At 49.1% G+C, this 71,051-nt stretch overlaps 1 protein-coding gene across 3 annotated transcripts; it reads right to left on the bottom strand.

Annotated features, from left to right (window-relative positions):
* Positions 1-17,221: 17,221 nt before the first annotated feature.
* Positions 17,222-48,885, bottom strand: NLRP12 (NLR family pyrin domain containing 12). Of its 3 annotated transcripts, none has more exons than XM_019436799.2 (10): positions 48,486-48,885; positions 43,320-43,400; positions 37,897-39,598; positions 32,225-32,395; positions 31,103-31,273; positions 28,724-28,894; positions 26,133-26,303; positions 21,202-21,372; positions 19,351-19,521; positions 17,222-18,903 (listed from the first exon to the last, which is right to left on the bottom strand). In XM_019436799.2, the coding sequence occupies exons 1-10, from the start codon at positions 48,772-48,774 to the stop codon at positions 18,816-18,818; spliced, it is 3,186 nt and encodes a 1,061-aa protein (XP_019292344.2). In that variant the 5' UTR covers positions 48,775-48,885; the 3' UTR covers positions 17,222-18,815. The 3 variants fall into 3 exon arrangements, with proteins under 3 accessions (XP_019292344.2, XP_019292346.2, XP_019292347.2); XM_019436801.2 differs by having other exon boundaries at positions 21,205-21,372; XM_019436802.2 differs by lacking the exons at positions 17,222-18,903; positions 19,351-19,521 and adding an exon at positions 19,537-19,661.
* Between the last annotated feature and the right edge of the window lie 22,166 nt (positions 48,886-71,051).

Genomic DNA, 71,051 nt, shown 5'->3' with positions numbered 1-71,051 from the left:
GATGGCTCGGAGCCTGGAGCCTGTTTCCGATTCTGTGTCTCCCTCTCTCTCTGCCCCTCCCCCGTTCATGCTCTGTCTCTCTCTGTCCCAAAAATAAATTAAAAAAAAACGTTGAAAAAAAAAAAAATAAAAGGGGCGCCTGGGTGGCGCAGTCGGTTGAGCGTCCGACTTCAGCCAGGTCACGATCTCGCGGTCCGTGAGTTCGAGCCCCGCGTCAGGCTCTGGGCTGATGGCTCGGAGCCTGGAGCCTGTTTCCGATTCTGTGTCTCCCTCTCTCTCTGCCCCTCCCCCGTTCATGCTCTGTCTCTCTCTGTCCCAAAAATAAATTAAAAAAAAAAAGTTGAAAAAAAAAATGTTTTTAAAAATATAATGAAAATGATTTTAAAAAGAAAGCAGAGCTATGATAGAGGCTTATGAGAATTAAAACAACAAAAAAAACAGTGATCTGTTTTGCAAAAGAGACGAATAGGGGATTTGGTTGTGTCAGGAGCAGTTTTTCTAAGGAAATTGCATTTCGGTTTAAGAACATGCACAGAGGCTGGTGTGGCCAGGGGGTAGCGAGGATAAAATTCTATGCTGACTGCCCTGGGTCAGAAAAGAAAGGAAGGCCAGCCAGCGTGGCTGACCTGTCATGAGGAGGGGACAGAGATAGAAATTACTTAGAAGAAACTAACAGGGACAAGGTTATTTAGGTCCCTGCGAGCGCTGGTAAGAATTTGGTTTTCCAAGGACACTGGGGACCAGTGAGGTCCTTTTGGCTGGTTTCAGGCCAGGATAATTATTGGCGGTTGGAGAAGAACATTCTGGTCCAGCTCGGGCACGCGTCCCAGGGAGGCCTGCGCGGATGTAGGGCGAGTGCAGCGTGCTGATTGGTCACCAAAGTGAGACCCAGAGGGGCATGGGGAGGGGTGTACAAGGTGGGCGTCAGGGGAGGTGGGTTCACAGGCACTGTGCCTGTAATTTCGTCCCGCGCCCGGGACGGTAGGGGAGAGGGGGGCGCTCTACAGCAGGGGGAGCGTGTACAGGAGACGTTACGGTTGCGGATCAGTAAAACCGAACTTGCCCTAAATGCAAATTGCTGAGAACACCAAGAGCCGGATGCGTTTTCCCGATGCGACCACCGGGGGGCGCGCCGCTCCAGGCCATCAGGCAACGCGGAGGCGCCGTGTCCTCGAGCACTTCCTTCTCCGGCCAGCAGGGGGAGAGCACGAGCCAGACCAGCATCTCCAGGCTGCGCAGGCGCGCCTTTACCGCAGGGTCCTGGGTTCAAAACTCCCTGCATCCCAGGCCAGCCACTGAGCGCCTCTAATGTCTACCTCTGGGCTTCATTTTCTCCTTTTATAAAACCGATCAATCAAACACTGTTAAGTGATGGATACATGTTAGCCCCCTGGCCCCTGGCATGGTCCCCAGGCAACCACATGACCTCCTGTCCCCAGACTGATGTTCTTAGGATGCACAGTGGCCCCGGCGAGGAAGACACAACCCAAAGGATTCCTGCAAATAATTTGGGAAACGAACAGGTGCTCCGGTTTCATTTGTTTTGTTCTTTGTCCTCAGCTCCTGTAGCTGGGACTTTCCAAAAGGGAGAATGTATGTTCTAGCATTTACCCAATCTGTTTTCTTGTTCTCTACGTTTTGGTTTGTTTGGTTTTTTTTGGGTTTTTTTTTTGGTTGTTTTTTTTTTTTTTTTTTTTTTGTTTGGTTGGTTTGGTTGTTTTTTAAAGTTTATTTTTTTATTTTGAGAGAGCCAGAGCCAGAGCCAGAGAGTGTGCATGGGGAAGGACCAGAGAAAGAGAGAGAATCCCAAGCAGGCTCAGAGCACAACAGCACAGAGTGCTATGGGGCTCGAACTCACAAACCGTGAGATCGTCACCTGAGCCGAAATCAAGGGCCAGACACTTAACAAACTTAGCCACCCAGATGCCCCGTTGTTCTCTATGTTTTAATAAGAGTATATCTTTGATTACATTTGCATAGTTCCACGTTTTTTTACATGGTTTGTAGGGGTGGCTGGGTGGCTCAGTTGGTTGAGTGTCCGACTCTTGATTTTGGCTCAGATCATGATCCCAAGGTCGTGGGATTGAGACCCCACATCAGGCTCCATGCTAAGTGCAGAACCTGCTTGGGATTCTCTCTCTCTCTCTCTCTCTCTCTCTCTCTCTCTCTCTCTCGTCTCTCTCTCTCGTCTCTCTCTCTCTCTCTCTCGTCTCTCTCTCTCTCTCTCTCTCCCCCTCTCTGCTGCTTGCATACTCTCTCTCTCTCTAAAATTAAAAAAAAATTAAAAATAAAATGGTTTGTAATAGATGAAAATTGACAGGGGTCTCTCCCACCCATTCATCTCTTTGCTCCCAGCCAGGCCCCGCCCTCCTCTACAAATGTCAGCCCTGCAGATGCCACTTAATGTGTCTCCTGGCGCTGGGATCTGGGGCATGGTTTTCTCCCATTACTATATGCGTTAGCCCACACCTTTTACATTACTGTTTGTTGTTTTCTTTTTTAATTCAGCAGTATGTCCTGCTTGTCTGCCCCAAGCAAAAAGAGATTCCTCGCTTCTTTGCAAAGCACCTCCCTACCATTGCAACGAGTGTGTATGGATCAGAATTTTTTAATTTCGTCCCTTAGTGACAGATTGTTTCTAAGACTTTTTTTGTTCAAGAAATCTCTACACCTGGGGTACCTGGGTGGCTCAGTCAGTTGGGGGTCCGACTTTGGCTCGGGTCATGATCTCACGGTGCCTGAGTTCGAACCCCACAGCAGGCTCAGTGCTGACTCAGAACCTGGGGCCTGCTTTAGATTCTGTGTCTCCCGCTCTCTCTCTGCCCCTCCCCTGCTTGGTCTCTCTCTCTCTCTCTCTCTCTCTCTCTCTCTCTGTCTCTGTCTCTCTCCCAAAATAAATAAACATTAAAAAAAAATCTCTATACCCAATGTGGGGCTCATACACAACTCTAAGATCAAGAATTTTCATGCTTCACCAACTGAGCCAGCCAGGCGCCCCAACAGGTTGCTCTTCTGTTTTGCTGCCTCCCACGATGCTGCAGTTAGCAACTTTGTACTCAGTTCTGTACATGTGCTGTTACACCTGCTGGGTAATTAGCAAGAAATGGTAAAAGGGCAAATGTCTTTCTAATTTTAATTGCCAACTGGCCACCACAGAGTCTTGTCATGTTGCGCTATACAACGTCTGTCTGAACAGTTCTGTTTCTCCACTGGTTTTCCAATTCCAGAATGGGTTTATGTTCATGAACTGTTTGTTCATATCCTTGGCCCACTGAGAACGCAGATTTCCAAATATTTAGCCATCTGTTTTGGGGTGACGTCATCTCTGTTCACAGGACACCGATTCAAAAGGCTGACATCTCAGGGCACCTGGGTGGCTCAGCTGGTTAAGCACCTGACTTTGGCTCAGGTCATGATCTCACAGTTTGTGGGTTCAAGCCCTGCTTTGGGCTCTGTGCTGACAGCTGGGAGCCTGTAGCCTGCTTCGGATTCTGTGTCTCCCTCTCTCTCTGCCCCTGCTCATGCTCTCTCTCTGTCTAAAAAATAAATAAAAACATTTAAAAAAGATTTTTTAAAGGCTGACGTCTCCTTGTTTTATTCCACACATGCTCACTGCCACCGTAACACCATGAAATTCAAAATTTTTAGGATCCCCATTTAGGAGATGTACAAAGTGAGGAACGCATCTCTGTGTGGCGTGGTGGGCATCTTGTGTTACTTGTAATAAGTTCTCTTTGGGAGATGATATAATATTACTATATTATCACTGTAAGTGTTACTATTATTATAGTAATAAGTATTACCATTGTCACTGTTCCTGTTAGCACTTAAAATAAGGATGATTGTTATTTCTTCTAAGTGTTGCTATTTTTGTAGTAAACATAGATTACTATTATCACCAGTGCCTTTATTATCATTTAGAATGATAAGTATTACTAGCATTTTCTGACTTCCAGGCTCATGGATCTTCGAGGACGACCTCTGCCCTGCCTGCCTTCTCCGGCTGAAGGAGAATCCACAGCCCTCTGCAGACTCTGAGCTTAGCAAGAACAGAGGTTTTCCTAGATTTCTTGGACTACACTCTAAGATACAAAGTGTGCGGTTCCTTGACCAAGAATTGTAGGAGGGCCTCCGTCCGCCACGACCTTGAGCACATGGCTTGACTTCTCTGGGTTCTCAAATATCCCACCGAGCTCGTGAGGAACACAGGAAAGAATGTGCCTCAGGCACCACTACCTGGCAGTGTCCTTGTGGCCCATGGCTTCTCCCCTGCACCTGCTGTATCCTGGCCCCTTGACTCACCGGCCCTTCTCTCCGTGCGTCCAGCTTTCTGCAGGCCAGCGCCTAAGCTAAATGACCCCAGGGATGGGTCTGAGTCACACTTTGCCCCGAGAAGCTCTCAGTCTGAGTGGAAGGCAGCCACAGCCCAGGCAGTGGATGGGGAGTCAGAGGTCTCACTACAAAACGGAAGGATCCTTGCAGGTGTGCGTCTCCCTCTCGGGTTATTTCTAGTCTTCGCGGCCCTCTCCCCTCCCCCCTGTGCACCCAGAGAGGCTCCCCTGTGCGTTAGCTCAGCTGACGGCTGGGACCTCACAGCCTCCCTGCCGGGATCTCCTTGTGCCCATCTGCAAAGTCATTACTACCAGAAAGACACTGTAGACAGGAAAATCATTTATTGAATTTCAATGGACTCATGATTCAATAAAAAAAATAAATAATTAACCCTTAGGATAATACTCCCAAATGACTCATCAAATATTGATCACAGATACAGTGGCTCTGCTCTCAGGGAGCTTCTCTATAGGAGATCAGGTTCTTATTTATTTCTTTAAAAATTAAAAAAAAAATTTAATATTTATTAGAGAGAGAAAGAGGAAGACAACAGAATCCGAAGCAGGCTCCAGGCTCCGAGCTGTCAGCACAGAGCCCGACGCGCCCCCGACGCGGGGCTCGGACAGCCCTCCTCCCGACCCCCACTTCAGCCTCAGCCTCAGGAAGGTCTCCGGGATAATCAGCATCCTTCACCACCCATCGCTGTAATAGTGATGAAAACTTGTAAGGTCTCCTCTCTTAGCAACTTCCAAATACACAACAGAACACCGTTAACTGTCGTCTCCGTGCTGTAAACCACATCCCCAGGACTGGCCCATCCCATCGCTGGGAGTTTGTACCTTGTAACCGCCTTCTCCCGTCCCGACCCCGCACCCCAACCACAAGTCTGTTCTCTGAATTGACAAGTTTGGGGTTTTTTGTTCTTTTTTTTTTTTTTTTTCAGATTCCACATATAAGCGACATCATACGATATTTGTCTTTGTCTGTCTTATTTTGCTTAGCATGATGCCCTGCGTCTTTCAGAACCAGCCCTTTATCCCGCTCTTGCAAATGCTAGAGGAAGCTGGCTTGTCTTTCCAGGGCTTTGAAGTGGGGACCCACGTGGAACCCCAGAGCTGGCAGGAAGATTATTCTATCTTTATCCCAAAGTGAAAACAGCTGAGCTACAAGACGCAGCAAGAAATCTTGGTCCAACTTCCCTCCCGAAAAATGAAAACAGCCGCACTTAACTCCCTCCCAGTGAGTGGGTCCATTTTCCTTAGCATCAAAAAGCCCTCACACCCCCTCCTTTTGTTACGTTGATATATATAAACTTTTCTCCAGGCCCTTCCTCCCCTTTACTGAGAGGTCCCTCATGCACGTGTAAATAAACCTGTCTTTTCTCCTGTTAATCTGACCATTGTCAGTTAATTTCCAGGCCCCCAGCCCCAGGACTCAGGCTGGAAGAGGAAAGTTTTTCCTCCGGGCGATTTCTCCGGAACACCTTCCGTAACTTCCCAAACGGAAGGAAGTTGCCCCCAGGCTGGACCACTGCCCACCCCCCCCGCCTCAGTTCCCAGATTTTGCAAATTCTGAAGTTCTGAGCCCCTTCAGGACGGGCTCCAAGTACGAAGAAATTTTATCTCCCTTGGTTGCTGTTGAATTAGGACCTGGAAAGTGTAGATGTCAAGGGATATGTGTTGAACAACAAAGTTTGTCATCACAAGAACCTTGAGGAATATCCAGCAAACCATACGAGACTCTTTTGTGTTAATTTTTTTTAATGTTTACTCATTTTTGAAAGAGCGAACCCGAGTGGGGGAGGGGCAGAGAGAGAGAGAGAGAGAGAGAGAGAGAGACACAGAATCTGAAGCAAGCAGAGCCCGATGCAGGCCTTGAACTCACAAACTCTGAGATCATGACCTGAGCTGAAATCTGACATGTAACTGACTGAGCCACCCAGGTGCCCCAAGAGACTCTTAAATAGAGAATAAACTGAGGGTTGCTGGAGGGGAGGTGGGGGGATGGGCTAAATGTTTGATGGGCATTAAGGAGGGCACCTGTTGGGATGAGCCCTGGGTGTTATGTGTAAGCGATGAATCACTAAATTCTATTCCTGTAATTATTATTACACTATATGTTAGCTATCTTGGATTTAAATAAAATTCAAAAAAAGAAAAGGAATATCCAGTAAGAGCACGCTCTGGAAACCTACACGCAGCCCCGCCTGACAAATCCTCAAGAGATGGGAGATTTCTGCCCCATCTCACGGAGCCCTCCCATTCTGCCAGTAATCCCCCACGGGGAAGGGAGCTATCGCCGATCTATGGCACTAAAAAACAAAACAAAAACAACCACCTTTTTGCATCAAACTCATCAGAAGCTATTCCTTGAACGGACCAGCTTCTGAAATCTCTTTTCCACAGGCTGCAAATGGTCGCATTTCCAGACCGGTCCCCACAACTGCCCCCCCCCCCCACTTCTGTCTCCAGTCCTGTCGGCCCTGTCCCTTGACATCTCCACACCAGACTGCTTTCATCATCCCTGCCGAGCCAAGTCTGTGTCACCGCTGTCCTGTTCGGGAGCATGAGCCCCCAGTGCCCATCGAACATAAATGTGGCTGCTGTGTCTGAGGGGGGACTGCCAGATTTAGTGCAAGAGACCCTCATAAATGGGCACCTCAGATAGACTCGCACCCACTGGAACATCGCTGTCCTAAAAACTGACACCGGGAGTGCCTGGCTGGCTCAGTCAGCAGAGCCTGTGGCTCTTATCTCAGGGTCATGAGTTTGAGCCCCACACCAGGTGCGGAGATTGCTTAAAACAATAATGTTAAGCAAGACTTTATTCAGGACAAATGACTAGGGGTTTTAAGGAAGGAAAAATAATTCTCTAGAACCCTACTAAGTTCCTGGCTGAGACACCCTGACGCTCCCTCTCATGATGAAAAGATTAACAGAAACTTGGGGCTCCTGGGTGGCTCAGTCAGTTAAGCGTCCAACTTCAGCTCAGGTCATGATGTCACAGTTCGTGAGTTTGAGCCCCACGTCGGGTTCTGTGCTGAGAGTTCAGAGCCTGGAGCCTGCTCTGGCAGAAACAAATTCTGTTTTTCCCTCTCTCGTGTTCAAAGTATTCTCTAAAGAGCTCATCAAATCTCATTTGAATGAGGGTCCGACAATCTTTGCTGAATCCTGTGGAAGGAGGAAATTCCTGCCTCTTAGTCCCAAGTCCCTTTTAGATCCCCCTTCCTCCGCACCTGCTCCCCTCCCCACCCCCCCCACCCCACCCCACCCCGCCCCCAAGCCAAGGCCCCTGTCTGGTCTGTCCCTGAGTCCCACAGATGGGGCTTCGTAGGTGAGGAAATGGCCGGTCAGGGACAGTGCTTAAGGCTTGTCACACAGGTGTTTTCACCCATTTTCTTTCCAACCTTTCCAACCCAGGTTCTGGGATCGTTTCCTCTCTTGTGATTGATACATTTTGAGCATAAGACTGTGTTCCTGACCGAACCGTAGCTGGGCTCCCCTGACCTCAACCTTGGTCTCCAACCCTTCAGGCCTGCCCAGCCAGTCTTGATGAAGAATCCTGCTGTCAGCACCACCCTAGACCTCTGTTGACTCCCAATACCTGATCGATCCAGTTCCTCATCTCACCTCTCTGATGTCCCCATCCAGGGCAAGGAGCCTGTGAAGCTGCTTTAGTAAGAATCCCCCTCTCCGTGTGGTGGCCCTCTTAGTAAATTTTCACCCACGGATCCCCTCACTCTGCTCATTGGCTGAAAATCCCCATTTCTCCCCGTTCTTTATTTTTTTTAAATATTTTTAAATATTTATTTATTTTGAGAGAGAAAGAGAGAGACAAAGTGCGAGTGGGGGAGGGGCAGAGAGGGAGACAGAATCTGGAGCAGGCTCTAGGCTCTGAGCTGTCAGCACAGAGCCCGACATGGGGCTCAAACCCGCGAGCCAAGAGATCATGACCTGAGCCCAAGGTGGATGCTTAACAAACTGAGCCACCCAGGCACCCCAGTAAAGATTTTTTTAAAAGTAATCTTGGGGCGCCTGGGTGGCTCAGTCGGTTAAGCGTCCGACTTCGGCTCAGGTCACGATCTCGCGGTCCGTGAGTTCGAGCCCCGCGTCGGGCTCTGGTCTGGTGGCTCAGAGCCTGGAGCCTGCTTCTGATTCTGTGTCTCCCTCTCTCTCTGCCCCTCCCCCATTCATGCTCTGTCTCTCTCTGTCTCAAAAATAAATAAAGGTTAAAAAAAAATTTAAAAAAAAAAAAGTAATCTCTATACCCAACATGGACCTCGAACTCACAACCCTGAGATCAAGAGTCACACATTCCACCAACTGAGCCAGCCAGGTGCCCCCTAAAAAGTGAAAAATATTCATAGCCACATTAAAACAAAAGAAACATCATAGGTTGATTTTACGAATATACTTTCTATAGCCCGGTAAGTCCAAAACAGGATCTTTTTCTGTTCTAATCGAGATCAATATGACAAACTGAACTGATTGAGACCCTGTACACTAGTTTGTTTGTTTTTACTAAGTCTTTGAAATCCTGTGTGAATTGGGCCCTTGGAGTACCCTCGGGTCTGAACCAGCCCATGTCTAGGGATTGGCAGACACTGGGAGATTGAAGGGAATCAGCGGAGAAAGTGTGTTTTTCCTGTTCTTTTCTTTAAAAAAAAAAATTAACGTTTATATATTATTGAGAGACAGAGAGAGACAGAGTATGAGCGGGGGAAGGGCAGAGAGAGAGGGAGACACAGAATCTGAAGCAGGCTCCAGGCTCAGGGCTGTCAGCACAGAGGCCGACGTGGGGCTCGAACCCACAGACCACGAGATCATGACCTGAGCCGAAGTCAGACGCTTAACTGACTGAGCCACCCAGGTGCCCCTAGAAAATATATATTTTTTTTTTTATTTTTTTTTGACATTTATTCATTTTTGAGACAGAGAGAGACAGAGCATGAATGGGGGAAGGTCAGAGAGAGAGAGGAAGACAGAATCCAAAGCAGACTCCAGGCTCAGGGCTGTCAGCACAGAGCCCGACACGGGGCTCGAACCCACGAACCGTGAGATCATGACCCGAGTCGAAGTCAGACCCTTAACCGACTGAGCCACCGGGCGCCCAAAGAATAATAATTTTGGAAGATATATTGTGTCATTTTTGATACATAACTTCAAAGCGATTTTAAAACAACACAAGTTGACAGCTTGAGTAAGGATTATGGGTTTTTTATTATTTTAAATGTGGTATATTAAATCACATCATTTAGAAAGAATTAAAAATATTGAGGAACATTTCACTGTGCCAATATTCTTCTGTTCTCGTGTATCTACGTGAACAAAATTTTTGAGAACTGGCATCACGAACATGAAAAATAAGAATGAAATACGGAACTCTCTCGTATCCTAGATGCATAATCTGTATGGGAGAGAAACTCTATTCATCTCCATTCCAAACGGAATTGGATTTTAATCTTTACTTAAGGTGGAACATATGTGGGTTGTCTGATCAACTCTGAACCAACAGTTTTGTAATAACAACCCGGGGCCAGAAGTCTCCAGTTTTACACTGCGCCACCCAGGCGCCCCAGTGTATGGGCACTTCTGAAAGGTAGGGTGTTGTGTGTGTGCGTGCACAAGTAACCTCCACGCCCAACGTGGGGCTCAAACTCACAACCCTGAGATCAAGAGTCACATTCTTCTTTTTTTTTTTTTAATTTTTTTTTTTTAAATGTTCATTTATTTTTGAGACAGAGAGAGACAGAGCATGAACGGGGGAGGGTCAGAGAGAGGGGGACACAGAATCTGAAACAGGCTCCAGGCTCCGAGCTGTCAGCACGGAGCCCGACATGGGGCTCGAACTCACAGACCGCGAGATCATGACCTGAGCCGAAGTTGGCTGCCCAACCGACTGAGCCACCCAGGCACCCCAAGAGTCACATTCTTGATCTCACAATCTGAATCTCACAAACTAAATACCTACTATTTTCTAGGTGCTGAGGACGCAGGGCAAACGGAAGAGCCAGTGTTGGTTGTTGGTTGGAAAGAAAGGCAACCAAGGAGTGGTCAAAAGACAAAAGCCAAACATAAGGAAACTGGTCTTAGTCGACTGGGAGCACACCCCAGGTCTAAGCACTGATGGAGCATCTGGGCAGAGTGGCTTTGCCGTGGAAGATTTCAGGGAGAAATGGACAAGACAGAGTGACTACCTGTGGGGATGGCTTTTGCCATCCTTGCTGGAGGCCTCGGCCAACTGAGCAGGAAACATTGTTGTCTTCAGTACCGGGGTCGTCTTTCAGCTAAAATTGTGGAGGCCACGATTATGGGGGTCGGGGGTCTGTGTCTGGCCTTGTCATAGGACAGGGGAGTCCCCTGGGCATATGGAGAAGGTGGTTGTTTACAGGAAGCCTTTTCCTGGGAACCAAAGGGAACCATCCATCTGTGCTTTTAGGACACTGGTAAAGCCCAACACGGGCAGATAAAACCAGAAACCCAGTGTGTCGGACCATCCCGAGGGAATTTAGGAGAAATAAAGCAGTGTGAGGCGATGGGGTGGGGGGTGGCAGGCTAGGATCTAACAAAGGGATATTTCAGGGGGGGGCATCTGAAGGATACGGGATGCTGCAGCCCAGTGAGGGAACCGAGGGGCCCTGCGGCAGGCACTGCCTAGGAGACCCCAAACCACATGCAGAGTGTTGTTACCAGCTTCCTCTGATCAATCTGAGAGGTCCAGGGACCTTGAGTGACCTTGGAAGATGGACCCCAAACTGAAGACTTTTGGCCAATGACCAAAGGGGATTCACTTTACCCAACTCATTCAATCCAGAGGGCAGGACGGCCAGGAACCCCCCCCCCCCCCCCGCCTCCCCTGCCATTCCCCAGTCTAATACCAGAAACCCTGATTTCCTACCGAGTAAACTCTTTGTGGGCATATCTGCACCCAACTGGGAACGCAACAGACTTACTAAGTTGGGGGGATTCTGTCCCTTCTTCACCTCGGGTGTCTTTTAGTCTTTGATAGCGACATTGGGGTCGCGAGGTGCACAACACGCAGGCTGAACTCTACACGTGCTGAGTGTACTTGAGCACATCTGGGAGAGACAGAAACCCACCCTCCTTCCTGGATTTCCTGAAGGAAATACAACATATCCAGGTGAAAACCAGCACAGAACTCACAAAGATGCCGCAGAGGGGCACCTGGCTGGCTCAGCCGGTGGAGTATGTGACTCTTGATCTTGGCGTCATGAGTTCAAGACCCACTCCCCCCCCACCCCCCCGCACCACGTTGTTGGGCACAGAGCCTACTTAAAAAACTAACAAAAAAGATGGCTCAGAAAATACTCCATGCTAAGCAAAATTAGAGAAAGACAAATATCCTATGAGGACTTTAAGAGACAAAACAGATGAACATAAGAGAGGGGAAGCAAAAAAATAAAATAAAAACAGGGAGGGGGACAAAACAGAAGAGACTCTTAAATATGGAGAACAAACTGAGGGTCACTGGAGGGGTTGTGGGAGGCGGGATGGGCTAAATGGGTAAGGGGCACTAAGGAATCTACTCCTGAGGTCATTGTTGCACTATATGCTAACTTGGGTGTAAATTAAAAAATAAATATTCCAAACTGGGGCTGTTTGGCTCAATGCCAGCTACACCCTAAACCCTGATCAATAGCTATCTCCTAAAGACCTCTGCTATAGGTGCTCGGTTGGTGTTCCTAAAAGGAGAGTTTGCTTTTGTATTCTCCTAATACAAAATTATCCTAACACAGATAACACGTTCACCAGGATACCTTGGGTTTCTAAAGTGTTTTCCCGGACCTGATTTTTTTTTTTTTTTCTTTTTCAGTTGACAGATTCATTTATTCAGGAAGTATTTTTGAGCATCTAGGCACTGGGGAATACAGCCCCGAGCAAAACAGAACATTACACCCTCAACAGGCCTGCGTCCCAGTTGTGCAGACAGACAACAAAGGAACAATTGGGTTTCATGATGCCAGTATGATAATGAAACGTATTATAGACGCAGGGTGGAGAGTCAGGAAATGTGGTTCTAGAAAAGCCGACCTGCAGAAGCTTCCAGAAGGAGGCACGATTCAATCCACAGCCTCGCGTGAAGCCAGGGAGGTCAAGCCATTTAGAAAAGTCCAGACACACAGACCCTTACGTGTTTGTGAATGCATCATTGCAGACCTCTGGATTTCTTTTCATAGCGTGAGACGCCCCAACATAACTGCGGGCTTAGCTGGTTTAAGATGCTTTCCTGCCAACACTCTTCTCAGCAAGAATGTAAACTCTGGGCGGCTCAGGCCTTTCTTTTTTGTGTTTCTTACTTACCATTTTATCGCCAGCCCACCTTAAAGTCTCGGTACATATTAAGTGATGTGTGCGGAGCCTTGGAAGTAGCAGGCGCTCGGGTGAACAGAATAGACGCCAGAGACACCCTTAGTGTGCCCTTGAGAAGCATCTCAGCTAGTCAGGTAAGAATCCTTCCCCACAAGGTTTTCTCCCAAACCCAGCCCCAAAGCAGCAAATTTAGATAAATGGCTGGATTCTTTTAATGTCATAAAGAGGATTATCAACCTCCTCCACCCCCAGGCTGCAGGTAACCGTGGACTGATAGAATATGGGATTAGAGGAAACAATAACTACGTAAAAGGATTTCCAAAACTGTTGGGATCTTCACAAAAGAATCTTTTCTCATTGGTATGGAAACCAGCCCAATTATGCCAAGGACTGGGTGGGGAGTGTAGAGCGGCCAGGGCACCATTGTAATGAGAACAAGGTTAGTGATTTGCAAATGAAGATCTTGAGATTCTGCCGGAAGAGTTCCTGATTAGGCAAAAATCCCTTCCACTGATTCCCCACCTCCCCCAACCACCTCGGGCCATCAGATCTCCTGTCTGAAATCTTTGGAATTTCTTTCCATCAGGAATCCAAAAAAAAAAAAAAAAAAAAAACACCCTTTAAAATATTAATTTGAGACTTTAAGTCAATAAAGCTGGAGGGAAAAAAAAGAAAGCAATACATTGGGGGAGAAAATAGCTAACAATGATGTAAACTTGATAAGACTTTAAGCAGGCATGTTAAGTGGTGAAAACAGCCAAGGTTAGACCCAGCATGGAATTTGCAAATCGGAGGGAGGTATTAGGAGCTCCTTGTCCAGCACTGTCTCACCACAAGTGTCACCAAATCACTGGGAAAAATATCAAAAATGGGCCTTTTACCATCAGTTGACTGAAAATCATCTTTGCAATGTAGTCTTTGTTTAATGTTCCTTAAATTCAGTTGCATTAACAACGTTTATCACCCTGGGTGGGGGGAGGGGGAGTGCTCACTGCATCTTTGTGACAAGTCCAGGACTGATTTTGGGATTGTGGAGGTGGGGCTGGGAGGGGGGGGGGGGGGCACAGGTGAATAAGACAGAATAGCCGCTGTTCCCCAGGACCTAAGCACCAGAGGCAAATAAAAAACTGTGACAAATACCTGAGAAGGGGTAAGCCTGTTATTCGAGACATCATCAGAAATGTAGGCACGTGGAGCGTGAAGTCAGTAAAGGGATGTAGGGTGCTATCACATAGCACTGGGGGAGCCCCCTAGAGAAGAGGGTTTTAGTATGGGGTCAAGGATAAATGTGCTGCATGGGGCGGGGGGGTCCAGGGCGGGAGGAGAAAGCCCAGAAAATTGCCAAGACAAGGTGAGGCGATGGGGAGGAGCCGGGTGAATTTGGGGAGACACCTGAAGGTCCAGGCGCCCAGGTGTGGCGGCAGAGGAGGGGATCCCGGTTTAGATCTGATCTGGAGCACGTGCCTGGTCCCATGCACTGCCCTCCAGCAAGCTGACAAGGACCAAAGCAAGACTTTGGAGCCCGGACTTCTAAACTCGGGCTCCGTGGCACTTTTCCTTCTTTCTGACCCTGTGTTCCTGTGCCCGTCGCTGCACCTTTATTGGCCTTGCCTGTTAAGTGCCCACAGCTCTTGAGGGGTTAACAGCGATTCGCAGATTTTAGAAATGGCTGGGCTCTTGTTAGAGCTGCTGTCATGAATGTCTAGGGTCATTTAAGAAATTATCCTAAATTTTGGGGGCGCCTGGCTGGCTCAGTCGGTAGAGTGTGCGACTTTTGATCTGGGGGTTGTGAGTTCAAGCCCCGCATTGGGTATGGAGGCTACTTAAAAAAAAAAAATCCCAAAATTTGAAAAATTGAAAATGTCTAACAGTAGGGGGTTCACGAATGAAATTATGATAAACGCATACTCTGTATTGCCCTTCAGCCATTAAAGCACATTTTATCGATTTTTCCACTATTTATGTATTTTAATGCCCCCAATCTCTCTTTGCAAACCTCAGGGGCCTCAGGCACACCTCCAAGATTTGCCAAGGGGAGAATTCCAAGAAGGCCTCAGAGCTCAGGCAGATGCATGAATTAAGTCAAAACGGTGCACACTTTTAAAAGGTATCAGAACATGTTGAGAAGTCGTGCTCTAACATTTGTGGTTAAAACAGAGCTTTTTTTTTTTAATTAAAAATTTTTTTTATTTGTAAGCAATCTTCATACCGAACGTGGGGCTCGAACTCACAACCCCGAGATCAAGGCTCCACCGACTGAGCCCGCCAGGCGTCCTTAAAATACTTTTTAAAAACTTTGTATTGAATTTAAAAAACATGGAAGCTCCCAACATCCACGTTTATAGGAATGTGCAGCAATATTGAGATGATGTAATAGGAACAGTAATTGTTTGCTCATTTTGGGGAGGAAGGCTTTTTTTTTTTTTTCCTGCCGATTGATCACTCTATTGCTATAGGTGTTAGGTTTTGGGCCAGGGACCATTCTTCCTGGAGAGGAGACTCACCTGGCCCCCAAGGACTAAATGCTGAGAACACCCTGCCCAACCCCTCCCGACCCCAGAAATGTCTCCAGACCTCACCAATTATCCCCTGGGGAGGAAAAAAAAAAAAAAACAAAAAACACCCCTGATTGGAAACCACTGTTCTAGGCGATTAAAAACCCAGGGTCTTCTTTACGTATCCCTTTTACACTTGGACCTAGCAAAATGCCAGGTACATCCCAGAAGTTCAATAAACATAATACATATTATGCTTAAATATTTGCTGAAGGAATGACTGATTCCCAGGAATTCCCAGGAGGTGAAATTACTTTCCTTTGAGGATTTGGCATTTCCCTAGTCCTGGTGACGGACCAAACAAAAAAGTAGTTTAAGAAAACAGGTGAGGGTGTGTCTGACCCAGACCAGCTCCAATCAGAGGGGCTAGGGTGGGTCTGGGCGGAGAAGGAGAGAAGGGAGTGAGCTTTCGGTTTATATAAGAGCCCAGCAGCCCAGACCTCCCTGCCTGAGACGGGTCGCGGCCTTCCTGCTTTCTTCTTTGTGAGTATCAGCTGTCTCCTTTTTCCTACTTTCCCCCATCTCCCATCTTGGAGATGTTTCCCTTACTTCCTGCATTCTGATCGTGCACTGACGGCTTTTCCCCTGCCCCTTGGTCCCTGTTTCCCCAGCTCCCAAGCTTTCTCAAGGACTCTCCCATGAGGTGTGTTGGCCATCTTTCTGGGGTTCTTGCCTACAGGTACCCCGTGGGTGTGACTGGGGCTCATTTTTCAAGGGTGTTTAGGGTAGGAGTGGCCTTCAGGGTAGTAAGGCTGTTCCAATCCACGTGAAGGCCTAACTACAGCCACCCCCAAGTTAGTTCCTAAGTTCCCCAGCACCGTGGTTAAGTTCTTTGGGCCTGGGGTGACGGATACATACATGGGCACAGTGTTCTCCTTAGCTGAGCTATTTCTGTGCTAATCTGGCGGTTTGCGCGAACTTTGACTTCTAATAAATCTTTAGTGTACCGCTTCCCAGACCTAGGGTCAAGGTGGGTTTAATCCAATCCTGCAAGCGATTTTTGCCTGGTGGGATGGTTGGCGTTCCTTAAGCACAGTCTGTGGTACTCAAACTGTGGGGGCACTTTCTGTTCTAAGTAGGAAAGTGCCGCCATTTTTTGAGTGTCACCGATTGGGAAGATCTACACAGAACCGTGGGATGGGTCCTTAAGACCCGTCGGGTTCTTCTGAGCCCAGTCCGGGCTCCCTCTGGGCAATGCTCTGCTCTCCCGTGGTACTCAAATGTGGAAGCACTCTTCAGACAAATCAGTGAAAAGTGCTACTGTATTTGGGTGTCACTGGTGGGCACCATCAGCGGAGTCCATCTTGCTCTCGTCAAGACTGTCACAGCTTATGTATCAGCTGCTGAGCTCTCCAAGGCAAGTGGGGTTTGGGGGCACAGGGAATGGGCTGGAGACCTACCTTTGGTTTTGCGAGGTCAACACCCATGACCTGGCCATCCAGTGCGCCCCTAATGCGTTCATAACCTGAGACTTTTTCTGTACCTAGGTGTCCCGGTGGTGCCTCCAGCTAGGAGACCAATCCTTCGCAGTGCTCAGACTGGGATACACAAAATGGGGGCACTTCCCGTTCTCTGTCTGGAAAGTGCTCCCATTTTTGTGTGTCCTTGTCTGAGGAAATCCTCAACGTCCTAGAGCTTGGAAGGCTTAACTTCCCAGCCTGCTGTCCTGGACCCCAGCTGCGGCTCCCAGCCCCCCCATCCCTCCTGCAGGCTGGCTCCCCCCACAGCCATTTGTTCTAATGGAGTGTTGTGTACAACCTTTAGCCCACGGGTAGTAAGAAGCCAAGGACCGGTTTTCCCTCTGAATGCCTGTGAATGCCTTTTCCCTCTGAATGCCTTAACCCCCTTTATTCTACATTGAGTCCTAGTTCGGGTTCTTTGAGAACGAGCAGAGGGGCAGAGAATCCCAAGCGTGGTCTGCTCTGGCAGCTCAGCCCAATGCCAGGCAACGTGAGGATTAGGACCTGAGCTGGAACCGACTCAGCCACCCAGGCGCTCCCGGTCCTATTTTAGCCTTAACATCTCCAAATGGTGAAACACTTCAATAAAATAACCATGATTTTGTGTGGGTTTGTGGCTTTGTTTAAAAATGGGCCCTTGGCTTTTCAGCAATGTGGGAGGGAAGGGCTAGATCATCTCTGCTCCCCCCACTGCTTCCCCCCCACCTTCAGTAAAGGAAATCTTTGACCTTAAAACAGGTTTTGTAGAACATTAGAAACCACCAATTGAGCCCTGAAAAGTCCTGGACTTCCCCACCATAGTATAGGGACATGGGTGATGTGTCCTCCATTCAGATTGGCTACAGGCAAAGCCAAAATTGATTGCACATTGGGAAAGAATCACAAGGAAAGGGGGTGTATCTTAGAGATACAAGCCTAATTGCGGGCTCTTCAGTGAGTGGGTTAATGGTACCAAACCAACACTAGCTTGGTTGCTCCTAAGATCTTGATGTCAGGGCGGCTTCCATTTCAACACTTGCCTCCTAGAGGGCTGTGCCTGAAATTGGCTCACATCAAGGAGCAGTCTTGCCCCAGCATTCTAGACCTTGTCAGACCAGGATCCCCTCGCACCATTCCTCTTCCAAGGCATGTTACATATTCCTACTCCCCAGACGTGTGCATAGATCTTCCTGGAGGCCACCTAAGGACCTGGGTGGTGAGTGGGCCAGGTTTCTCCTTGTTCAGCTTCGGCAAAGGGTCTGGGGCATGGTTTATGGGGTTGTAAGGGGCTGGACGACAGACAAATCAAGGGCTCTCAGGAAGGAAAGGCCTTGGTTTCAAGAGTCAAGTGTTAATGAGACCCTGATGTCCACAGGAATGTCTGCAGAGTCTGAGTTAGCTTCCTTTTTCCAGGCTTTCACGGGCTCCAGGGTCACTTTCCTCCATAAGCTCCAGGTGCTTCCTACTAAATTCCAGTCTTAGACGAATGGCTTCATTTCAGCACACTCATGGTGTCCTTGGGCGTTCCTGGGATCAATCACTGGCTTGGACTGAGTCTCCCTATCTCCAGTCCCCAACAGGGAAAGTCTGGTTTCGCCCGAGTCCTCCGAAGCATGGGACAGGTCACAGGCCAGCCTCCGGTGGGCTAATCCCGGTGAGGTATCCAGCCAGCGGGCAGGACCGTGTGCAAAGCAGGACTGCAAGGGAGTGGGTGGCGGGGCTGCTGGCCTGACCAGTATTCTCTGGCACCCGGCCCCGCCCTTCGAGACTGTCTAGCACCCTCATAGCACTGCTAGTCCTCAACTTTGCCACAGATGCCATTTCAGCTGCAGGCCTGGCTGTAGGGGGCTGTGTTGTGTGTTACACGATGGTTAGCATTTGGAGAATCCTGACACTGCCAAGTGTCCCAGGGAGGGGTGCAAAAATTGCCCTCGGCTTAGAGCCCCTGCTCAAGAATCCTCAGGTCCTGTCCATGACCGTAGCATCCCCCAGACTAAAGCTCCACGCTCCAGGCTGCACGATGCCTTGACCCAGTCCCCAAGCAGAAAGGATCCATCCTGCAATGGGAGTGCACAGGAGAGCCTGCTCCTCACCGTTGACCAGCTGGGTCCTGGGATGCTCTTCCTCTGCCCTGCCTTCAAGAGGAGAGCTAGAGCCATTCAGCAGCCAATGTCCAGGTGAGGTCTTGTTCCCCGAAGCACATCCAGCCTTCTGTGCGTCATTTTGTTCAGGTCCATCCCAAATAACCTGAGGACACACAGCGGGAAAGGTTATCCCAGGCCCAGGCTGCGGCGGTGTTCCAAGGTAACCTCAAATCTCTCACACGTCCTGCCTTGTTAACATAATCCCATCATCCGGTCCTTGGTTGCAAACCGAGTCCCATGGGGAGGTAGGCTGGCCTCTGAGCCACCACACTGTCCCAAGTCTCTAACCTCTTGACTGGTTTAATTGGTGGCCATCTTTAAGAAGAAGCAGCCAGGTTTCCCCCCTTTTATAGATGGGGATATTGAGGAGCGAAGAGGCCGGAAGGCCTCCCCATCCCACACTGCTTGCATACGTTAGTGCATGAAGGAGACGTTTCCGAATCTTCTGGCCTACTTGCCCATCTCCGATGGGCATCTCGATTGTTGACCCTCACTCCCAACTCCAAGCCCCAGGTCCCGCCTCCTTCAGAACCAGAAACCCGTCTCTCACCAGAGCACTCGAAGTTTGCAGCCAGGATGACTCAGCCCTTTGCACAGCAGCCTGACCCCCGTATCCCCCAGGGCGTTGTTGGTCAGATAAAGCTCCGTCAGGGTCTGGCTGACGCCCAGGGCGGAAGCAAGATGCTCACAAGCTTTGGCTGTGAGGCCACAGCTATCCAGCCTGTGGAAGACAGTGGTTGAAGCAATATAAGGAGCTACTTTGGGGCAGTGTCTTCAAGGGGATTCAGGGTGATGGTTTTAGGAGACCGGTTTCAGAGAAAGCAGAGTGGTGCCCAGCCAGTCCAGGTTAAGGCCAATGTGCTGGAAAACATTTAAGGGAAGCATTTAAGGATGCTTCTCAATTCACAACTTCATCTCCATAGGTTAACCCACTGATTGTGCAGTCCTATCCATTCCCCTTTATGGTAATTCGATCCCCGTCTGTCAGTGAAACCCCGGTCTCAGTCCATCTTGGGTTCATGCTGTCCTTGAGCTCAGGATCCAGGCCTAAGTCGATTGGTTCCCATGTCTCCAAGTCACCATGAATGGTTTCAGTTGGACACAGGACCCACCCCAAACCAGTGCATCAGACCCATACTTGATTTCCCGAGCTTTTTCTTTCAGAACTTAGACCTGGTAAGAAGTTGTGTTTTGTCAACAAGCAGGATCAAGGCAAAGCTTATTTGATAAAGGAGCCAATACAGCAACGAGTGAGGAAGATAATGGAGATCACGAATCCAAATGCCTAGATCAAGCCATACCTGAAGCCAATTTTCAGTTACATAAGTCAGTCAATCTCTCTCTTTTAGGAGCCAGTATGAATTGGGCTGCCACCTGCCCAAACAATATGCCATCTGATTCTCTCTAATTTCCAATCTGCCTCCCACTGTGTTTCTTTCCTGCATTCTCTGCCTTTCCGGTAACAACAAGAATAGGTAGCACCTACTGAGGAACAACTGTGTGCCGAGCACCTTGCTAAGGGCTTTGCGTTTACTTCATTTGTTCCTCACAGCAACTTCTGAAAGAAGTAGTATCACAGCAGGGATGTTAAGTGGAAATATTTTAATCTTAGTTTGGCTGAGGCTGTGAGGCGAGAGATGCCAGCTCCCAAAACGAGGCACAAGACAACAGCTCGGGACTCGCAGAGGAAGAGAAAAAACCAGCTTGCTGACGAAGAACCACCCACGTCACAGGTGCAGGGGGGTCAGGAGAGGAAGATGAGGGTGCAACCTGTAGACGGGGGGGTGTGCAAGGAGGTCCCCCTGGGCAGGCGCCTCCCCGGGGTGGGTGTGGAGGGTCCCTGTAAGAACGCGCATATGATCCCCGGGAGAGGTGCCTGCCAGATGGGGGGTGGGGAAAGTGCTGTCCCTGAGCCCCATCCCCCCGCCCCCATCCTGATGCCCACCTACCCAGACCAGCACATAAGCCAGAGCCTCAGAAATGACAATAGAAACAGTCCCTCGGGGTGGGAGCCAGGCGGGTTTTGGGGACAAAGAAGGAGGAGGAGTGATAACTCACATTTGACTGAAATTCACACTGGAACAGATTGACTTTTTATTATATAAAGGTCACTGAGAAGCCAAGAATCTGCCCAAGTAAATGTCAGCGGAGAAGAGGAAAGTTTACAGAAAATGTTTACAGGCAATGATGGAAGGTAAAGTGAGGCATTTTATGTTTGCCTCCTGCAGAGAATAAATTACCGCCTGAGCTCTCTGCGGGTTTTCTCTCCACCTCGGGGCTCCCGCTGGCCCTCTTCCAGAGCGGGGGAGGGATGTCCCTTCAATAGAAGCACAGGGCAGAGATGCGCCCCCAGCCGGAGACCGCCCCCGCCAGGCCACCAGTCCCGATGCCCAGGGCTCACCACAGTTTCTGGAGTCTGCAAGTGGGGTGTCCCAGCCCCTCGCACAGCGGCCACATGCCCCTGTCGCCCAGGTCATTGAAACTCAGATCCAGCTCCCGTAGGTGGGGGTTGACCTGGAGCACAGCACCGAGACCCTCACAGGCGGCCGAGCCCAGCCTGCAAATGCCCAACCTGGAAGACAGGACGCACAGAGGCGAGCTGAATAACCCCAAAGGCGTCCCTGGGGAGGGTTTCTTTCTGTCCAGGTGCCCATGCAGAGAGGTGATCAGACACCATCCCCCCCCCCCCCACCCCCGACCAACCACCACCCGAGGCAGAAAAAGGGAGAAGCAAGGGGCAGGTGGGTGGGAAGACGGGAGGCAGAGAGAAATAACAAAGAAAGAGGGAAAGAGGAAGGAAGGAACACAGGGAGATGGTCCAGAGGAAGGATGATACTCAGTATGGGTTGGGTATCCATCCGATGAGTGCTCGTGTATCAGGTTCCTCCAGCTGCTGTAACAAGTTTCCACACCGGAGGCTCACAAGATAGACACTGACTGTCTCACGGCTCTAGAGGGAAGCCTGGCCCCGCCCCACCCGCCCCTGGCAGCCGAGAACCTGGTCCAGCCTCTCCCCAGGCTTCTGGTGTTCACCAGCCATCTTTGGGGTACACCTGTCCTGCGCCAACATCACCCCATCTCTGCCTCCATGTTCACACTGCGTCTTCCTCCACAGGTGTCTGTGTCCAAATTTCCCTTCTTCATGAGGACACCTCATTAGGGGCCCTCCCTGCTCTGGCACTCATCTGAACTAATTTTATCTGCAAAGACCCTGGAATGGGGCGGGGGGGTGTGGAGCTATATCCTTACCCAGTTTCTTTCTTTTTCTTTTTTAATTGATTTTTAATTTTTTTTAATGTTTTGTTTTTTGAGAGAGAGACACAAACAGAGCACAAGCAAGGGAGGGGCAGAGAGAGAGGGAGACACAGAATCTGAAGCAGGCTCTGAGCCCCACGCAGGGCTCGAACCCACGAAACATGACATCATGACCTGAGTCAAAGTCGGACGCTCAACCCACTGAGCCCCCCAGGTGCCCCAACATGGGAATTTTTTTATATAGATGAGCCCATAGCAGTAAGTGGTTTATAAGGGTCTTTCTTTTTTTTAATTTTATTTAGTTTAAGTAAATTAAAATATACATTTTCTTACACCCAACGTGATGCTCAAACTCACGACCCTGAGATCAAAAGTCACATGCTCTTCTGACTGAGCCAGCCAGGTGCCCCAACAGCAAGTAATTTAAGCACAACTTCGTCTGTTTCTCATGATAGCCACTGGGAGGAGAATGCTATTACCATCTGTTGTTAGGACACGTGCTCAAGGTCACGGAGCTGGGGTTCACTTAGCCACTGTCCTTGCATACTGTTGCAATCGAAAGACTATTTGGGGGGACTTAAGAGAGTCAAAAATGCTATTTCAGAGGCACCTGCATGGCTCAGTCAGTTAAGGGTCCAACTTCAGCTCAGGTCATGATCTCAAGGTTTGTGAGTTCAAGCTCCGCGTCGGGCTCTGTGCTGACAGCTCAGAACCTGGAACCTGCTTCAGATTCTGTGTCTCCTCTCTCTGCCCCTCCCTCACTTGTGCTCTCTCTCTCTCTCCCTCCCTCTCTCTGTGCCCCTCCCCTCTCATGCATGCATGCATTCTCTCTCTCAAAAGTAAATCAACATTTTTAAAAAGTGCTATTTCACTGTATAGTATTTTTTTTTTCCAGATTTTCAGACATTCCTGCCTGTCCTTAGATATGGCTCCCATAGGGCGAAAACCTGAACTCTCCTTTCCTTTGAGGGTGTCCGTGTTTCCCTCAGGCGACATGTAGATCTATAAACATATAAACATCTGGTTGACCTGCTGTGTCTGGACAAGGGAAAGAACCCAGCCTCAGCCAATAAGAGCCACATTGGGGTAAGTGGAGAAATGCCTTCTAGAACATTTTTTTATAGGGACACCTGGCCAGCTCAGTCAGAAGAGCGTGCGACTCTTGATCTCGGGGTGGGGAGTTTGAGCCCCACATTGGGAAAAGACAGGAGTAAAAAATAAATAAACTAAAAAAAAAAAAAAAAAAAAAACCTTTTTTTTTTTTTTAAGTTTTTTTTTTTAACGTTTATTTATTTTTGAGACAGGGAGAGACAGAGCATGAACGGGGGAGGGTCAGAGAGAGAGGGAGACACAGAATCTGAAACAGGCTCCAGGCTCTGAGTTGTCAGCACAGAGCCCGACGCGGGGCTTGAACTCACGGACCGCGAGATCGTGACCTGAGCCGAAGTCGGCCGCTTAACTGACTGAGCAACCCAGGCGCCCCAACCTTTTTATGCATTCTAAAATATAATGGCAGAATAAATGTGTATGAGTAGCTGAAAATATGCAAGAAGAAAAGACAAAAGGGGCGCCAGGGTGGCTCAGTCGTTTAAGCGTCCGACTCTTGGTTTAGGCTCAGGTCATGATCTCATGGTTTGTGGGTTCAAGCCCCACATGAGGCTCTGTGCTGACAGTGCAGAGCCTGCTTGGGATTCCGTCTCCCACCCCACCCTTGCCCCTCCCCTGCTCAGTCTCTCTCTCTCTCAAAAATAAATAAGTAAACATAAAAAGAAAAAGAAAATGCTAAGGACAGGATTTCCTTACTTTATTAAATGGCATTGCAAAAATTAAAGAAAAAAACTGAACTCCACCTAACCACACAGGTAAACACAAAGAAGAAACTGAGAACACCCTTGACATTGTACTGGCAAAAGATTTTATTTTCTTTCTTTTTTGTTTTAAGTTTATTTTTTTAGTAGTGTCTACACCCACCGTGGGGCTTGAACTCACCCCAAGATCCAGAACTGTAAGTACGTTCTTCTGAGCCAGCCAGGCACATGGCAAAGGAATTCTTGCACACCTCACAAGGATATAAATCATAGAAATGCATACGGATCTGACCTCAAAACATAAAGATTTGTGCCTGAGGAAAGCATCCACAGACAATTTGACAGGTTGAGGGCCTACCGAGCAGACGTTTCCAAGATACACACTCAACGGAAGATTAATATCTAAAGCGGGGAACATTCGCAGAGCAAGGCAAATATAGAACACATACCAAAGACACAAATAAATTATGCAATTAGGAAATTCACAGAACGGGGAAACCAAAAAAGCCGATAAGCACACGAAGAGATACTCAACACTGAAATGCCGTTTAAGAACATTTTACACCCACCAGGGTGTTAAAGATAGAAAGTTGAATAACCATCAAGATACCAGCAAAGTAGCTTTTCCTAAATAGCGGTCGGAAGTGTAAACCTCATCTTTCTAGAGAGCTATTCAGATCAGGTGGAGATGTCAAATTCAGTCTGAGTGTGTGACTTGACTCCAGGTTGGGGGTGGGGGCTGGCGGGGGGGGGCATTCAGGAAAGGACACACAAGAATGAACATCACAGCAGAGCTGGGGACGGGAGCACGGCTCCATAGTATCTGGTGCGTGCAAATAACTGAACGCAGGTGAGCTCAAAGGGACGCCTTAGATATGTCTGCACCAAGCACATCCTCAGTTATAAAGATGAGTGGGGGAGGGGGAGAGGTTGGTGAGTTGTATCATTTACATAAAGACAGGAGTGCTTACAGACGATCTTTGGGGAGCGAAGGAAGGAGACAAAATTAAAACAGGGGCCTGTGGGGGGCGCCTGGGTGGCTCAGTTGGTTAAACATCTGACTTTGGCTCAGGTCATGATCTCAAAGTTTGTGAGTTCAAGCCCCACATGGGCCTGTCAGCACAGAGCCCACTCAGGATCCTCTGTCCCCCTTCTCTCTCCCCCCCCCCCACCCTGTGCATTCTCTCTCAAAAATAAACATTTAAAAATTATATATATATATTTAAAACACACACAGAGGTGTGTGTGCTTCCATGGGGATAGTGTGGACTGGATGCAGTAGAGAAAAGAATGAAGAAATGGGGCATTTGTCCAAATGTAACAAAAGGAATAGAAGCCCGGCTGTGCACAATGTCTTGAAAGAAAAAAACAAAACAAAACTTCTAGCGTGAATGACATCAGATAATAGATGAGACTTTTGTAGGACAGACAGAGTCTCCTTTGGGACTATAGAGAAAAATGACTTTTTTTTGGAAATTGACAGCCTTCTGCATTTTCTTTTTGTTCCTCGGTTTAGTCATCCATTCCTTCTTGTAAAAATATATTAACTAGGGGCGCCTGGATGGATCAGTCGGATGGGCATCTGACTTTGGCTCAGGTCATGATCTCATGGTTCACCTGTTTGAGCCCTGAGTCAGGTTCTGTGCTGACAGCTTGGAGCCTGGAACCTGCTTTGGATTCTGTGTATCCCTCTCTCTCTGCCCCTCCCCAACTAGTGCCTGGTCTCTGTCTCAAAAATAAATAAAAGCTTTAGAAAAATAAAAATATATTAACTTTACTAGAGTTAAAATTTAAACACTGACTCTTGATTTTGGCTCAGGTCATGATCTCATGGTTCATGAGATCAAGCCCTGCGTCGGGCTCTGTACTGACAACAGAGCCTGCTTGAGATTCTCTCTCTGCCTCTCTCTGTCAGTCTCAAAATAAATGAACTTTAAAAATTGTTTAAAAATACGTGGTGCTGAGGAGCGTAAGCTCAAATTAAATCCCCAAACTGAGAACCCAGGCCTTATTTAGGGGTTAAGGAAGGAATCCATGGGGATGAAGCATTTGTTTGGAGTCCTAACAGATAAAACAGATGTTATCCAGGAAACAGGAGGAATAGCAAAGTAGGAGGGCATCCCAGGAAGAAAGAACTGTTTGTGCAAAGGCCCTGTGGCAGAAAAATCTTTGAGGCAGATGTAGCTAGAGGTTAGGAGAAGAGGGAGTGACCCCAGTGAGCCCAGATAGAAGAGCAGACTCAGATGATGGTGAGGAACACAGGACTCACCGGAGGGTCTGGAGTCTACACTGGGGATGCCTGAGGCCCTCACACAGCAGCAGCACCCCGGGGTCCCCCAGGTCATTCAGGCTTAGGTCCAGCTCCCTCAGGCTGCACTTAACACTGAGGATGGACGTAAGGTCCTCACAGGCAGCAGCAGTAAGGTCGCAAATCTTCAACCTGTAGGAAATCCAATCCAACATGTATTATGAGTGTTTTCTATACAACGTTAATTTTATCTCCCCTACCCCCAATCTTAAAAGTAATGCATTTTCTTTTTTTAACATATTTTTTTAATGTTTTATTTCATTTTATTTTCGAGAGAGACAGAGCGTGAGCAGGGGAGGGCAGAGAGAGAGAAAGACACAGAATCCGAAGCAGGCTCCCGACACCGAGCGTGTCTGCACAGAGCCAGATGTGGGGCTCGAACCCACGAACCGTGAGATCATGACCTGAGCCGAAGTCGGACGCTTAGCCAACTGAGCCACCCAGGCGCCCCAAAAGTAATGCATTTTCAAAGGAACAACTCATTGTTTAAAAACGGGCAAAAGTGTGAGTAGACATTTCTTTGCAGAAAATAAACAAACGGTCCAACATCACAGGAAAAGATGCTCAGCATCGCTAATCATTAGGAAAATGCAAATCAAAACCACCAGGACGTACCACATCACATCCATTAGGATAGCTATCGTAAAAAATAATAACGTTTTTTACGAATTTCAAAAGGCCCCTGAACACCACGAATGTTGGCAAGGGTGTGAAGGAATTAACTTTATGCACTGTTGGTAGGAAGGAATAATGGTGAAGTGAGTGTGGAAAGCAATATGGCAGCTCCACAAAAAATTAAACACAACCCTATGCTCCATCCATTCCGCTTCTGGTTACATAGCCCAAAGAATTGAAAGTAAGTGCTCCAAATAATATTTGTGGCTCAATGTTTACAGCATTTTTCAAAGTAGCCAAAAGGCAGAAGCACTCCAAGTGTCCACCAAGGGATGAACTGAATGGATTCAACTGTGGTATATCCACGTAATGTGATGTTATTCCGCCTTAAGAAGGAAGGAACTTGTAACGTAGCGATGTGAACGAAAGTTGAAAAGATACTAAGTAAAAGAAGCCAGTCACACACACACACACACACACACACACACAGGACACAAATATTTCGTGATTCTAGTTACATCAGGTACCTACAGTGGTCAAATACCGTAAAGACAGAGAGTAGAATGGAGGTTATCAGGGGCCGGGGCAGGCAGATGGGGAGGCGGTGTTTAACAGACAGTCTCTCAGTTTTGCAAGATGAAAAAGTTCAGGCGATGGATGGTGGTGATGCTTTGCACAACAGTGTGAATAGCTTAATAGTCTTTAAGTGAATAGTGAATAGTGAATAGTGAAAAGTGAATAGTGAATAGTCTTAATAGCTTAAGACCGTGAAGCTGTATGCTTCAGAATGGCAAAATAGAAGGCATGCCTGGCTGGCTCAGCCGGTAGAGCACACGGCTCTTGATCTCTGGGTCGTGAGTTTGAGCCTCACGTTGAGTGTAGAGATTACTTTTTATTTATTTATTTTGAGAGGGGGAGGGGCGGTGAGAGGGGGAGAGAGAATCAAGCAGGCTCTGCGGTGTCAGCGCAGAGCCCGACGTGGGGCTCGAACCCACGGACCGTGAGATCGTGACCTGAGCTGAAATCAAGAGTCGGACGGACGTTCAAGCGACTGAGCCATCCGGGCGCCCTGAAATTACCTAAAAAATGATAAGATGGTAAATTTTATGATACGTGTATTTTATTTTCTTTTTTTAGTGTGATGCATTTTCTTGGCTAAAGTAATCCAGCAAATACAGAACAGCATTTCTGTGCTCATCGTGTGTGATTCCTCAACCTGTCTTTGATGCTTCGCCATAAATTAGCAGCAATGTGTTTGGGATGCACCTCAACTGACAGAAGTACAGAGCAGGAAAACACTATTGCCCCAAAACCCACTCCTCAAAGGTGTCCTCCATTGACATATAGCACAGCGTCTTCCTATATATAGAAAAAGAAGACAGAGACCGAGTCCTGAATTTACCACGTGAGACCCCGGACCCAGCTGTGCCTGAAACCAGTCTTTCCCTCCGGACTTCTCGGTGACAGAAACCAACAAACCCACTCTCGTCTCCAGCCACACTGAGATGAGGTGTCTGTCCCGACAACCACAGGAATTTTGGTGGATGCCTTTATTGTAGGGAGCTCTGTGGCAGTTAACACTGATGTTAGTATTGCCTTGATGCTTATTTATTTATGATTTATTGTGGTAAAATATATGTGACACGGGGGCGCCTGGGTGGCTCAGTCGGTTAAGCGTCCGACTTCGGCTCAGGTCATGATCCCACGGTTCATGAGTTCGAGCCCCGCATCGGGCTCTGTGCTGACAGCTTGGAGCCTGGAGCCTGCTTCGGATTCTGTGTCTCCCTCTTTCTCTGCCCTTCCCCCGCTCATTCATGCTCTCTGTCTCTCTGTGCTCTCTGTCAAAAAAAAAAAAAAATATATATATATATGTATGTATAAGTGACATCAAATTTACCATCTAACCTTTTCTTTTTTTGGCCCCGTGAAGAACTCACCACAGGATCCGCAGTCCACACACTGGATGCCCCAAGCCTTGGCACAACAGCCTCAGACCCAAATCCTGCAGCGAATTCCCCGCCAGGTCCAACTCCACTAGATGCTGATTGGTGCTGAGCACCGAGGCGATCTCCTGGCAAGCGCCGGCCTCCAGCTCACACTTCCTCAACCTCGGGAGGGAAGAGACGTTGAAGAGGCTGCCATGTTGCTTTCCTGGCTCCTCCCCTGGCCCGTCCAGTCACCCAACACGAACCTACACGTGTCACTACGGCTCAGAGATGAACAAGAGGCCATCGTCTCCAGCAGGAGCATCCTGTCTAATGAGGCAAAGGGCTAAGCAATTGTACTCCAGGGAAGGCAGTGCCATTGAGGCAGGAGTGAGCCACAGCTCACGGCAGGATCTCCAGAGCTCAAGGTCTGGGTGCGTCTATCTCTGCCACTCACTAGCTCTGCACCCTCAAGCAAAGCGTCTGCAAGTCTGTTTCCTGTTTCACGTGCTGCCTTAGGTTCACTGCCTGTAACATAAGGATGATGGTCGCACCTGCTTCCTAAGTTTCTTGCGAGGAGCACAAAATTTGCTAAGGGGACAGGACGTAGAACCACGCCTGACACACAACAGGTGCTGGGACGGTGAGCTACTGTCTATTAAAACCATCATGGTGGGGCGCCCGGGTGGCTCAGTGGGTTAAGCGTCCGACTCTTGGTTTCAGCTCAGGTCATGATCTCAAGGGTTCGTGAGTTCGAGCCTCAAGTCAGGCTCTGTGCTGATAGTGTGGAGCCTGCTTGGGATTCTCTCTGCCTCTCTCTCTTTCTCCTCTCTCTCTCTCAACATAAATAAATAAACATTAAAAATACAATACAATAAAATAAAATACAATAAAATACAATACACTACAATACAATAAAATACAATAAAACAAAATAAAATAAATAAAATAAAATAAAATAAAATAAAATAAAATAAAATAAAACAAAACCTAACCCAGGTTTGGCAACCTGTGCACAGTTAGGGGAGACTCTCTGGGGGGTTGGGATGGTTCTCAAAGGCTAAGTAGGAGTTCCCTCGGAGGAATAAGACGGGACGTGGTAAGAGATCATAGAAAATATATATACTGATCTCTGCCCCTGTTCCCAGCACAGAGCTCCTGAATCCCTGTAATTCCTAAGTGGTAAGAACACCAGGATTGTGTCTTGGGATGGGTGGGCTCCCAGATGGGCCTGGGCACCAGAGAGGCCAAGGCCTGATGAGAAGCTTAGAACGTTCAGCCCTGCCCCCCCCTTCCTCCAGAAGGGAGGGGCTGGAAATGGAGTAATGATCCATTCACCACAGGAGGAAGGCTCCCTAAAACCCCAAGAGCGGGGCACCTGGGTGGCTTAGTTGGTGAAGCAAACAGACTTCAGCTCAGGTCATGATCTCACAGTTCGTGGGTTCGAGTCCCGCTTCGGATGAGCCCCACTTCTCCCTCTCTCTCGCTCTCCCTGCCCCTCACTCACTTGTGCTCTCTCTCTCTGTCTGTCTCGCAAAAAACAAACAAGCAAAAACAAACGATAGCACATGGTTGGGAGATGCCAGGCTGGTGAACACGTCCACCCCATCCTCCCCGGGAGGGCGGTGCACCCAGCCCCGTGAGGACAGAAACTCCTGCTCTCGGGACCCTCCCAGACCTCCTCCCATGCACCTCTCCCCCTGGCTTTCAACTGTATCCTGTATCATACAGGATCATTAGTTATCATCAACCTAATAAACTGAGAAACCTAAGTGTTTCTCCGGAGTTCTATGAGCCACTCTGGGAAATTAATCAAACCTGGGGCAGGGGGTTGGATAGAAGCCAGGTGACAACTTGGATTTGTAACTGGCATCTGAGGCTGGGGTGAGGACGTGGTGGGGTGGGGCTGGGGGGGCAGTCTCGGGCGGTGGCGGGGGAGTCCTCACCTGTGGGGCCTGACAGCACCTCCAGGCAGAGTGATTTATAGGACACCCCACTGGTGTTGCAGGGTTGCTTGCTGTGGGAAATCCCACACATTGGTGACCAGAAACATCAGAAGCAGTGTCCTCTGTGGGAGTGGGGCAGACCCCCAGGGGACGCTAGGTGGCTTGTCCACAACCGTGGCCTTGCGGTGAGAAGGGACGGCGCGGCTAAACGTCACGAGCTCACAGGAGCTCGGCGTGCAGACCCCTCGGGGTGTCGCTGACCAGTAAGGTGTGGGGTCTGCGAGGGTGAGTGGCCTGGGCACTCCCCACAGTGGACGTGAGATGCCTGGGGTCCAAGGAGGCCAGGGAGGGGTTCCCTGAAGCTCGAAGGGTCCGGGGCAGGAGTCTACGGTCTCCGGGCAGCCCTACGGCACAGACCAAGGACCGGTCCGGGGTGCAGACTCACTGAATCGCCTGCAGCCTGCATCTGGGATGCCGGAGCCCCTGACACAGCAGCTTCACACCCGGCAGCCCGAGCCCATTGCCGCTCAGGTCCATCCTTCTTAGATTCTGATTGGCCATCAGGGCGGCCGCGAGGTCCCGGCAGGCAGAGGGAGCCACACAGCATCTCTTGAGCCTGGGCACGAGGGAGGGGACAAGAACCAGGTCACTTCCTCTGGTCAGAGGGTGGGTTCTGCCCCTCGTCCTTTCTCTCCCTCCTTCTTTTGGTCTAGACCTATTTCCCCCTTCCTTTATTTTTTATTTTTTTATTTTATTTTTTTTAACATTTATTTATTTTTGAGAGAGAGAGAGAGACAGAGCATGAACGGGGGAGGGGCAGAGAGAGAGGGAGACACAGAATCTGAAGCAGGCTCCAGGCTCTGAGCTGCCAGCACAGAGCCCAATGCGGGGCTCGAACCCACAAACAGCGAGATCATAACCTGAGCTGAAGTTGGCTGCTTCACTGACTGAGCCACCCAGGAGCCCCAATAAATAAACTTAAAAAAAATGAGGTCACTAGAGTGCGTCCTAGCCCCCTGTGACTGGTGTCCCTATAAAAAGAGGAATCTGGGGGCACCTGCGTGGCTCAGTCAGTGAAGCAACCAACTCTTGATTTTGGCTCAGGTCATGATCTCACAGTTCATGAGTTCAAGCCCCACATTAGGCTCTGTGCTGACGGCATGGAGCCTGCTTGGGATTCTCATTCTCTCTCTCTCTCTCTCTCTCTCTCTCTCTCTCTCTCTCTCCCTCTCCCCCCATTCATGATCTCTCCTCTTTCAAAATAAATAAATAAACTTAAGGGGGGAAAAAAAAAAGGAAACTGGACACAGACTCGCACATGTGAGGACACGGGGAGAAGACAGCCATGTGCAAGCCAAGGAGCGAGGCCTCGGAGGAGACCGACCGTGCCCACACCTGGGCCTGGGACTTCTGTCCTCCAGATCCGTGTTGTCTAAGTCCCCTAGGCTGTGGGACTTTGCTAGGGCAGCGGAAGCAAACACCACCATATACTCTTTCTGACTGAGCCCCGTGAAGACGGGGTGTGTGTGGGGGTCCATCAGAAGCCCGCAGACCCGCCTGGACTCACCTCAGGTTCTGAAGTTTGCAGCTGGGGTGTCTGAGCCCTTCACACAGCAGCCTCACGCCCCGGCTGCCCAGGGCGTTGCGGTCCAAGAGCAGCTCCTGCAGATGTGGATTCGTGCTCAGAGCCGCAGCGAGCTGCTTGCTGTAGGCATCTGGCAACACGTTCGTCTCGGGTCTGCGTGAAGGAAAGACAGGACAGAGTGGAGCTGGGCCAGACTCCGTGCAACGATTATGCCACACTTGTGTGTCCCTTTCACAATTTACAAAGTGTCATCTTTCTGTTTTACATTAAAAAAAATTTTTTTTAGGGGCACCTGGGTGGCTCAGTCGGTTAAGCGGCCGACTTCGGCTCAGGTCATGATCTCGCGGTCCGTGAGTTCGAGACCCGTGTCCGGCTCTGTGCTGACAGCTCAGAGCCTGGAGCCTGTTTCAGATTCTGTGTCTCCCTCTCTCTCTGACCCTCCCCCGTTCATGCTCTGTCTCTCTCTGTCTCAAAAATAAACGTTAAAAAAAAAAATTTAGTGTTTATTTATTTATTTTTAAATGTTTATTTATATTTGAGAGAAAGAGACAGAGGGCAAGTGGGGGAAGGACAGAAAGAGAGAGAGGGAGACAGAATCTGAAGCAGGCTCCAGGCTCTGAACTGTCAGCACAGAGCCCGACGAGGGGCTTGAACTCAATGAGCCATGAGATGTGACCTGAGCCGAAGTTGGACGCTCAACTGACTGAGCCACCCAGGTGCCCCTTTAGTGTTTATTTTTGAGAGAGAGAGAAAGAGAGCAAGCGAGAAAGGGGCAGAGAGAGACAGAGACACAGAATCCAAAGCAGGCTCCAGGCTCTGAGTTGTCAGGACAGAGCCCCACATGGGGCTCAAACTCATGAACCGTGAGATCATGACCTGAGCCAAAGTCAGACGCTTAACTGACTGACCCACCCAGGCACCCCTCTTTATGTTTTACTTTTTAAAGGTACGCTCTGCGGGGCGCCTGGGTGGCTCAGTCGGTTGAGCGTCCGACTTCAGCTCAGGTCATGATCTCGCGGTCTGTGAGTTCGAGCCCCACGTTGGGCTCTGGCTGATGGCTTAGAGCCTGGAGCCTGCTTCCAGTTCTGTGTCTCCCTCTCTCTCTCTGCCCCTCCCCCATTCATGCTGTGTCTCTGTCTCAAAAATAAATAAATGTTAAAAAAAAAAAATTAAAAGAATGTGGGTTTTTAGGCCCACGTATTTATTAAAAAAATAAAAAAATAATAAAAAAAAATAAAGGTACGCTCTGCGCCCAACGTGGCTTTTGAACTTCCAACCCTGAGATCATTAGTCTCGCCCCCTTCGACTGAGTCAGCCAGGCGCCCCCTACATTTGCATTTAAAATATTCCGCTCTAGGGGCACCTGGGTGGCTCAGCAGGCTACGTGTCTTCAGCTCAGGTCATGATCTCACAGTCTGCGAGTTGGAGCCCCACGTTGGGGTCTGTGCTGACAGCTCAGAGCCTGGAGCCTGTTTCAGGTTCTGGGTCTCCCTCTCTCTCTGCCCCTCCCCCGTCATGCTTTGTCCTTCTCTCTCTCAAAAATAAATAAACATTAAAAATTTTTTTTTTTAATATTCCACTATAGGGGCCCCTGGGTGGTTCAGTCGGTTGAGTGGCCAACTTTGGCTCAGGTCATGATCTCATGGTTCATGAGTTCAAGCCCCGCATTGGGCTCTCTGCTGTCAGCCCAGAGCCTGCTTTGGATCCTCTGTCCCTTCCCCACTCACACTCTCTCTCTCTCAAAAATAAACAAAAACATAAAAAAAAAAAAAAAAAGAATGGCCTGACTCACATGGTACAAGGTAAAACATGCAGCCAATAAGGTCTCCTGATTTACTTCTGGTTGTATAGTCTGTCTTAAAACCTATGTTTAGGGGCGCCTGGGTGGCCCAGTCGGTTAAGCGTCCGACTTCGGCTCAGGTCACGATCTCACAGCTCGTGACTTCGAGCCCTGCATCGGGCTCTGTGCTGATGGCTCAGAGCCTGAAGCCAGCTTCGGATTCTGGGTCTCCCTCTCTCTGACCCTCCCTCGTTCATGCCCTGTCTCTCTCTCTCTCTCTCTCAAAAATAAATAAATGTTAAAAAAAAAAAAAAAAACAACGTATGTTTATAACATATTTATAATTATTACATATAAGGTTATACTCATATATGCAATTATATATATATTTATATATTTTATGTAAATATATATAAATACATATATAATGTAAATATATAATATAAATAAATATGTAAAATTGTGTGACCCCCCAAAACCCTAGAGGCCTTAACTATGACAGAGTTATATGTACCGGTGGGTTTAACAAATCATTGCACACAGAGTGTCCACACTGTTACGAAAACATCACGGTGTAAAAGTGACATCAGCAGCTGTTGATTTCTGACCCTGTACAACCAACCCACTGTTGAGCCTTTACACGAACCCAAAAAGGCAGGCATTGAAATCCCATTTCCCACATAGAAAGACTGAGGCTTGACAAGCAGAAGTGACTTGCGCAAAGCCGCACAGCTAGGGAGCAGTGGAGCTGGGATTCTAAGCCACGTGCGCGTGACTCCAGACCCCGGGCTATTGGCCACCATGACCTTCTTGCGTCCCTGAGCACAATAACGTAAAGTCCTGGGCACACGGCCCCACAGAAAAGCATTTAGTGTGCATTTATGGCATCTAGGTCAGTGCGGAAGCTGGTTCGCAGAACTGTGATTCCACACGGGATGAAGATTTGTGAAGAGCCAGGCAGCACGGTCACTGGAAGTAAGCCTCCAGTCGGAGGGAGACGTCAGCACATCGACCCTATTATCTGTATCCCCTGGTCCTAGACACCTCTCCTTCCTGGATTGTCACACAGCTTAAGTCAGAAGCAGACGTCTGTCAAGCCGACTGGGAGACCCTGTGAGCCGACCCCCACCCACTTACACGTGATTCATGCACAGCTCAAGATCCCTGCCCCCCTGCGTCGAGGAGGGGTGGGAGGTATGTCTGAGTCCCATTGGTGACGAGCTGGATGGGGTTCCCTTTGTTGGCTGCCTCCCTTCCTTGTCTTCTCGACTTACTGGGACCACTTCCCAAAGAAAGTCCTCTAGGGGACCAGAATATGCCGCCCCCAAATATGCCACTTTGGCATAAGGATTATTTTGACTTTGAGGCAAACGAGATGCAGAAAGAAATCTTCCCATTCCGACCACTGGTGAAAGTGACGACTCCCATAGGGCCCCTCTCCTGGGGAAGTTTTATGGCCACGAAGATGGAAAAACCTCGAGCTGAAGGAGTCTGAGAAGGGTCCCTGATGCCCTACCCCACCACCATCTGGCTCTTCTCTGAGAGCAGATCAGTCTCCCGTGTGAAGAATCTCCTCCCTCCACCAGAATGAAGGGAGGGATCCTGATCACCAGAGAGTGAATTCAGGACCAAGAAGCCTAAATAAAGAAACCTTATTACTTCTTCACTATTGACTGCCCCCAGCCCAGAGTGCTTTGTCTTATCAATTCTTTTTTTTTTTTTTAAGTAAACTCTACGCCCAATGTGGGGCTCGAACTCACAACCCCAAGATCAACAATCACACACTCCACTGACTGAGCCAGCTGGGCGCCCCTACTTTCACAGATTTTTTTTTTGTTGAAGTTTTTATTGACTTATTTTGAGACACACAGAGAGCGTGAGTAGGGGAGGGGCAGAGAGATAAGGAGACAGAGGATCTGGAGTGCTGTCAGCACAGAGCCTGAAGTGGGGCTTGAACTCACAAACCGCAAAATCAAGACCTGAGCCAAAGTTAGATGCTTAACCGACTGAGCCACCCAGGCTCCCCCAGAGATCTTTTAAGGTAGCTCTCTCTATGTAATGACATTTATAAAGCTGATTCAAAATTCAGCTTGACATGTCCTCAGATGGCTTGTCAATTCTTTGCAAGTTGATTGTTTTTTTTATCTGAATGTATGAGAGCTTCCGGCTCTGATGCAGGCTTTCAAGCACATGTAAAAATTCATTAAAACGTGTCTGCTTTCCTCCTGTGAATCTGTCATATGTCAGTTTAATTCTCAGGCCCAGCCAGAGACCCAAAGAGGGAGAAGGAGAATTTTCCTCCCCTAGAGCTCTAAGATGGACCTGTACAAATACACCTTACCCCATCTGTTTCCCCCGTATTTTTGCCTTCCCACAGTTAACCTCCAGAGAAGCTCATTGTCCTTTTCCTTTGTCTTGCCATATCTCTAAAAATGTATTGTTCTTGTGTTAGGATGCTATAAAAGCCCAGGTTCTAGCCAGCCCTTTGAGTTACTAATCTCTGGGTACTCCCCCATATAAGTGCAGATGAACTAATAAACCTTTTTTTTGTGTGTGTGCCCAACCTGGGGCTTGAACTCATGACCCCAAGATCAGAAGTCACATGTTCTACCAACTGAGCTAGCCAGGTGCCCCGGAATTAGTAGACACCTAATGAACTTCTCTTTGTTTTTCTCTGTGAATCTGTCTTTTGTGAGTTTAATTTACAGGCCTCTGTTATGCACCTAAGAGGGTGGAAGGAAGGAAAAAGGATGACTTTCCTCTCTTATTCTACTTACATTCAAATCCTTTTGTCTAAGGGTTACTCCTTGGGGAACCCAAACCAAAACAAAGTCTTAGTGGGGCACCCAGGTGGCTCACTTCGTTAAGCATCTGACTTCGGCTCAGGTCACAATCTCACGGTCCGTGGGTTCAAGCCCTGCATCAGGCTCTGTGCTGACAAGTCACATTAAAAAATTTTTTAAGTAAAAAAAAAAATTAAAAAATTTTTTAATTAAAAAAAAAAAAATCTTAGCCAAAAAGCTCAAAGAGTCACTTCCTGAGATCTTCCTTCCTTCATCCACCCCCTTCACACCGCCCAGCCCTCCCTGTCGCCGCCTATCACCCCGCCCTGTTTTATTTTCCTCATAGCAGTTCTCTGTATCTGAAACTACCCTAATGATCAACTCTTGTTTGCTTGTTTGCCTGCTGACTTATTTACTGCTCTTGGCTCTCTCCCTTCCCATGAGGATGTTAGTCCTGGCAGGGGGCACCACTGGCATGTTCACCGCTGTCTGGACTCTGTAGGAAAGTGCCCGTGATAACATTTGTTGGCTGGAAACACTGTCCTTGACAGGGGCCCCAATTTAGTCCTAACAGAGTCCTGTTTAGGAGCAGGACACTAACCTGGACACTGTTGACAACGTGAGGACCAGACCATCCTGTGTTGTGGGGGCCCGTCCTGGGCACGGTGGGATGTCTTTTTTTTTTTTTTTTTTTAATGTTTATTTATTTTTGAGAGACAGAGACAGAGAGCATGAGCGGGGGAGGGGCAGAGAGAGAGAGGGAGACACAGAATGTGAAGCAGGCTCCAGGCTCCGAGCTGTCAGCACAGAGCCCTACATGGGGCTCCAACCCACAAACCGCGAGATCATGACCTGAGCCAAAGTCAGACGTTTAACCAACTGAGCCACCCAGGCGCCCCCGGTGGGATATCTTTGTAGCATCCCTGGCCTCTTCCCTCCAGATACCATAGCAACCTCCCCTCCCCCCACCTCCTCTAGCGGTGACCACCCAACCCTTCTCCGGATATTGCCAAGTGTCTCCTGGGGTGGGGGCAAAAATCATCCCCAGCCGAGATCATGAACTCGGAGAGCGAGCCCCGCCGGGTACTTACGACGGTGCGGGTAGCGCCTGGGGCCCGGAAGTCCATTTCCCGCCATCGTGCTCTTCCGGGCTGTAGGCAGCCCCCTGCAGGCGCACGGTCAGGGCGTTCCTGCAGTTTTTCACGCACAGGGAGGCAATCACGTGCTCCATCTTGGTGGTGATGTCGCCGACGACGAGCACTCGAAAGTGGCTCAGGGCTTGCTGGATAAACTCCTCCTCCTGGATCTCGTACAGGCAGCTGAAGAGCTCCAGGGAGCCCTGCTGGAGGGTGGAGCCCTCGCTCCGAGCTTTGCTTTGGATCCAGGCCAGCAGCTCCAGCTTGACGTGAGGCGAGACCTCCCAGCAGAGACTCTTCTCCAGGTAGCTCCTCGTCTCCTCGTTCAGGAGGCCAAACAGGAAGCGCACGGTGAGCCCCAAGAAGCTCCTTCCCGAAAACCCGTACTCCGCCAACAGCCTCGTCACGCTCTGCTCTGGGCTGGACCCGGTCTCCCCGGCGCCCAGGATGTAGTACATGGCGGCAAAGAATTCCTGGAAGCTGAGGTGGATGAAGCTGTAGAACTTTTCACAGTTGATGTCCTTCTGGAAGATGTTCATGTTGAGGAAGGAGGAGACATCTGCCCCATCGAGGCCATGCTTCCGGAGGTCCTGCTCCTCGAAGAGGATCTTCTGGTTCCAGACGCCGTCCGCCGCCAGAGAGCACAGCGCCCTCTGGTTGGCCGGGGGGTGCAGCGTGGGGCTCCCCGGCTTGGGCTGCATCAGACTCAGGAGGTAGAGCAGGTACACGGCCGTGGTGGTCCTGGACGTCTGTCGTAGGAGCCCCCCGTCCTCCAGCTGCTGCTTGAGGCAGGTGCACACGACCCAGCACACCATGGGGACAAAGCACAGAGTGAACAGGGGCTCGTTGTCCCTCATGAAGCTGAAGACTTGAGCGGCCTGCTCTGCATTGTGGAAATACTTGTAGCAGTACTCCCGCCTCTCGGCCTCCGAGAAGCCCAGGATCTCCACGTGCCTGGGATGCTCCAGCAAGCGCTGGAGCTTGTCCAGAGCCGTGGGCCTGGTGGTGATGATCATGGACAGCTCAGGCAGCAGCTTCTTCCCAAGCAGGCTGCCGAGGAGAAGCTCCGTGGGCCGTTTCTCCTCCCAGCAGAGGCACCAGGGGCCCTGAGGGTGGTGGAAAGAGGGTTTTAGCTCGTCGAAGCCATCAATGATGAACAGGAGGCGCTCGGGGACTCGGACAAGCTCCTGGAGGGGCACGCTGGGCTCCGGCCAGCAGCTGGAGATGAGGTCCCGGGCGCTCTGCTCCGAGGTGCTCTGGTTCATCTCCCTGCAGTTGATGTAGAAGAGATAATCAAACCTGCCTTGGAAGAGCTTCCCGTCGGCCCAGTCGAGCATCACCTTGTGGGCCAGCATGGACTTGCCCATCCCGGCCGCTCCCTGCAGGACCACAGTGCGCGGGGGCTCGGGGCGCTCCTCGTCCGGCTCAAAGAGGGTCTCCATCTGGATGAGGCTGGCCTGGTGCCCCACGGCTCTTGCCTGTCCCCAGCCTGTGTCCAAAAGCTTCTGCTGGGCCCACATGGGAGTTGAGTGCTCCTTCACCAGGAGGAGGCGGGTGTACCTGCGGCTGAGGTTGACGCATTCCCCGAGGCGCGCATTTCGGTCTTGCATCAGCCGAAACTTCCTGCGGACGTAGTCCTTGTAGGTTTCCCGGGGATCTAAGGGAGGGGAGTGAGGAGGGGGGTCCATGGGAGACTCATCAGCCACTGTTCGTGGATCGGCGGGTGAGAGCAAACCACGGTCTCTTGGTGCCTGTTTGTTCTGCGATATCCTCGGGATGCTTTTCTGGGTGGAGCCTGGGGGGCTTGGTACTGTTCTCATGGGAAGCAAAGGCACTAACAGGGAAACTGTCCTCGGGCACAGGAGTCTATCCTGGCGACTCAAACGGGGTGTCCACACCCTAGAGCACCTCCAGCACCTGCTGATGGAACACAGCAAGGGCCCCTAGAGGAGGCTGTCAGCCTCAGCCACGGGTTCACTCGGGTCCTCCCGGGGAAGACACTGAAATCCCACACGGGCCCACAAGGAGCTGGTCGCAAATGGGAGAGTGAGCCCCACTCCCCAGCTGCAGAACCACGAACTGCATCCGTACCAGGACTGCTGTCTGAGTTGCCTGCACGCTGAAGTTTGAGAAGGCAGCGCTCCCAAGGTTTCTGCCTTTGAAAAACGGCCGCTGTGCGTGGGCACTGGAGAACTTGTCCGCTCTATAAGCCCCTTGCTAAATGTCTCTTTGGGGAAATCTACTTGGTATAGATGTGAATGCACAATCTAGAACAGTGGTGCTCACCAGGATGACTGCGTCCTCCCCTAGGGGGTTTCTGGCAAGGTCTGGAGATATTTTGGGCCCTAGCAACTGAGGGGTGGGGCACCAGCTACGACCATCCTGTGGGTGGAGGCCAGGGTGGCTGGGTGGCTAAGTCAGTTAAGCATCTGACTCTTGATTTCGGCTCAGGTCATGTCTCACAGTTTGTGAGTTTGAGCCCCACATTGGGCTCTGCACTGACAGTGCAGAACCTGTTTGGGATTCTCTCTCTCTGCCCCTCCCCTGCTATCTCTCCCTCTCAAAAAAAAAAAAAAAAAAAAAAAAAAAAAAAAGCAAGCCTCCTTTTGCATTTGAATGTCCCCAGAGGTCCATAATATTGGACCTAAAGGAATGGTTCCTGCCTAAAGGAAGGTTAAAAAAGAGATCTAAATTTGATCCTGGGACTCTCTCAAAAGGAATGCATGTACTCTTTTATTTTGAATTCTAGGAAAATACACATAACATAAAATGTAGCATTTTAACCGTTTTTAAGGGTAAGACTGACTCAATGATATTAAGCGCACTCACAACGTTGTGCAATCATCAGCACGGTCCATTTCCAGAAATTTTCGTTCGTCCTCAACAGAAACTCTGTGCCTGTTGAACACTAACTCCCCATTCCTCCCCCACCCCCAGCCCCTGGTCCACTCTCTGTCTCCAGTGTGACTTACTTAAGTACCTCATATAAGTGGAATCACACGATATTTGTCCTATTGTGTTGGCTCATTTGACTTAACAAAATGTTTTCTTTTTTCTTACAATCCAATGCAGGTCTTGAACCCTGAGATCAAGACCTGAGCTGAGACCAAGAGTCTCAAGGGGGAGAGTCTCAAGCTGAGACCAAGAGACCACCGGGAAGGGGGAAGCTTATTGAAAAGATTTTATGGGTGGATGGATGGATGCTTAACCAGCTGAGCCACCCAGGCGCCCCTGACTTAGCATAATGTTTTTTTGTTTTTTTTTTTTAAATTTTTTTTTTCAACGTTTTTAATTTATTTTTGGGACAGAGAGAGACAGAGCATGAATGGGGGAGGGGCAGAGAGAGAGGGAGACACAGAATCGGAAACAGGCTCCAGGCTCCGAGCCATCAGCCCAGAGCCTGACGCGGGGCTCGAACTCACGGACCGCGAGATCGTGACCTGGCTGAAGTCGGACGCTTAACCGACTGCGCCACCCAGGCGCCCCAGCATAATGTTTTTGAAGTACATCTATGCTGTAGCAAGTATCAAAATTTCATTCCATTTTAAGTCTGAATAATATTCCATTGTATGTATATATACCATATTTTGTTGATCCATTCATCCTCTGATAAAGTTATCTTATTCCTCCCTTAATGTGTATTGATAAATATCAATACTTCTGAGTTTATAAATATACCAGTTGCACTTCTCTTTCATCAATGGTGATTCTATTTCGTGTAGAAAGGTTTTTTTTTAATTTATTGTATTTTTTTTTAATATTTTATTTTTGAGAGAGAGAGAGAGAGCACTAGTGGGGAGAGACAGAGAGAGAAGGAGACACAGAATCTGAAGCAGGCTCCAGGCTCTGAGCCATCAGCATAGAGCACGATGTGGGGCTCGAACCCACGAACCATGAGATCATGACCTGAGCTGAAGTCGGACCCCTAACCGACTAAGCCACCCAGGCACCCCTACGTTTTTTTTTTTTAATTGAACAAAGATAATTGTGACAGTAATGCTTGGATTTTGTAGAAGTCTTAATCTTTTCCTGTAGAGAAAGGGCTCTTATTTTCAGACATGGGGAATATTAGGAAAATAGAAAAGTTTAAAATAATGATGAGAATGAAAATGGAGTTACCACATATTGGCCATGTGCTATGCCCAGTGCATAAAGATACCCTTGAAAGGTGTCCAGAATCATTTGTGTTCTTGTTGACAATGATACTCTCTGTCCAGCAGCCCATACTCATTTCTTCTTCACCAACAGTCCCAATTTTATTAAGGTGATGGATGCTGTTCCTTTTTTTTTTTTTAGATTTAAAAAAAAATGTTTTAATCTCTATTTATTTTTGAGAGAGAGAGACATAGTGTGAGTGGGGGAGGAACAGAGAGAGACAGAGACACAGAATCTGAAGCAGGCTCCAGGCTCTGAGCTGTCAGCACAGAGCCCGACGCGGGGCTCGAACTCACAAACTGTGAGATCATGACCTGAGCTGAAGTCAGCCGCTTAACCGACTGAGCCACCCAGGAGCCCCTTTTTATATTTTATTTTAAAGTAATCTCTACACTGAAAGTGGGGCTCTAACTCACAACCCAGAGATCAAGAGTCACATGGTCCACTACTGAGCCAGCCAGATGCCCCAGAGCTGATGCCTGATACCAGCCATATGCTGTCCCTTCACAAGCCCCAGAGGATGAATCACAGTTTGGCTAAACCAGTCATGAACAATCTCATTCCCTGTTGGCAGTGGCTGGTCTGGGAATGTGCCCCAGTTCCGACCAATGAGGTACAAAGGGATGACCACCGGGAAGGGGGAAGCTTGTTGAAAAGATTTTATGGGTGGATGGATGGGTGGATGGGTGGCTCAGTCAGTTGAGCAACTGACTCTTGATCTTGGCTCAGGTCACGATCTCACAGTTCATGAGTTCGAGCCCTGCATTGGGCTCTGTGCTGACAGTGTGGAGCCTGCTTGAGATTCTCACTCCTTCCTTTTCTCTCTGCCCCTCCCCTGCTGTCTGTCTGTCTGTCTCTTTCTCTCTCTCTCAATAAAATAAATTTTAAAAAATGATACTCTCATGAAGAGGAAAATCTTTTGTCTCTCTTTTTTTTCCCTGCTTGGAATTCACTTGCATGAAATGGTTTGGTTGCCATCTTGCAACCATGAGGTGACAAATCTTAGGACAAGTGTAACAGCAGGAAGTTGGGGATTTGATGGTGTTGCTAACCAGCCACATAAGGCAGAGTTTATGTGCAGAAACCACCCATGTCAAGATTTCTTGTTATGCTTTTCTTTAATGCAAACATTAAATATTTTTTTTTTTGCTTGATCTAGTCCATTGGACAGTCTGATACGTGTAGCCTCGTGTATTCTACCAGATACATGGCTCATGACTCACCTTTCCTTGGCGTTCCAGGAAAGACTTCCAGACAACATACTGACTGGCTCTCCAGTGAGGATGAGCCATCAGGTGGAGTATCTGGAAGAGAAATTTTGGAAGATCAGCTAGCATATATCTGGCTAGCTCTCAATAATATTAGCTACTTTTAACACCTGAAGCTAATATAATTTATATGTCAATTAAAAAAATACTAGTTACTATTACATCAGCCTGTCTACATGATAATTCTCTGTCCACCCACACCCCAGAATGTTTGGCATTCACCTCACATGCATTACTGTTGAAAACACTTGCTCTCCATAACCCACTCTCCCTCCTGGGTACACATTGTGGGGATCAGCACCTCCATTGATCCAACAAATCCTTTCAGGCAGGAAGTTGTGAGTCAGCTTGGATTTCCTCCCTCTCCTTCAGTCCTTGCCCACACCTCATCCATCTATCCATTCATCCATCCATCCATCCATTCATCCATCCATCCATCCATCCATCCATTCATCCATCCATCTCCATCCTCCATCTACCCATACATCTACCCATCCACCCATCCATTCCTCCATCCCTCCATCCCTCCATCCACCACCCACCCATCCACCCACCCACCCATCCATCCACCAATCCACCCATCCATCTACCCATCCACCCACCCATCCATCCATCCATCCATCCACCCACCCACCCACCCACCATTCCATCCATTCATCCACCCATCCATCTACCCATCCACCCATCCATCCATCCACCCATCCATCTACCCATCCACCCATCCATCCATCCATCCATCCATCCACCCACCCATCCACCCATCCATCCAGCCATCCATCCACCCACCCACCCATCCATCCATCGATCTACCCACCCATCCATCCATCCATCCATCCATCCACCCATCCATCCACCCACCCATCCATCTATCCATTCATCCACTCATCCATCCATCTCCATCCATCCATCTACACATCCATCCACCCATCCATCCATCCATCCATCCACCCATCTACCCATCCATCCACCCATCCACCCACCCATGTTTCCATCTCCATCCATCCATCCACACATCCACCTATCCATCCACCCATCACCCATCCATCCATCCATCCATCCATCCATCTCCATCCATCCAGCGACCCATCTATCCATCCATCCAATGCATACACTCATCCCTCCCTCCATCCTTCCCTCCCTCCCTCCATCCATCCATCCACCCACCTATCCACCCATCCATCCACCCACCTATCCACCCATCCATCCACCCCTCCATCCCTCTACCCATCCCTCCATTCATCCATCCATCCATCCATCCATCCATCCATCCACCCATCTGTCCACCCATCCATCCATCCATCCATCCATCCATCCATCAATCCACCCATACACCCATCCCATCCATCCATCCACCCCTCCATCCATCCACCAATCCATCCACCCATCCATCCACCCACCCATCCACCCATCCCTCCATCCACCCACCCACCCATCCACCCATCCCTCCATCCATCCATCCATCCATCCATCCATCCATCCTTCCACCCATCCCTCCCTCCATCCACCCACCCACCCATCCATCCATCCATCCATCCTTCCACCCATCCCTCCCTCCATCCACCCACCCACCCATCCATCCACCCACCCATTCTCCCATTCCATCCATCCACCCACCCACCTACCCCATCCATCCATTCATCCAGCCACCCAAAAAATATACCTATTTTGGGCACCAGTGTTATCCATGCATTTTCCTAGCATTGGATACACAGCAATAAACAAGACACAAGGTCTCTACCCCGTGGACCTTACTCTCTATGGTGTGGAGAGTTGAGCACATAAAAAACAAACTTTTCAGGAGAGCCTGGGTCGCTCAGTCAGTTGAGCATCTGTTAATTTTGGCTCAGGTTGTGATCCCAGGATCCTGGGATTGAGCCATGCATCGGGCTCTGTGCTGAGTGTGGAGCCTGCTTAAGATTCTTCTCTCCCTCTCTCTTTCTCTCTTTCAAAAGAAAAAAAAAGTAAACACTTCACAAAACTTCAGATAATGATGGAAATTGTCTTTACAATGAAATAAGAGTACATGACAGAGTAATTAACAGTAGTATTTTAGTTTGGGTGGACAAGAATGGCTTTTCTGTGGGTGTATTGTAAGATCAAATATTCCAAGTGCTTCCTGGACATCTTTGATCTCACAGGACCCCGGAGTGTAAGCCTCAGTGTGAGTTCCCGTGCTCTGGCCAGGTGTGTCCCCACCTAGTGACACAGCCTGCCCCCTTGGCTAGTGTTCCTACTAGAATTGGACCAGCTGCCTCATCCCCACCTCCTAGACTGACTGCACCTCACTGGTCCTCATTCTCCCGAGTTCCAGTTCTCTGCTGGCCCGTGAAATTATCCAGACAAGCCAACATTGTCCTCTTCCAACAATCCCAAAGCCCCCACACTCCTCTGTCTACAAAGGCTGCCTCCTACAGCCCCTTGAGGTTCACTACCTTCCTGAAATCAACCCAGTGAGACTCCCATGGTGCATGGGGTCTCCTCTTCTGAGCTGTGAGTGTATGCGACAAATGTTAGTCTCATCCGTCCTGTGTTTGGTGTCTGTGTTCAGCCATCTAAAACCACTTAGGGTGGGATATGTCTCCTTCACCAGTGGGGTGAATAGGGGGTGATCAGAACAGAGGATAAGGTACTTAATCTGAGATCTGAATGGCAAAGGGCCAGATATGTGAGCAGGGCCATTCTAAGCAGAAAAAAAACAAAACAAAACAACCTAAGGCAGCAAGTGTAAAGGTCCTGGGGAAGAACACAATGACACAACAGCAATGAGCTTCGGGGTAAGTGCTGGGTGGGTTTGGAGAGACTGGCTCAGCGAGCCTTGTAGGAACACCTTGAGCAATTTGGATTACAATCTACTCACAACAGGAGGCTACTGGAGGCTTGAAAGCAAGGGAGGGGGTGATTTAATCCATGGTTGTAAAGATTATTGTGCCTGCTGAGTGGGGAAAGCCTGTACGGAGAGGTGAGGGGTGAGGGTCAAGCATAGCAGGTGGCAGTCAGCCACGTGCAAGGTGGGTCACCCGCTGGGCGCTGGGCAGCAGAAGTGGGGGGAAATGCTTAGAGCTGTAAGTGCTGGGATTTGACAAAGCCTGGATGTGTGAGGTTTGGGGAAACAAGGACTCGGATATGATGCCCCAGTAAAACCAATCAAAAGTGATAGGAATCAGACTTTGCACTTACTCGGATGGCTACTTTAAAGAAGCAAAACAGGGGCGCCTGGGTGGCTCAGTCGGTTAAGCGTCTGACTTTTGGTTTCGGCCCAGGTCATGATCTCACGGTTCATGGGTTTGAGCCCCACATCGGGTTCTGGGCTGACAGTGTGGAGCCTGCCTGGGTTTCTGTCTCTGTGCGCCCCTCCCCAATTTGCATGTACTCACTTTCTCTCTCTCTCTCTCAAAATAAACAAATGAACATCAAAAAAAACAAAACAAAAAAGCTAGAAACAAAGGAGGCACCGGGCTGGCTCAGTCCGTAGAGTATGCGACTCCTGATCTCAGGGTGATGAACTTGAGCCCAACATTGGGCATCTCTAGGGATTACTTTAATTTTTTTTTTTAATGTTTATTTTTGGGGCGCCTGGGTGGCTCAGTCGGTTAAGCGTCCGACTTCAGCTCAGGTCATGATCTCGCGGTCCGTGAGTTCGAGTCCCGCGTCGGGCTCTGGGCTGATGGCTCAGAGCCTGGAGCCTGCTTCCGATTCTGTGTCTCCCTCTCTCTCTGCCCCTCCCCTGTTCATGCTGTGTCTCTCTCTGTCTCAAAAATAAATAAACATTAAAAAAAATTTGTATATAATGTTTATTTATTTTTGACAGAGAGAGAAACAGAGCATGAGCAGGGGAGGGGCAGAGAGAGGGGGAGACACAGAATCCAAAGCAGGCTCCAGGCTCTGAGCTGTCAGCACAGAGCCTGACATGGGGCTCGAACTCACAGACTGTGAGATCATGACCTGAGCCGAAGTCGGATGCTCAACCAATTGAGCCACCCAGGTGCCCCTCTAGGGATTACTTTAAAGAAAAAAAGAGGGGCGCCTGGATGGCTCAGTTGGTTAAGTGACTGACTTCAGCTCAGGTCATGATCTCGTGGTACATGGATTTGAGGCCCATGTTGGGCTCTGTGCTGACAGCTCAGAGCCTGGAGCCTGCTTCAGATTCTGTCTCCCTCTTTCTCTGCCCCTCCCCCACTTGCACTCTCTCAAAAATAAATAAACATTTTAAAAAATTTAAAAACTGGGGCACCTGGATGACTCATTCGGCTGAGTGCCCGACTTCGGTTCAGGTCATGATCTCACTGTTCATGAATTCAAGCCCCATGTTGGGCTCTGTGCTGACAGCTCAGAGCCTGGAGCCTGCTTCAGATTCTGTGTCTCCCTCTCTCTCTGCCCTTCCTCCACTCATGCTCTCTCCCTCTCTCTTTCTGTCTTTTTTTTTTTTAATTTTTTTTAACGTTTATTTATTTTTGAGACAGAGAGAGACAGAGCATGAACGGGGGAGGGTCAGAGAGAGAGGGAGACACAGAATCCGAAACAGGCTCCAGGCTCTGAGCTGTCAGCACAAAGCCCGATGCGGGGCTCGAACTCACAGGGCATGAGATCATGACCTGAGCAGAAGTCAGACACTCAACCGACTGAGCCACCCAGGCGCCCCTCTCTTTTTGTCTTAAAAATGAATAAACATTAATTAAAAAAAAAAAAGCATTGCATGTTTTATCTTGGCAGCTCTTGTCTGGAGGCAACTGGTGGTTGTCTGAGCCTCAGTTTTCCCACCTCTATGATAGGTGTAATAATAATCATATCTATCACACAACATTTACAACACAGCGCGTATCATTACGCAACGTGCATGCCATGTTATAGGAGGAAATCAGAAGCGTCTGATCAGCAGCCCAACTATCTCTTAGGACAGAAGACACGCCCCTCAAGGACGAGGGGTGGGACAGGGCAGAGGAAAGAACTCACAAAGAGGGTACTGCCTCCAGGGCTCTACGGATAAGTAGGAATTTTCCCGGCAAAGACCTTGGAGCCTGGGCATTGTGCACCCAACACAGCCCCAGCAAGGCCAAGGGCAGAGGCGATAAGCCAAGGAAGGGAGCTGTCAGGGTGCGGCTTGACCGCCCAGTGCCTCCTTACCCCTCACCGGGTCCTCTCTCTGTCCTCTCTCCCACAGGTCCCGCCGGTTGATGCGCTGGAAGAGGCCCAGCGCCAGTGGCCAGGCTGCGGCCAGCCCGCAGTGAGCCACCAGCAGCTGTGCAGTGTCCAGGGGCCCCGCTGGCTCCAGCTTCCCCCAGGGGATCCTGACCCCCTCAGCCTCTGGCATCGCGCCCAGGTACAGCTTGAACTTCTTCAGCTCCACGGCCTCCAGCTCTTCCAGGTAGGCCGAGAGGCGACAGAGGCTGTCGCTAAGCGGGGCTCGGGGCATGGGGGCGTCGTGAACCCCAAGGGACAGCAGCCGGAGCCTGGAGTGTGTCCACACGAGGTGTGCGACTCCAACATGCCCACCGTCTGATCCGCCGCAGGCGAGACTGGAGGAGCGAGAGAGGACAGTCCTTGTGATGAAATAGAGCTTCCTCACCCTGCAGGTGACGCCTGGGCCCCACGCACTGGCGGGTGTTCCCGTCTAAGAAGAGGAAGCTGGGCAGATTAGGAAATCCCAGGAGTTGTCCACCACGAGAAAGAATTTCACTTCTGCTCCCTCTTCCCGGCTCCCCACACTCCTTCCTACCTCTCCCTGCCTGTGGGGCTTTGCAGTATCCTCAAGCTAGTCACTGCCCTCCTTGTGGTTAGACCCCCCCATTCTGCTGGTATCAGGCTTGGACAGGCCACCTGCATGAGCAGATGGTCCGTGAGCAAGCGTGAGTGTGAAACGTCAACCCGTGTGGGCAAACCTCTCTTCTAGGTGGAAATGTTACAAACCTGACCGCAGGGGTCTGCTATTTTCTCTTTTCTCAGCCACAAGACTGCCATATCCCAGAGGGGGACTGTGTGGTAAGTAGGCAGAGCAATGGTCCCCCAAAGGTGTCTGTGTCCCAATCCCCGGAGCCTGTGATGTGCTACCTTACAGAGCAAAAAAGACTTTGCAGATGCGATTAAATGCCAGGCTCATGAGATGGGGACATTACCCTGGATGGTTCAGATGGGCTCAGAAAAGTCACAAGGAGGACCAGGGTCAGAGGGTAAGGGCGATGGGAGCAGAAGGAGGAGTGATGTGATGATGGCTGGAAAAGGAGACGAAACGCATTCTCACCCAGAGCCTCCGACAGAACAGCCTGCTGACACCCCGATTTTAGCCCTGTTTCAAACTTCTGACCTCCCAAACTGTAAAATAGTCCACATGTAGAGTGGACATGTGATTTGTTATAGCAGCACAAGGGACTGATACAGACTCTTTTTTCTGCCTTGGGCGAGGAATGAAAAGGATACAGATGAAGCCACAGCTAACAGGCCCCCCGGGGACCATGTATGTGAACAATGTTGCTATGGGTCCTGTGTATGTGGACAATGTTGCTATAGGGACTGTGCATGTGAACAACGTTGCCATAAGTCAGGAAGGTGGAGGGCTCATTGGTTACTGCCAGTACCTTAGCCCAGACTGATTGGCAGAGGGACATAATTACTTTAGGAGACAGTCAAAGCAGCATTGTTTCAGTTAGGATGCCGTGGGCTGGAACTAGGATTCCCAATTCCAATGCCTTAAACAAGGAGGAGAAACAAACCACAGCTGCAAGAAATAATATGGATAAAGCCTGTGGGCATAATGTTAAGGAAGGGAAGCCAGATATTAAAAAGTATGTTCTAGGGGCACGTGGGTGGCTCAATCCGTTAAGCATCCAACTTTGGCTCAGATCATGACTTCATGGTTTGCGAGTTCGAGCCCCACGTCAGGCTCTGTGCTGACAGCTCGGAGCCTGGAGCTGCTTCAGATTTTGTGTCTCCCTCTCTCTCTGCCCCTCCCCTGCTCGTGCTCTGTCTCTCTCTGTTTCTGAAAACTGAATAAACCTTAAAAAAAAAAAAAAGATATCGGTTACCCTGGGAATGGGGTTCAACTGAGCCCCAAATAGGGTTTTGTTGTTGTTGTTGTTTGAATATTGTATTTATTTTTGAGAGAGAGCACGAATGAGGAAGGGGCAGAGAGAGAGGAGACAGAGGATCCTACATGGCTCTGCTGACAGCTGAGACTCTGATGTTGGGCTTGAACCCATAAACCGTGTGATCATGACTTAACTGACTAGCTGCCCCATAGTCCAAACTATTTTGATCACCGTTTTCTTCCCAGCAGCTAGAACAGCACCTGGAATACAGTAAATGCCCCTCTTATATTTGATGAGCCGTATAATGAATGAATCACACATGCATATAGCATTTTATGTGACCCAAGATGGAGACATTATCTAAGGGAGGGCACAGTTTGGAGAAAATAGATAAATAAATATATTTTGTTAAACTACCTGGAATGGAAAGTAAGACTTTAATCTTTTTAATGTTAATTTATTTTTGAGAAAGAAAGACACAGAATGCGAGTGGGGCAGGGGCAGAGAGAGAGGGAGACACAGAATCTGAAGCAGCTCCAGGCTCTGAGCCATCAACGCGGGGCCCGACGCGGGGCTCGAGTTCACGGACCGTGAGATCATGACCTGAGCCGAAGTCACCAGGGTGCCCCCCTTGCCTCACTTTCATATGGAAATGGTGAAGTGCTTGATGAAGGGTGGGGAATTTCATGGAATGTTGTGCAGGAATTTTTAAATTATTATTACTGGTCTGGATTTATCAGGAGGATAAGACAGTTGACATGAGGCAGGAGACAGGGAATCAGGAACGTTATTCCGCCAGGACTCAGAAAGATGAGCGGCCCCCACAGGGAGCAGAGAGTCCGTAAGTGTTTCTGTGCAAGCCAGCGACCACCTGACTTGCACGCTGGGGAGAGTTCTTGCGGACTTTCCAGGGTCGGTGGTGCCACATGGAGATCCCACAGGGGCCCCTCTCCCGGGCCCCGCACCTCTCCACCGCACCAGCAGAGTGACCCTGGGAGAGTCACCTTACCTTGACTCCAAACCTCTGAAGGCCCAGCAAAGGATGGAGAAATAGGTCGCAGGACAAGTCCTTACATAACTTTTGTAAAATGGGAATCTCAGAGGTGAGGTATTGGGCTCTGACCCTCAAACATGACCTACTTCCATCTTCCTACTTTCACTAAGTACTGCGGCCGCCAGAAGTCTCCCTGATAGACGAGCAAATTCTCTGCCTCTGTGGGACTTCCTGTCTAATGGAGACAAAATAAAGGAACACAAACAAATACACAAGCGTGTGGATTTCAGAGTGTGAAATATGGTATGAAGGGGACAAAATGCAGACTGGAGAGTTCAGGAAGCCTTCTGCAGGACATGGTGTGCGAAGTGAGTCTTGAAGGGTGGGCAGGGTTCAGCAGGGGAGGGAACCACAGCTGGGCAGGTTGCGGGGGGGGGGGGGACGCTGAGGGGCCAGGGGGGTCTGGCAGGTAGAGGGAGAACAGGACATCAGGAGATGAAGTAGGTGAGAGTACCAAGACACGTCAGAAACACCTTGAGTGATGCTTAGACTCAATCCCGAGGGCAATAGGGAGCCATGGAGCATTTTTTTTTTTTTTTTTTTTTTATTGAGGTAAAAATACACACTGCATAACATTTACCACTTTACCTATTTTAAAACGTACAGTTCAGGGGCACCTGGGTGGCTCAGTTGGTTCAGCGTCCGACTTTGGCTCAGGTCATGATCTCTTGAATCATGAGTTCGAGCCTCGTGTCGGGCTCTGTGCTGACAGCTCAGAGCCTGGAGCCTGCTTCAGATTCTGTGTCTCCCTCTCTCTCTCTGCCCCTCCCCTGCTCATGCTCTGTCTCTCTCTCTTTCTCAAAAATAAATAATAACCTAAAAAAAAATTCTTTTGGGGCACTTAGGTGCCTCAGTCAGTTAAGCATCTGACTTCCACTCAGGTCATGATCTCACGGTTCATGGGTTCAAGCCCCACATCAGGCTCTGTGCTGACAGCTCGAAGACTGGAGCCTGCTTCAGATTCTGTGTCTCCCTCTCTCTCTCCGCCTCCCCTGCTTGCACTCTGTCTGACTGTCTCTGTCTCAAAAATAAATAAAAACATTAAAAAAATTTTTAATAAAAAAATAAACTAAAAAAAATGAAACCATATAATATGTGACCTTCTATGTCAGGCTTATTTCACTTAGTAAAATGTTTGAAGGTTCACCCGTCACAGGGGCTTGAACTCATAAACTATGAGATCATGACCTGAGCCAAAGTCAGATGCTTAACCAACTGAGCCACCCAGGCACCCCTAACCTGGGTTCTTTACGAGTTACATATGAGCTTCCCTGAATGACTCACTCTCTGACCTCCTTCCCCACCACTGTCGCAGGAGGAAAAAGATTTCTAAGAATGCAGAGGGGAGGGCGGAGGAAAGCTGAGTCTATAACTACTTCGTACATCTCCTTTCAAATAAGTCCTTTCTTCTCTTGGGAAGGAAGACAATTGGCAATATCTGGGGACTTGGGTAGCTCAGCACTATTTTTACAAACACAGGAATGAATCCATCCCAGCCTCTGAGTCCAAGGGCCTCAGGGTCTAAAGACAAGGAAAGACGATTTTTTCAACGTTTTGTTTTTTTTTATTTTTGGGACAGAGAGAGACAGAGCATGAACGGGGGAGGGGCAGAGAGAGGGAGACACAGAATCGGAAACAGGCTCCAGGCTCCGAGCTGTCAGCACAGAGCCCGACGCGGGGCTCGAACTCACGGACCGCAAGATCGTGACCTGAGCCGAAGTCGGCCGCTTAACCGACTGAGCCACCCAGGCGCCCCGGAAAGACGATTTTTTATGACGGTCAATTTAGGAAACACTGAAAACGTTTCCTCAGACTTTTTTTTTTCCCCCACCAAGAAAATGTGATTGCTCTGATTACAAAAATGTCATGTCTTTAATATACAAGATTCTAGTGTGTTAATAAGTGGAAAGAAACAGGGGCACCTGGGTGGCTCAGTCAGCTAAGCATCCAACTGCGGCTCAGGTAATGTTCTCACGGTTTGTGGGTTCGAGCCCCGCGTCGGGCTCTGTGCTGACAGCTCGGAGCCTGGAGCTTGCTTTGGATTCTGTCTCCCTCTCTCTCTCTGCCCCTCTCCCACTCATGCTCTGTCTGTCTCTGTCTCAGAAATAAATAAGCATAAAAAAAATTTAAAAAAAATTCCTCTCTCTCTCTCTTCCTCTGTCCCTCCCCCATTTGCATGCTCTCTCTCTCTGAAAATAATAAATAAATAAATAAATAAATAAATAAATACTAAAAAAAAAGAGATGTTCTTAATGTTTGAATAAATGAATTACGTAAATAGATGAGGAAGTGAATGAATGAATGAGTTTGTTCCAACCATGGAGTGCATTACTGTTATCTCACTGAATCTGCACCACCCTTAAGCAGGGACTGTCCTACCCATAGTACGTAGGAGACAATAAATCCATAGAGGTAACTTGATCAATGTCACATGACCAATAGAGTAAAAGGCAGAATCAAGTCTAAACCCATTCAAAGCTGGGGTGATAGTCCCCACCTTGGTTCTCAGCTGGAGGTGAACATTGTGATCTCCCAGAGAACTTTTAAAAATTATATATAAGATATATGCATATGTGTGTGTGTATATATATATATATATATATGCACACACACAAAGTTTTCAAATATACATAATGTGAATATTTCATATCTATATACGAAATTGTAATTACATACAAATCATAACTTATAAATATGTGAACATAATATGTATATTAAATTGTCCCCTTTTGGGGCGCCTGTGTGGCTCAGTGGGTTAAGTGTCTGACTTTGGCTCAGGTCATGATTTCACAGCTCCTGAGTTTGAGCCCCACTTCAGGTTCTGTGTTGACAGCTCAGAGCCTGGAGCCTGCTTTGGATTCTGTGTGTCCCTCTCCCTCTCTCTCAAAAAAAAAAAAAAAAAAAAAAAAATTATTATTCTGTATTTTATTTATTTTTAGTTTGTTTATTTATTTATTTGTTTATTTTAATTTAAATCCAAGTTAGTTAACATATAGTTAATAATGATTTCAGGAATAGAATTGAGTAATTCGTCATTTACATATAATACCCAGTGTTCATCCCAACAAATGCCCTCCTTAATACCCATCACACATCTAGCCCATCCCCCCCCACCCACCTCCCTCCATCAACCCTCAGTTTGTTTTCTGTATTTAAGAGTCTCCAGGGGGCACCTGGGTGGCTCAGTCAGTTAAGCATCCAACTTCAGTTCAGGTCATGATCTCACGGTTCCTGAGTTCGAGCCCCACATCCAGCTCTGTGCTGACCCCTCAGAGTCTGGAGCCTGCTTGGGATTCTGTGTCTCCCTCTCTCTCTGCCTCTCCCCACCTCTCTTTCAAAAATAAATAAACGTTAAAAAAAAGGAGAGACTCTTATGGTTTGTCTCCCTCTCTGTTTTTATACTTTTGCTTCCCTTCCCTTATGTTCATCTGTTTTGTTTCTTAAATCTCACTTATGAGTGAAGTCATATGATGTTTCTCTTTCTCTGCTGACTAATTTCGCTTAGCATAATAGCTTCCAGTTCCATCCACGTAGTTGCAAATGGCAAGATTTCATTCTTTTTGATTGCCGAGTAATACTCCATTGTGTGTGTGTGTGTGTGTGTGTGTGTGTGTGTGTGTGTGTGTATGTATATATATATAGACCACATCTTCCTTATCCATTCATCCATCAATGGACACTTGAGCTCTTTCCATACTCTGGCTATTGTTGATAGTGCTGTTGTAAACATTGGGGTGCATGTGTCCCTTCGAAACAGCACCCCTGTATTCCTTGGATAAATACCTAGTAGTGCCATTGCTGGGCCATAGGGTGGTTCTATTTATCTTTTTTTTTTTTAACGTTTATTAATTTTTGAGAGAGAGACAGAAATGGATTTGCTTTTGCAAGAGATGTGACAAAGTGCTGAGCCCTTAGGTAGCACTGGACGAGACCAGGAGCTGCCCCGGGGTGGGGGGTGTCACAGCAGAGGTTTACATTTACCCTTGTCAGAGAGAGAGAGGACGTCGAGTGCCACGGCTGCTGTCGGCACCCCCAGCATCACCAGCTCACAGACGACTGGCCATAAGACGCAAATCACCCTTCCAGCCTGCAGATGGGGAAACCGGGGCCCGCAGGAGCGTGCACCTCCATTGCAGAGCTAGACTGTGAGGGACATGCGTTCCAAACTCAGACCTGTCTGGCTCCAAGTTCCAGCTTTTACACCCTTACTGACACTTACCCACCAGGCGACTCCTCCAATTTGGGGGATACTGACGCCCAGAGAAGGGAAGTCCCCTGCAGACCATCATTTAGCATCCCCGAAGCTGTCAACTTCAGCTGGTCACCGCCCCCACTGCCCAGTCACAGCTTCGTTGGGGCCAAGCACAGGGGTTGTGAAACTTCCTGCAGAGCTGTGTCCTCACTGTCTCTGACCGCAGACCCTGGCAGGAAGCGCCCAGCCCAGCCGGCCCCTCCCCCACGGGGCTGGGGACAGTCACCTCGAGCCTCGCCCTCCAGGACCCCACCGTTCCTGCCCTGACCGACCAGGAAGAGAGGGCCACTTGCTCATGATACGGAAACTTCATAGCACGAGGCGCCTAAAGAAATCTGCTATGCTCCCAACATCTCAAACCAGGTCATGTCTTGCCGTTACGAGCTCCCTTAGAACGCCAGACATGTCCTCCACGGAACTTAGCATGGTTTGGAGTTAGACGCCGTCCTCGCGTAGTTAGCCTATGACCACCAGGAGCCAACCGGTGGGCTGACCAAAGCAGGTTTGCTCCAGAAGAACTGGGGTGAGGCTCGAACTCTGGAAATGGAGAACGGATACCTCCTGTCTCCTCTCCCCACGGTCCTGGATCCCCAAACAGTGACAATCTCCAGAACACCCTCTCCACTCTGCAGTGGACACATTTTGACTTCACAACGTACAGCAGTCCTGCCCCTGGACTTTCCCATTCTTTTGTGGCCGAAGGAGTAGGAGAAAGCCACGCCAAGCTGATGTAACAGAGAATCCCAGAATGCATATGGCTCCGTAAGACGGGCCTTTAGTTCTCATGAGGGAGGAGTATGAGGTTGGTGCACGGCCAGCAGGTGGGTCTGTTCCAGACTCATTGGGGACCAGGCTGGTGGATGGATGCCTCCACTCTACTCAACAGATTGCTTCCACACCTCCGCGGCTGTTGTCACCCTACCCAGGCAGCAGGAAGATGGGAGGGGGAAAAAAAAAAAAAAAAAAAAAAGGAGAGCAAGCACTTTTCTGAGGAAACCACGATCCATAAATTACACAGCTCATCCGCCATCTACCCTAAGCCTCCCCAAACTGGGCCATCCTGTGCCCAGATAAACTTCAAAGGGTTCCATTACCCAAGTAGAGATTGGGGAAGCCGAATGATGAACAGCCTCCAGCATTACCGCCAGAAGATTGTGGTTTGTTTTTTTTTTTAATTTGGGGTTTTCCTTCATTTTATTCTAATTTTCATTTTTTTTTTAATAACATTTATTTATTTTTGAGACAGAGAGAGACAAAGCATGAACAGGGGAGGGTCAGAGAGAGAGGGAGACACAGAATCTGAAACAGGCTCCAGGCTCTGAGCTGTCAGCACAGAGCCCGACATGGGGCTCCAACTCACGGACTGCGAGATCATGACTTGAGCTGAAGTCGGCTGCTTAACCGACTGAGCCACCCAGGCGCCCCCTGTTTTTCTAAATAAATAAATAAATAAATAAATAAATAAGGCAAGCAAGCAATTTTTTTCCATCTTCCATTCCCCTGGAATGCACGACTATAACCACAGTCAGCTCTTGAACTAGCAATTTTTTTTTCCTCCCTACTCATGTGGGGAAAAAAAATTGCCTTCGCTGGAAACAACAAAAAAAAAAACCCCCAAACAAACGCAAAGCAAGTAACAAGCAGTCATCTGCAAAGCTGATGCCCCGAGCTTCTTAGAAGAAAACTTTCTTGATCAGCAAATCTCTGCACCAGCTCAGTGCTAAGGCAGCAGACCAAAGGGGCTCACGGGGGTGACATTGGGGTGTTGGAGAAGGCGGCCCCGCTGTTGAGGTCCAGCCTCCTGGTCTGCGTGGGGTTCAGGTAGGCAATGAGACAGCTCCGGTAGCTGAGGGAGACCGCTGGGTGCGGGAGAGGTGGGCCTAGGAGGACTTCCAGTGGCCCCCTGATGAAGGCAGGTGCAGGACAGTACTCAGGACGCCGCTGGAGGACAGGCTGGCCACGGCCACCTGGTGCACCTGACAAGGATGTACAAACCACCAGGAAGGGCTCCAGCCTGATGAGAAGCCTTGAAAGAAAGGTACCTTTGTTCTCAGGGTTGCTCAGAGGACATAACCGCTGTGATACGGCCCTTCTTAGCAGGGTGAGGATGTGCAGGTAAACAAATATTGATGGCTCAGCGTCTGGGGAAGCAGTGAATCAAGAAGTCTGTGATATTGTGATTTATAAGAAAGAGCTGACACTCAGGGGCACCTGGGTGGCTCAGTCGGTTAGGTGTCCAACTCTTGATTTCGGCTCAGGTCATGATCTCACGGTTCGTGGGTTTGAGCCCCATGTTGGGCCCTGTGCTGACAGTGTGGAGCCTGCTTGGGATTCTGCGTCTCCCCCTCTGTCTGCCCCTCACCCACTGGTGCTGTCTCTCTCTCAAAATAAATAAACAAATTTATTTATTTTTATTTTTTTCATGTTTATTTTATTTTTGAGAGAGAGAGACAGAGCACGAGCAGGGGAGGGGCAGAGAGAGAGGGAGACACAGAATGTGAAGCAGGCTCCAGGCTCTGAGCTGTCAGCACAGAGCCCAGTCACTCGAACTCGCGAACCGCGAGATCATGACCTGAGCCGAAGTCGGACACTTGACCAACTGAGCCACCCAGGTGCCCTAAAATAAATAAATTAATTAATTAAAAAAAAAGAAAAAAAGGCACACACTAACTCCCTCAAAGTGGCTTAACAACAAAAACATGAAGGTCCCTATCAGTGGAGCCCAATGGATAGGAAAAAAATTAGTTGATTCTACAAATGTATATTTCAGACCTTTTATTTGTTTTTTTAAGTCTGTTTATTTTAGGAGAGAGAGGGAGAGAGAGCACACAGGGGAGGGGCAGAGAGACAGAGGTAAAGAGAGAATCCCAAGCAGGCTCTACACTTTCAGTGCAGAACCCCACTAGGGGCTTGATCTCATGAACCGTGAGATCATGGCCTGAGCAAAATCAAGAGTTGGATGCTGAACCACCTGAGCCTCTCAGGTGCCCCTATGCCAGGCCTTTTAAAAAGCATCAAACGATCTTATCCAAAATGTAGTGTGCTCTTGACTCAGGCCCCGGATACAAAGCACACTCATTTGACGGGCCGATTGGAGATCCCGTTTCCACAGAATTAACTCTACCCAGAATGAACGCTGGATAGATCCAGAGAGTTGTAGGAGCAATTGTCCTGGTCAAAGTTAGTATGGAAAACTACTAGAACCTGTGCTGACTTGTACTGATAGCCGTCCCGGGCCACGAGAATCTGAAGGCACTCAAGGAAATCAGCGGACACAACCCAGGGCAGGTGGGAGTCATTCCTTACAGATGAGCACAGGAGGCACGAGTTACATAGTTAATGGTTACTGAAAATCATAAACAACGTCACATATTTTATTTACTTATTTACCCATCCATCCATTCATTCATTCATTCATTCATGTGATCGCTAGGCCCAGGTGGGGCTGGAACTCATGACCCTGAGTTGGAGAATCATATGCCCTTTGGACTGAGCCACCCAGGAGCCTCAGACATAATGTTATCTTAAGACAAATTGCCCAGCAATCAATCTGGATCCCCACCTCCCAAAAAAGTTAAAAAAAACTCCCTCCAAAAACCAGCTGGGCACCTTGGTGGCTCAGTCAATTGACTAATGCTCAGGTCATGATCTCGTGGGTTGTGAGTTCGAGCCCCATGTCGGGCTCTGTGCTGACAGCTTGCAGCCGGGAGCCCGCTTCGGATTCTGTGTCTCCCTCCCTCTCTCTCCCTCCCCTGCTCTCGCTCTGTCTCTCTGTCTCTGTCTCTCAAAAATAAATATACATGAAAAAAAACTACACTTATAAAAAAACAAAACCGGAGGGCGCCTGGGTGGCTCAGTCGGTTAAGCGTCCGACTTCGGCTCAGGTCATGATCTCGGGGTTCATGACTTCAAGCCCCGCATTGGGCTCTGTGCTGACAGCTCGGAGCCTGGAGCCTGTTTCCGATTCTGCGTCTCCCTCTCTCTCTCTCTGACCCTCCCCCTTTCATGCTCTGTCTCTGTCTCAAAAATAAATAAATGTTAAAAAACAAACAAACAAACAAACAAACAAACAAACAAACAAACAAACAAAAAACCCGGAGCCCCGGAGGATAGTGGCCATCAAATTGGGGATTATTTCCCTAAGGGGACGAGGAAGCACGCCCCTGCTCAGTTTTGCAGGCTGACCTCTGACCTCGGCCTGGGGGCCGCCCGCGGCTGCAGAGGGCCCGCGCCGCCAGCAGAGGGCGCTCCGACCCAGCAGGTGCCAGCCCGGCCAGGCTCGCCCAGGTGAGCCGGCCCGTGCACTTGCTAGTGAGTCCCCGCCTCTAACCTAAGGCAGCGCTCCGGGAAGTGATCTCGGTGCTCCAGGCGGCAAAGTTCCCGTAACAGGATAAAACCGTAAGGAATGCGTTGAAAGATGCCATTGTTCTCGTTGGAAAAAATCTGGGTGGTCACATGTCTAAGGATCTTGGGCGGTGAAGAGACACCTTTCTTCAGGAAACCAGTTGTAGAAGTGATTGCCATCAGTGATTCAACTCTGGGTAAGGTAACTGTTTTTTGTTTTTTTTTTAATTTAAGTTTTTAAATGTTTATTTATTTTTGAGAAAGAAAAAGAGAGGCCGGGGGGAGGGGGGAGGCGTGCGGCGGGGGGGGGGGGGGGGGGGTTGCAGAGAGAGAGGGAGACACAGAATCTGAAACAGGCTCCAGGCTCTGAGCTGTCAGAGAAGAGCCTGACCTGGGGCTCGAACCCACGGTCTGTGAGATCCTCACCTGAGCCTCGGACGCTTAACCGACTGAGCCACCCAGATATCCTGACAACATGGTTATTTAAAGGCAGGACAAGCAATTAACTTCCTTAAAAGCAAGCAAGGGAGGGCCGCCTGGGTGGCTCCAACCCCTAAAGCCTCTGACTTCAGCTCAGGTTGTGATCTCATGTTCATGAGTTTGGGTCTGTGTTGGGCTCTGTAACACAGAGCCTGCTTCAAATCCAGTCTCCCTCTCTCTTAAAAATAAAAATAAACATTAAGAAAAACTTTCAAAAAAAAAAAAAAAAAAAAGCAAGGGAGGGAGGGAGACAGAACAGACCAAAGGAGGGAAGGAGAAAGAGAGAGGAAGAAGACACCAGCTAAGCAAGTGTCCCTTCTGTCCACTAGTTGGGGGAGTCCCAAACAGCACACAATGCCACCCTGAGACGAATCACCAGGAGTTAGTGGGGGCAGTCCCCTGGACGGCTTTCCCAGATACACACAATCCCATCTGGAGTCCCTCGGGAAGAAAGTAGCAGCTGTGCGTGCTGATAAAACCCCTCAAGGAACCAAGATAAAACGTGTGGCCGACTGTCACCAGGACCCCCAGGGTCCCGATCTGTCCGGGCTCACCCTAGCCGAGTGCCTGACAAGTGCAGGAGGGCATAGAATGTTTGGCAACTGGTCCTGCTGGGTCATTTGTAACTGGATTCCTCTCACCTGTCGGTTCCATGAAGCATAGGCAAACCTGAAGCACATCACTGGGATCTCCATGGATTTTCCCAAATGCTGACAGGCAGGTAAGGAAGTCCTTGCCAGGACTCCAGGGAAGATATGTTCTTCACTATTCAATAGTCACGGAGACAGTGGGGTGGGCACTGTCGTCTTGTCCCTGACTTAGGGTTAGCGTCGGGTGGTATTTTTTATTACAGCCTATAATATTTACTCACTGAGATCCCAAACTTTAGGCTAAGATACCTAATATATTTGTTTATTTTTTTAAGGGTTATTTATTTTTGAGAGAGAGACAGAGCGTGAGTGGGGAAGGGGCTGAGAGAGAGGGAGACACAGAATCCAAAGCAGGCTCCAGGCTCCGAGCTGTCAGCACAGAGCTGGACGCGGGGCTCGAACCCATGAACTTCGAGATCATGACCCGAGTCGAAGTCAGACGTTTAACCGACCGAGCCACCCAGGCGCCCCTCTAGCTAATATTTTAAAGAACCATCACATTCTATTTAACTGTGTGTCAACATGAATAGATATTAAATGTTGTCAAATGCCCCTTCCGCATATCTGGAGATGATCATAGGATTTTTTTTCTACTTATCTCTGTTAAGGTGATAAATTAATGATTTCCTGATTTGGGCCATCCTTGCATCCCCAGAAGAAACCCCACTCAGTCAAAATGGTTTTTTGCTTTTGTTTTTTTAACATGCTGCTGAGTACCAGTCTGTCCTGGAACACAGCACTGTGGTCAAAAAATTTGATGCTAATTCAATTTTCTTTCCCTTCTAAGTTAATTTGAACTATTGCTCAATTGTCTAAATAATTGTTTTCCTCTTAAAAAAACACGGAGGCGCCTGGGTGCCTCCGTCTGTTGTGTATCTGACTCTGGATTTCGGCTCAGGTTGTAACCTCTTAGTTTGTAAGTTTGAGCCCCACCCCGGGATCTGTGACAGCTTAGAGTCTGCTTGGGATTTCCTCCCTCTCTCTCTCTCTCTCTCTCTCTCTCTCTCTCTCTCTGCCTCTTCCCCATAATCACTCTCTCTCTCAAAATAAATAAATAAATTTGAAAAAAATTAAAATTATAAAACCAAGTGGTACTTTTTCTAGAATGCCTCATGCTGAGGCCTGTGGTCGGTTTTCCTAGTTTCATCCTGCGCCCTTCAATTTGAAGGCCCAAATCTCGTATTTTGGGACAGGTTTTGTTTTTTTTTTTTTTTTTTTAGATCCTGGCTTTTATTTCTGGTTTCCCTTCCTTGTTTTCCTCTTTAGCTGTTTCCTTGTCTCTCCTTTTTCCTCCCACTTTCTTGTGAACGGTTTCTAACCTCTTCATTTATATCTGGGTTGTTTTGTTCTGTTCCTCACTTTGGCCCACCACGTTTTCTGTGGGCCTGTTCATGCCTGGTCCCTTCCTGGACCTTGTCACTGCCTCTTTCCGAGCGTCCAGGCCCCCAACTCCTTTCTGAGATTTCCTGCGTTTACAGAGCCTCTCGACATAACTGCTATTGTCTCTGTGCCGGGATGTTGTGATTCAGAACAAGAAGTCTGTATCGGGTTGAGCCCATCTGCTTGCATCGTAGACTTCATCGGGAGCCTCGCCCGCCTAGTTTTACTGAGGATGTTGTCCGTGGGTATTTTTCTCTGCTGTGCCTGTTCTCCTGGTGTTGCGTTCCGTTTGTTGTTCACGAAGGAATCCGCGAGATGGAAAGCCAGATCCTCCTTGCCTCTCTCTACGTGTATTCATCGTTCCGTGGCTCCCATGCATTCATTCACTCCTTCCGCCACCCATCCAGAGTACTCCTACACCCACCGTTCCCAGCTGTCCGCAGGTGCACACCTACGATTCCAGGGACAGCCGCGAATCGGAAGCCTAGACGCAGGAGGGAGCTCTCCATACGTACCAGATGTCACTCCGCATTGCAGAACAACACAATTACTCATGTCTCTTCCTCAAACCCAACACTCAGGAAGAGGAGTATGAACAGTTGCCACAGAGAACTCTCCGTTCCGCTCTTCCTCGGGCTTCCGTCGAGGGCCTTCTGCACCTCCGGGTCTTTGAGGCGGTGGGTGATAGCGGGTTAGGGCTCTCGCCGAGGCAGGACCCGCCGGACCTGTCCCCATGCGCCAGCACGAGGTCCAGGGCACAGGGGACCTCGGGGGAGGTCTGCGGAGTCAGTCACGGTTTTCCTTGCGTCCTGAAGCACGGTTTCTCCGCCTCAGCAGAACTGGAGTTTGGAGCTGACTCATTCTTCAGCGGGTTGCGGGGAGGGAGCTGTTCTGTGCACGTGCAGCAACTGGGCCCCAAACTGTCTCCAGACGTCGAAGCCGCTGGGCGCGGGTGGGGAGGCGTGTCTTAGTCATCTCCTCTGACTGTTGCTGATGCTCTGACATGTTGGGGTCTGGCTGACTCTGGAGGGGCAGCCCTGGTCGGGGCTCGCTGATTCCTAGAAACATCAAACAGCTGGCCTTTGAGTGTGCCTCTTCCTATGCAGATCGCCCCTTTATTTTTATTTTATTATTTTATTTTATTATTAATGTTTTACTTATTTTTGAGACAGAGGGAGACACAGTATGGGGAGGGGAGGGGCAGAGAGAGAGGGAGACACAGAATCTGAAACAGGCTCCAGGCTCCGAGCTGTCAGCACAGAGCCCGACGCGGGACTCGAACTCACGAGCTGTGAGATCATGACCTGAGCTCAAGTCGGACGTTTAACCAACTGAGCCACCCAGGCACCCCTATTTGTTATTTTTTTAAGTTGGTTAATTTGGGGAGAGAGAGGAGAGACAGCATCAGTAGGGGAGCAGTGGAGAGACAGCCAGAGAGAGAATCCCAAGCAGGATCTGAGCTGTTGGCACAGGGCCCACGTGGGGCTCAATCTCACAAACCACGAGATCGTGACCTGAACCAAAAGCAAGACTTGAAGGCTTAACCGACCGAGCCACCCGGGAGTCCCTTATTTTATTTTTTTTAAGACTTATTTATTTATTTGTTTGTTTGTTTATTTATTTATTTATTTATTAACGTTTATTTATTTTTGAGAGAGGGAGAGACAGAGTGTAAGCTGCGGAGGGGCAGAGAGAGAGGGAGACACAGAATCGGAAGCAGGCTCCAGGCTCTGAGCTGTCAGCCCAGCGCCCGATGATGCAGGGCTGGAACTCACGAACCGTGAGATCGTGACCTGAGCCGAAGTCGGACGCTCAACCGACTGAGCCACCCAGGCACCCCTAGACTGTTTTTATTTTTAAGTAGTCTCTCCACCCGGCGTGGGGCTTGAACTCACAACCCCGAGATCAAGAGCCTCCCGCTCCTTTGAGTGAGCCAGCCAGGGCCCCCCTCCGACCACCCCTTTATCACACTCCGGGCCACTATTCTCTGCCCTAATCGCCAGGGCCAGGTACCGGACAACCAGGGACATCCCCTAATGGCCAAGAGCCCAACACAAATCTCTTCATTTGGCCTCACCTGTTCCTTCCCACAGACACCCACAATCAGGCTCCGCCCCCGTTTTTCCCTCCCTCTGCCTCTTGCCTCACCCTGGTGCGCCTCCCCCGCCCCCACAGCATGGCCTGCCCCCTCCTTTTGGGATGTGGGAATGTAGCTGTGCTGTTTCTACTGCTGACACTTGGGACCCCAAATGCATGGGGCATCCCCAAACCCCCAACCAGTTCTCCACCTTCCTGGACACTGTCCCATGATTCAGGTTGGTCCTGGCACCATCTACCTGGAGATCGTGTCGGACGCTGTGAGTTAGGGCTCAGTCTCACGAAACTGCCCCCCACTTCAGATGCCAGGTGCAAGTCCCAATTTGCCACCTTGTTTCTGACCGAATGGCTGTAAACCAGAGAGGTTCCCACCACCCCCTCCTCGGGGTTGAGAATTTGCCGGAATGGTTCATAGAACTCTGGAAGGTGCTTTGCTTGAGAACTAGTTTATTATAAAAGTTGCAGGTCAGGGGGCCCCTGGGTGGCTCAGTCGGCTGAGCATCCAACTTCGGCTCAGGTCATGATCTCACAGTTCATGGGTTCAAGCCCCGCATCAGGTTCTCTGCTGACAGCTCAGAGCCTGGAGCCTGCTCGGGATTCTGTGTCTCCCTCTCTCTCTGCCCCTCTCCTGCTCCTGCTCTGTCTCTCTTTCTCTCAAAAATAAACATTAAAAAAAAGTAAAATGGCAGTATAATTGCACACAATATCACACCGGTTTCAGGCACACAAGACAGTGATTCTGCAAGTTTATACGCGATGCTGTGCTGATCACACACGTGCCATTGCCGTCCGTAATTATCACAGGTCTGTTCAGCAAACTCATTTCCTTTTGTAAACTTGGATCCTCAGAATGTTTCACAGCAAACATAACTGTCTATTCCTAACAGCCACGGTTTCAAGGTTTCAAGTCGATAGTCTTTGGAACGATTTTTAAAAATCTATAGGTGCTCTTAAAGTATTGTCTTTTCTGATGGCAAGTAAATGCTTTTGACTTTAATGTTAAAGACCTTGGAATGTAGCTGTTTGCTAACTTTTTTTGTAAGCCATTTACACAAAGGTTAATGACTAATCCAGTTAAATCAACTCACTCACTGGTGTCAACCACTTTTTTTTAATGTCTATTTTGTATTTTTGAGAGAGAGAGAGAGAGAGACAGCGTGCATGGGATAGAGTGCAATCGAAGGAAGGGTCAGAGAGAGGGAGGCATCCAGATATTTGGTCAAACATTATTGCAGGAGTGTCTGTGAGGGTGTTTCTGGATGACATTAACATTTGGGTCAAGCAGATCACCTTGTATGATGTGGGTGGGCCGCGTCTAATCAGTTGAAGACTTGACTAGAACAAAAAATTCTCTTTTGGCTGACTGCCTTTGAGCTGGGAAATTCATTTCTTTTTCCTGCCTTTGTCCTTTTCTGGACCCTGAACCTGTCAGGCTTCAGACCAGATGTACACCATCAGGTCTCCTGGGTCTCCAGTTTGCTGAATGTAGATCTTAGGGTGTGTGTGTGTGTGTGTGTGTGTGTGTGTGTGTAAAACCATTCTTATCATCATCCTATCAGCTATGACCACTGGATGAGCAAGTCTTCCAAGTGTGGGAGGGCAGACTCCCAAGGGGATTCATCTGTTTCCCAGAAAACCGTAGCCCAGATCCCCTGGATGCATTCATTTCCTTCCCAGAATATCCCCACAGGAGCCCTTCTTCCTCCTCAAGTGTGCGTCTACCTCCGCAGCAACCATTTAATAATTCCAAGAGAGGCTCCTTTCTTTTAACCTTTTTACTATGTTCCGGGCATTCTTCCACATGCTTTTGGGAGACCAAGCTCCTAACTTGAACGGGAAGCATGACCACAGCCCAGTCTGAGCCCACATCCACCGGTGAGCCCCAGAGATTAGAGGCATCGGCACTTCATGCCTCACGGGCCTGTTTGCCAAAGTCTGGGATTTCAGAATTCTTGCCAACGCATGAGTAATCTTGTCCCTGTTTCGTGGATGCGGGCGGAAGACTCGTACTCCAGAGTCACAAAGGATCTGTTCCTCACAGCAGGAGGACCATGTCTGTGCCAGCTCCCCTGGTCTCCCATGTCCTACCTGGGGAACCCAGATGGGCTCGGATGGGCTGTGCACGGGCAGTGGTTTGCATTGAAGCTGACGAACACTAGCTCAGGGGTCCACATCTTGTAGAGCAAGACCCGGAAGGAGACAGCCCCTCACCCCTCAAACTCAGCCCTGAGAGATGGCCAGATGCTCCGTGGAGGGCTGTGCCTCATGGCCTACCCAGCAGCAGGCAGGGAGTCCACGGTCCACAAAGGACAGCCTCCTCCAACAACAGTGCCTTATTTACCTGCTGGATGTCTATGCTACCTTGCCGTGAACAGTTAGATGCCTCTCCTTACCTGAAACTACTCAGGTTATCTCACCCACAATTGCTGGGTGAGCCTAGGGGGGCCTGGGTGGCTCAGTCGGTTAAGTGCCCGACTTCGGCTCAGGTCATGATCTCACGGTCCGTGAGTTCGAGCCCCGCGTCGGGCTCTGTGCTGACAGCTCAGAGCCTGGAGCCTGCTTCGGATTCTGTGCCTCCCTCTCCCTCTGCCCCTCCCCTGCTTGTGCTCTCTCTCTGTCAAAAGTAGATAAGTAATCATTAAAATAAATAAATAAAGATTTTAGTTTCTTCAGGAAGCTCCACTCGTAATGTGGAGCTGGAACTCACAACCCCAAGATCAAGAGTCACAACCTCCGTGGACTGAACCAGCCAGGTGCCCCTATTTAACTTATTTTATTTTAAGTTTATTTGTTTACTCAGAGAGAGAAGGAGAGACAGAATTCCTAGGGGGCTCCGTGCCCGTCAGCACACAGCCCAACGTGGGGCTCGATCCCACAACGCCCGGCGATCAGGACCTGAGCTGAAACCAAGAGTCAGATGCTTAACTGCCTGCCCCAGCCAGGCGCCCCCCGTTTTACTTATTTTAGAACAAGCAAACACGCTCCCACCCCCACACGCTTTAGCTTGTGATTCCTGCTCCCAAGAATGCTCTCTGCTTTGAGGCATTCAGGCCCCAGGCAGAGAGGCGTTTTCTGATCACCTAACCTGGAATCCCTACCGTCCGCTGTTTTATTTTCCTCCATACGGTTCGGACGTCCAGCCACATGTCTGCGTGCTCCTGCGGGGAAGGTCAGTCTCCCCTGTGGAACAGCAAGCGAGTGAGGACCTCACGGGCACAGTGCACTCTGTTCATCTGTTCATGCTGCTGGGTGGGTGTCTCCCCTCGCCCCCCCCTACCCCGCCCAGCACACTGACCTCCACGCCCCTGCAGCCACCCAGTGGGGACACCTGAGTCTTTCCCCCCTGGCCCCTGCCTCCCCTGGCCTCCTCACCTCCCTACCTGGCTTTTCTCCACCCAGCAGGATTATTTTAAGCACAGACATCAGGTTATGTCATGTGCAGTTTTAAAAGCCTCTCATTGCTTCCTTTTCCATTTTGAACAAAAGCCAGGCTTTATCGTGTCCCAAAACACCTTCCACAATCCAGCTCTCAGTCACGTCAGTGGCTTTACTTCCTGCCCCCTGGTCGGCCATCTCTGTCCCACGCTGCACTGGCCTGGGACCTCGTTTCGGTACACTGCAGTCGCACCCCTCCTTTGCAGGGCCCTTGAGAGGATTCCTCCCTGTGCCTGAGATGTCCAGACTCAGTCTCTTCCACTCTCTAACCTGGCTGGCTTCTCCTAACCCCTCAGTTCCAGCTCAAAGGTTAACCAGCTCAGATGTGGCCCTTCCCACCAGGTCAGTCTAACGGGGGACCCCTCCCTCCAGGGACCCCTGTACACCCTCCCATGCATTGTACCTGTCATGTTTGAAAGGATCCGATCCATGTCTGACCCTGTACTGTCTGTCTCTGTTGCCAGAATGTGTGTGCCCCACATGGGCCACGTCTGTCTTCTCCTCGGCCACATGCCCCCTGCTTGCAACCATCCTGTGCAGCCAGCAAATTGTTGCCGAAGGAGAGAGTAAAAGAATCTTTGCCATCTTCATCAATATCTAGGATAAATGCATTTTCTCATCATAGCTCCTAGAGCATGATCTCAGCACGGGCAAGAACGCCTCCCCCCCCCCTCCCCACCCCCCCCCACCCCCCCCCAGGGCCCAAGGTCTCACATAAAACTTCACCCAGCCTCTTTCCTGAAATGCCCCACCGCAGACTCGGGTCTAAGAACACACGGAGAGACATCACGAGGGGTGAGAACCCCCCGGGGCCAACCCCGTCTCTCACTCTCCAGGCCTGAGTTTATCTGGGAAATGACACATGGTTTTGGAAACCTCCTAGGACCCTCCTGCCAGGAGAGGGAGCGATGTGGTGCCAGCCCTGGAGCAGCTCCCAGTCTGCCAGGGTGGCCACAGCCTGACTCACAGAACACTGGGTCCCGGCGACAGATGCCAGGGTGGAGCCCGAGTCTGCAAATCATGAACCCTTGGGGTCAAATTCTGGCCTTCCTTCCAGCTGCCTGTTCGGGGACAGAACAACTGCTACTGTTTATCAGTCTCTTCACCTTCACCGGGAGCCAGGTGTCTGCTCCCCAGGGGCAAGCTCACTCGAGTCTCCTTCCAGAAGCATTTAGTCTCCATTATATGGCTCCCTGTTGGCCGGATTAAATTCCGTATCCAGCCTTGACTCCGGCGTCACTTACATGGTAAACTGCAAAGTATAAAGTACTTTTGTACAAAGGAGAGGATGGTGAACACTTAAGAACGCAAGATTGCAACAATCAATGCCTGTGGACCTGGAGGGCGTTATGCAAGGTGAGCTAAGCCACAGAAAGACAAATACCGTAGGTAGGCTATGGTGTGGAACCTAAAAAAGCTGAACTTCCTAGAAACTCAGAAGAATGGTGGTTACCAGGAGGCGGGGGGATTGGGGAGATGTTGGTCAAAGGGTGCAAATTTGGGACTAGGAGATAAACAGGTCGTGGAGATGGGTGGCACAGAATCCGGAGTATAGTTTGCAACACTGTATCATCAGTTTCAGAGCTGCTAAGAGTCTAGATTTTAACTATTCTCACAGCAGTGAAATGGTAAGTGTATGACACGTTGGAGATGTTAGCTAATGCTTTGATGACAGTATTGCAATATATAAATAGATCAGGTGACAGTTTTGCAATATATAAATATATCAAGGGGCACCTGGGTGGCTCAGTCAGTTGGGCGCCCGACTTCAGCTCAAGTCATGATCTCACAGTTCGTGGGTTTGAGCCCCACGTTGGGCTCTGTGCTGACAGCTCAGAGCCTGAAGCCTGCTTTGGATTCTGTGTCTCCCTCTCTATCTGCCTCTCCTCACTCATGCTCTGTCTCTCTGTCTCAAAAATAAACATTAAAAAAATTAATTTAAAAAATATCAAATCAACATGGTGTACAACTTAAACTCACACAATATTATATGTCAGTTATATCTCAACAAAAATAAAAATGTTTAAGTTTATTAGAGACAGAAAAAGAGGGAGAGACAGAGAGAACTAGGGGTGAGGGGCAGAGAGAGGGAGACAGAATCTGAAGCAGGCTCCAGGCTCTGAGCTGTCAGCACAGAGCCCGACATGGGGCTTGAACCCACGAACCATGAGATCACGACCTGAGCCGAAGTCAGACGCTTAACCTATGTGCCCCAATAAAAATAAATTTTTTAGGGGCGCCTGGGTGGCGCAGTCGGTTAAGCGTCCGACTTCAGCCAGGTCACGATCTCGCGGTCTGTGAGTTCGAGCCCCACGTCAGGCTATGGGCTGATGGCTCGGAGCCTGGAGCCTGTTTCCGATTCTGTGTCTCCCTCTCTCTCTGCCCCTCCCCCGTTCATGCTCTGTCTCTCTCTGTCCCAAAAATAAATGAAAAACGTTGAAAAAAAAAATTTTAAAAAAAAAAAATAAAAAAAAATAAATTTTTTAAAGTCAAATAAGTCTCCCACCCATCCCAGTTTTCCAGTCTCAATCCCCCTCCCCTCTTACCTCTTCATTATCTTCTCCAGAAATTCACTGTATACACAAGATCATATTTAATCATTAGCAAGCAACAGGATGTTGCAATATTGAGGCTCTGTTCTAAGTGCTCTATTTGATTTGAGCTTCATAATTAATACATAACTGTTAAATGGGTAACACATTTATGGGTTTAAGAAATCCCGGGGCACCTGGGTGGCCCAGTCCATTAAGTGTCCAACTTCAGCTCAGGTCATGATCTCAAGGTTTGTGAGATTGAGCCCTGCATCGGGCTCTGGGGTGATAGTGTGGAGCCTGCTTGGGATTCTCTCTCTTTCCCTCCCTCTCTCTCTGTCCTTCCCCAACTCACTCTCTCTCCCAAAATAAGTAAATAAACTTAAAAAAAAATCCCACTACCATAAAAAGGTACACTTTAAAACGTCTTATCCCTCCTGTCATA

The sequence above is a fragment of the Panthera pardus genome, unplaced genomic scaffold (assembly GCF_024362965.1).
Source record: "Panthera pardus isolate Hobbes unplaced genomic scaffold, ASM2436296v1 HiC_scaffold_18, whole genome shotgun sequence".
Classification (NCBI taxonomy): Eukaryota; Metazoa; Chordata; class Mammalia; order Carnivora; family Felidae; genus Panthera; species Panthera pardus.
Note: the sequence above shows the minus strand (reverse complement) of the source record. Positions and strands in the feature narration are given on the sequence as shown.

Coding starts and splice junctions, on each gene's coding strand:
- NLRP12 (XM_019436799.2), bottom strand. CDS start 48,774: ATGCCCCGAGCCCCGCTTAGCGACAGCCTCTGTCGCCTCTCGGCCTAC. Junction 28,895..31,102: donor TGCAGGCTGCAGGCGATTCA/GTGAGTCTGCAC, acceptor TTCCCTCCCGAG/GTTGAGGAAGTGTGAGCTGG. Junction 19,522..21,201: donor TGCAGACTCCAGAAACTGTG/GTGAGCCCTGGG, acceptor TGTCTTCCACAG/GCTGGATAGCTGTGGCCTCA.